Below are 64,939 nucleotides of genomic sequence, written 5' to 3'. Positions count from 1 at the left end.
CGGACCCGATGAAAAAAATGGGATCACTTCTTATGGGTTCGTTGACACTCATTAAAAATGGTCACTTAGTCATTATCTCATTAATAGAAAGTTGACTAGACATGTCACGTCAATATTTTTTATTCCTAGTTGTAAAAATTACAAATTAAAAAATTATTATTTTAGTCCGTTTAAAAAATATAAAATTTTTAATCTAACACCCCATCAGCAAACAACCGGCTATCCATTTCTCATCGTCGTCATCATCACTGGCCGGCGTCCAGGTCATCATCCACTTGCCCTACCTAGCAAAACTGAAACCAACTGCAATTTATTCTTTGTAGTTTCAGTCTTTACTTTTTCTTTTTCTCTTCTTTGCCTTTCACAAACCTTAGCCGTTGCTCAGATGCTCCATTGCCTATCACGTCTACCGAACAAAGCAACAACTGACAACTAGGTTTATTAGACAATAATCACAGCAGTTTCGAACTTCCATCGATTTAAGAGCAAAAATGGAGTTTAAGTACAAATGATCTGGTCCTGGCTCAATCTTTTTACAAAATTCTCCCAATTCTACATAATCATGGATCAATTTTGAGATTCTGTGGGTAGCTTATACATATTTTATAAAAACTGGGGAAAGTGAACGGAAGAAGAAACAAGGGCTGATAGTATTCTTGAAGCTACAGTCCCACATCTACCCGCTCTTCTCTCAAATACTTTTATTTTCATACAATTTTCTAATTCTTTTTTGGGATTTCGATTTCATGAAATATGATTTGATTTTCTTGTACGACAATCTGGTTTCAACTGCCTAAAATTAAGATAAAAAGAATGCTTATGGGAGGGTGTTAAATTAAAATTTTTATAATTTTTAAAGGGATTGAAAGAATAATTTTTTATTTTGTAATTTTTACAATAGAATATAAAAATACTGACTATGCACAATGAAGTAGCTTTTGTTAACGAGATAACAGTTAAGTGATCACTTTAAAAAATTATCCTGAAAGTAAACTAAAGGAATGACACTATTTTAAAATAACTGTTGGTGTAATTTATCCACACTTTTATGATACAATACCTACAACCCATCCTTAAAAAGAAGAGTAAATGTATTTTATCGTGTTTAAAGTCGCATCCTCTTATATTAGCAACAATGTTTATAACAATCAAGTTAAAAATTAATTGGTAATGAAACCAAATATTTAAAATAAAAATGTAAGTTTAGAAAAATAAAATAACACATAAACAATATATACTAAAGAAAAATGAAAAAAAAGTTTAAATTACAAGTAAAAAAATTAAATAGGTAAATATAAATTAATTATAAAAATTAAAAATAATTTTGACTTATAACACCAACTCAATAAACAACATTATCTATATATATTCAATTTGATGTGGGTGGGAAACAAATTTTATGTAAAAAGATCATATAAGATAATAATGAAGCTTTGGTTGAAGTTATAAAGTTTAATATGTAATATGTTAGATGCCTAAAGTTCAAATTCTATCATTTACATATTTAAAATTATTTTTTTATTTTTATATAAATGTATGAAAATACAAAAATACCTATAATAATTATTACTTGTTGTTTGAAATGTGGTTTGTTTGTATTTTTTGATTAAGTTAGTATCGAATTAAGTTTTGACACCAATTAAATTAAAACTTAAATAATAGTAAATATTGATACATTAAATATGATGTAGGTGAAAAATAAATTTTATGTAAAAATTTCACATGAGATAATAATGAAGATTTAATTGAAATGATTAAGCTTAAATACTTGATCTCTTAGGTTCTAATCTTTTCATTTGTATTTTAAGTTGTTTTTATTTTTACATGAAGACATGAAAAAACAAAAATGCCTTATAATAATTATTAATTGGTTAAAATGTAATTTTTAAATATATTTACTAAGTTAATGTGAGTTTAACTTATTAAATAGTTTGCATAATTCCAAGCTGTTGAATTTTTTTTACTAATTATTTTATTTTTTTAGTAAATTATATAATTTATGTCTCACATGTTTTATAGATACTTACAATCATATAAATTAATTGCATAGCTTGAGGAATTAATAATGATTTTTTAAGGATCCACATCGGTACTTATAAATTTTTTATCCACTTTAGTATATGAAGTTAATAATTAAATTCATTTTTATCTCTAAACTTCAAAAATATATAAAATTAACTATTTGTTTTAAAAAAAATAATAGTTTGATAATATAACATTATGAAATTGTGCTACATCGATACTTTAAAAGAATTTCAAGTGCTAATGTAATACAATTTTAGAATGTCAACTACAAAGTTCCAATAACAAGAGCAATAATTGAATCGATCAAACTACTAGTTTCTGATTCAATCAGTTTGATCTATTATTTTAAAAACCGAACCTCCATAATACTTTTACCTATTTATAACTTTAGCTCTGACATGGCAAATGTTAAAATCACCCTTCATTAGTTGCTCAAATACAGTGCAATATTGTCGCTATTTGACATTCCATGTCACATGGTGATGCAATTCCTTGTTATACCCTTAAAGAAAATTAGGAATCCTATCACATTCGTATACGTGTGGGAACTACAAATTTAGAACACAAATGTATGTTTAAAAATTAGTAATAACATATAATAAATAATGAAATATATTATTTAAATATATACAATCTTTAAATAAAAAATAGATTAAATTAGATCATAGTGTTGCCATCAATGTTGAGTCGGTGTCAACTTGTGACACCAACTCAATCAAATACATTATTAATATATACAATTGATAAAGGTAATAAAATATGCATAATAAAATTGCAATGTATAAATATATCAAAATAAAACTTCAGTTGAGTGATAAATTAAAGGTTTTTAAAATTGGTGTAAATTTAAATTCTATCATATGCACTTATTGGTTTTTGCTATAATAATAAGACTAAAATATCCTTATGATGTAAATTATTTTAATTACAAAAAAATATTTCCATAATTTTCCTAATCGATTTGGTGCCCGATTAACTTGTGACACCAACTCAAATAGGAGTTTAAATAATAGTATAGAATAGAGATATTGATAGATACTAGTGTTTATATAAATCACCTATTCAAAATATAAATATGCATCTAAGAATAACTAAAAATCCTATCACTCGTGTTTACGTGTAGAAACCATAAATTTAGAGCACAAATATATGCTAAAAATAACATACAATAAATAATGAAACATATTATTTAAAACTAATTAAAAGCAACACATGAAATATGTACTATATTAAAATAAATAAAAAAATAGATTGATTAACCTTGTGTTGTCATCAATCTTAAGCGATGTCAAGTTAAGTTGTAACATCAACTTGACCAAATACATTATATATATAATTAATAGAAATAATAAAGTGTGCATAATAAAATTAAAATATATAAAAAAAAATAAAAAAAATCTCTGGTTAAATGATAAATTAAAGGTTTTGTTAATGTAATTGATTAATGTGGGTTCAAATCGCACTATAGGTATATTTTTATTATTCTTTTAAAACTAAATACTAAAACATTTCAAATTATTTAACTTATTTTAATTATGAAAGAATATTTCTATAATTTCCTAACTAAATTTATGATCTGACTGAGAGTAATACTAACTTAGTTAAAAATTTAAATAATACCATAAATAAAAAGAGTAATACCCTAAAACAATATAACATTTAATTATTATATCAATTTCTTTTAAAATTAAAAGAGGATTGCTTAATTATATTTGTAAGTAATTTCTTAAGTTCAATTTATTAAATATATTTATAGATAACAAATTGTCCACAAAATTTATTATAAAATTTTGCATTAATTTATTTTTATATTTTATTATTAAATATCATACTTAAATGATAATAATACAAATAAAATATCGTTTAACTAGTTAGAGGATATTAATACCATTAAATACTTATTCCTTTTACATTTTTATACATAAATTTATTTTTAAGAGTTTAATCTCTTTACTTTTCAAATTTCAAAATTCAAGTGTAGCTATTTACAATACTAAAATTGTTTTGTTAAATTTATATTCATTACAAAGGCTATTTTTTTAGTTATATGACTATCAAATTTTTTTATTATTTCAAAATATCACACTAATAAATTTAATAAAAGAATTTATTTCAAGAAATAAGTGCAGTGGCATATTTTAACCAACAATTTTATAATCTTTTGACCTTATGCCCTTCACAATACACAAAATCTAAAACACGGAACACAGACAAGAACACACCACTAAACCATGAACATGCAAGTTATACAAAGAATAACATTAAACACATTACAACACAGAATGCACAAATACAACGTTAATACATAAACATGTCAAAATTATATAAACATATTTTAAACACAATTATGACAAAAATAAATACTGACGGGCCTATAATATGGCATAAGTTTACGATGTTATGCAGTGAATATGTAAAGTTTATTTTTCCTAGTGAAAACTATTTTTTTTTTCACCAACGAACTTTAGCAAAAAATTGACTTTATTACCTCCTTTTAGTAGTTACCTTCGTAGCTTTCAAGCGCAGAGCCAGTTTTCCGATTGCAGTTGCTTGGAGCATGGAAATGTGGACAGCTTCTGAACAACACTGAAAGCCTCGAAAATCCTCGTCTTTCAGCACCAATATTCATGCATCATTTCATACATAATCTACAATCTTCATGGGGTTAATTTCATCTGAAACTCAGAATTTCTTGGCATACATGGATTTGACTCCTAGAACAGAGGGAAGACCAAATGGACCAAAAGAAGACATTCCTGAGGCAATTGGATCGAGCTCCATGCCAGTCATTTCAGCTTCATCTTTCATTCAAGCGGCACTAAGCTATCTTCCCGTCTTCCAAGAAGACACATTGTTTACAATAGTGAGAAAGAACATATGAAGATCAAGAAACGGACTTTTACTAGTGAACCTGTATGAAGTCAGTCAATCGGTATACATTGATTATGGGGCAATGGCAGAAAATAAGTAGGTCTCGTAATCTTTACACTCACTATTCTTATTCCAGAAAGGAATGACCATGTAATAGCAGCTGATACTGAAGAATGGTACCAAAAATCAAACCAGCATCAATCACATAGCCTCTAAAACGAACAAGTTCTTGCTTCTGTTCATCATATCTAAACTAGATAGATAACAAATGACTGCATTCTCTAAACAACATATCCCCAGACGAATCTGAAAAGCTGGGGCAGTACATTTTTGCCTCACCTCCAGGCCAGCGTCTGAAAAGAGCCATAGTTGTGGTTTCTTGTATTGAATCTGTGAAATCTGAATCCAAACTTTCAGTTAGACTCAAAATAACTATCATATATAGACAGGTGGTCAAATGCATCAAAATTTGCCTTCAGTCCAACAAACTGACTACCAAGCTGAGCACAACCAGCACTTGGCCACTGGCAGCTGCCATCCCGTGTACGCAAAGGACATAAAGTTTCGCATACTTGACCGAGTGGACTGCTGGAAACATCATCTGACACAACTGTAACTGAAACAGATAAATCTGAGTTGTCATCACGCTCCTTTGTACCATCAGATTCTTTTCTAGGAGGAGACTGCATACTTTTTTCTTGAGATTCTGTTGGATTACTTTCAACATCAACAGTACAGTCACCATTACTTGTGTAGTTAACCCTGCACCCCAGTGACAGTATGGCTCGCTTAATGGCAGCACTTTCCTTGCTGGCTCTTTGGGCCAAGTTCATTGCGGAGCTACTGAGCCGTTTCTCATTCCGTAATTCTGCCTCCAATGTTTCCATGGCCACCGAGTACTCTTTAGCTTTCATTTCAGCTGCTTCTTTAGCCTGTTAGCATTGCAGCACCCAATAAATATTTTTTAAAAAAAAATTGCGCTTAGTGAGTACTGTTACATGTTCCCAATTTATCCAGTACACCATGTATTTCTAAATAACCAAAGGGGACAATTAATGGACAAAAACTGAAAATTTTAATACTGATGACAACTCACCAATTTATTAATTTCCATATTTCTATGAGGTAGTTTAGGAATATTATTTTGTTTTTAATTTTTCTCCATTACTCCACATTATTCCTGATTTCTTGCTACCTAGTTTCTACTAATTTACACACTAAGAATTAGAATAACATAGTTTCTAGTATTAAGTAGCCTAGAATTCCTCAATGGCACATAACAATGAATTTCTTTCTGTTCTCTTCTACAGAAATTCTTCCTACTTTCTGTTTTCATGGTATCAGATTTATTTTTCCTCTGATTTTTATTTTGGCTAAACAGCCATTTCAGATGCGACTCTAGAGGAATATTCAGAGGTGTTATCTGAACCTTCTGGTAGTATGTCCTCATCTACGATTTCTACTGGTGGGGAAATCCATTCTCTCCAAATAACCCAACACAAACTTTAGTGGGACCAATTTTCTTGAATGGTCTCAAGTGGTTATGTTGGTAATTCGAGGCAAAGGAAAATTTGGTTACATGATATGTGCCAAGGTAAAACCCAACAAAGGAGAAGCAGGTTACTGAACTTGGGAGTCAGAAAAATATTATGATCATGGCCCGGTTAATTAATTCCTTGAAAGCCAAGGTTGGCCAGACTTATTTATTCTACCAGAGAGCAAAGGAGATATGGGGCATGGCCATTGAAATGTAGTTGGATCTGGAAAACACAGCACAACATTTTGAGATTCAATCTCCTCTAAGAAACAGCAAACAAGGTGATCTTTCAGTGGCTGAATATGTCTACTCTAGGTAAAGGCTTGTTGTTAAAGAAAAATGAGCAGAGAAGTGAGGAGGCATTTATTGATGCAGATTGGGCAGGTTCAGTTGAAGATAAGAGGTCCACATCAGATTACTATACAATGCTTTGGGGGAATTTGGTTCTTGGAGAAGCAAGAAGCAACCAGTTGTAGCTCGCAGCAGCATAGAGGCTAAATTTAGAGCCCTTAGGTTCGGCTTGGTATGGAGGATGGAAAATTTGTTAATCAAATGGTTAAGATTCATAACCATTTTCTTACTTTGTAGCTTAACCATTAGATTGAAAAATTTTCCATCATCACTCTTTTCCATCCTCCATACCAAGCAGAGCCTTAGAGCCCTTGCACATGGAACTTGTGAGCTGATTTCGTTAAAGAGGTTATGGAAGAACTGAAAGTGCCTAGCACGGAACCTATGAAAGTATTTGAGATAACAAGGCAACCATAAGTATTGCAAAAAATCCGGTTCATCATGACTGAACAAAATATGTTGGGATAAATATGCATTTTATCAGATAAAAAATAGTTAACTTGCTTGACCTATGTGCCTAGCAAACAACAGATAGCAGATGTCCCTAGAAATGCACTGCCTAAACCAAGTTTTGAAGTGCTAGTGGACAAGCTGGGAATGAACATCTATTCACCAGCTAGAGGGGGAGTGTTCGGTGTTGACAGGTCAAGGATTTATTTATTTCTAGACTTCTAGGAGTTAGTTTAGGGTATTATTTTATTTTGGTTAGAATGCGCAGTTAGTCCCTGTACTCGTATAGAATTTTAGATTTGGTCCTAGTGCTTTTTAAGTTAAAAATTCAATCCTCCCGACTTTTTCAATTTAAAAATCCTTGTGTAATCATTATTATTGTTGCTAGTTTCTATAAAAATTTGTCAATTTAACATGTTTATTTTCTGTTAATCATATGTCACGTTATACGAGGGCAGCCTAATCAAAATTCCAAGTTGACAAATTTAGACAAAAAATACTTACAACTTTAATGACTCGACTAAAGATTTTTAAATCAAACAAGTAGGACTTAATTTTTAGCTTAATTTTTAACTTCTTAAATACAAGGACTAAATCTCAAATTTTTTCAAAGTACAGGGACTAACAGCATCTTATAACCTTTTATTTTTATTTTTTCTTGATGACAATACCATTTCCTTAGTTCTTGCTACTAATTTCAAAAGTTTACAGATTCTAAGCATTAGAATAGGATAGTTTCTTTTATTAAGTAGCTTAGAATTCCTCAATGATCTTTCTGTTTTCTTTTACAGAGATTTTTTCTATTCTCTGTTTTCAAATACCTTTAGCAGTTCAGAAAACTTTATAGCCATGCTCCTGGATTCAGCCTCAAGTTCACCAGCTTGGGATTCAGAAGGACAAGCCCAACGAAGATTAAATTGGGGCCAAAGTGTTGGGGCCAAAGCAGCTGCTGGAGGAAAAATTGGCCCATTATGTTTCAATGGATCATAGAAGAGGTTATAATGGGCATGAGAACTCCCCTCCAAAGAACGCAGATCAGCGAAATAGGCCCACAAGCATCCACATGCTTCATGGATACCACATTTTTCTCTCTCCTCCTCACTGAAAATATAAATAAACAAAATAATTGACACTTCAAAAGGGGGTTTGGAGGAAATTTGAATAGCAAGGAAAACAAAATTGTTACTTTCAATTCAATGAGGTCATCTTGAAATATATAAAACTTCCTTTATGTACTAATGCAGCTACCCACAATTTTTGGACTAACCAGTGAAGGAAATAATTTAGGCTCCTCAAAAGTTTATGAAACAAATTGTAGAACTCAGGCTTGAAGGTAGAAAGAACAATGTGCTTTTCTTCCACATTTCTACAAGCTTATAAATCATCTGATCTTTCAGAAATGCAGAAGATTGCAACAATAAACACAATGATTCCAGAATAAAGATGCCCATAGGTTTTATGCATAAATATACACTATTTTCCATCAAGTGCCAAATTATGAAAATTTAAAAAGCAGTAGAATTTTGATGAATGATACGGGTACAGATGGCTAGTTTTCTCAACAATCGAATTGAATGAACCCCCATGGAATCTCAGAAGCAAAGTGCACGTATTTTAAATAAAGCCATGGTTGAGAATACGTTTGCTCTGAGCCTCTGACTTCAAGAGTATCTTATAAATTTTAGATATTTTGTAAGGCATAGATCATAGAGGATAGGAAACAAAGATGAAAGTTATTTCAGAGGAACTAATTTAAGTTTCATAGATAGAATGGACAATGATCACCTGTGCATTGCCTGTAAAAGGCCCTAAATGTTTGTTGCACCATTTTTTCCCAGACACCCCCGTCTCCCACCAATTTTCACATTTCTCAAATTCTTCAGCAAGCAAACTTAAGTTGGCACAGCAGGCTAAAGCTACTAATAGAGAAATTACCTGTTACACAAGAAATTTCCAAAACGACACGAGAGCACACAGTCCAAGAAATCCACCAGGAAAGTCTAAATCAACATAAAGTAAGAATGTCACTAAATCAGTAACTATGGAGAAAATAAAGGATAAAGTCAAAAAAATTGCCATGCATAAAAGAAAGATGCATACTGAGGAGAACTCAAAAGCAAATGGATACATCCTTAACAACTGAGAAACACAATCAACCCACTGCAAAACAACAAATGCTTGAATTGAAATTAGACTGATTAATTAACAACAGCATCAAAATAAGATATCTATTAATTATAATTTGTGTGAAATAGAAGCCCCCAAAGATTTCACAATTTCATTAAATGTGAAAATTATCAAACTAAAATGAAACGGAACTTCAGTGAAAGAATAACCAAAAATATTTCAGCACACATACCTGCAAGAATATGGGGGAATAATTGTTCTGCGCATGAGATGTATTAGAAGTTTGAGGTGTGAATGATCCAGAAGATTGGCGTACTGGAGATGATGACAGATTCCCAGTGGAAGATTGTCTGTTTAAGTCAAATGAAGTTCCAGACACACTTGGCATTCCAATGCGATCTGAAAATGGGTGACCAAAAGCTAGCCAATCTTTTTCAACAAGTGCCTGTATTAAGATGTAATAATCCCGTGTAAGAGACATTTTTCCAAGTTGTTATCCCAATTCCCAAGTTCACAAGGCACTGAAAAACCATCAGCATCTCACCTGGATGTGCCTAAAGGGAATTTAAACTGCAAAACCACTTTTAGGTGGGGGAACATGACAGCTATTTTTCTCAAAAGTAATGCTAAATATGTGATGCTGTCTTGCTGAGTGAAGTGAAAAGGAAAAGGTACAAGCAAAACCTATTACATAATAAGTGTCTTGGGCCATAGTGTTGCAAATGAGAAATATGTTCTAAAAATGGAGAATGCAAAGAGAGATGGTGGGGTTGTTTGTTGACAAGGCCATTGTTCAGAAAAATACCTGAAAACCAGCGAATGTCCGGTAATATGGATCAAGCATCAGGTTTGCTAGTGAAACCAGCTGACTTGTTCTATCCCATCCATCACTACATTAAAACAGTCCAGAAAGGATAATTAAACTGATATGTGAAAAGAAAAAGAAGGCAAACAACAGATGTAATGGTATTCACATAAATTACTGGTAGATGAATTTGTTGGCATGGCTGAGGAGATTAGAAGGATTTTTTTTTTCTTTCTTTCCTTCTTTTTTTTTTGGTACCCCGCGGGGGGGGGGGGGGTGGTGGGGTTGGGGGGAAGGGATTGGTTGTGTGTTGAGTTGAGCATGGCAGTGGCCTCATACCATAGGGCATATTGATGAGGAGAGAAACATAGAATTTTTTTTAATCTTCTTCCTTTTATTTATTTTGTAAGATAAACTGGGTCTGACATCTGACTTAAGTTTTATATCACAATGAATTTTGCCTTGAGGCTTCTACAGGGCTTAGGATTGAATTACTACATAGATTTTCACATGTTATCTTTTCTTTTCCTTTTTCATTTTCAACAATTTTAGTTTTAAGCCAACTGACCAACTCACTACCAGTAAAACAGATTCAAGTGAATAGCTCAATCAAACCAAATTAAAAAGTTAAAAGAACTGATTGCACCAAATAGAAGTCATCAAGTCCATTTCACAAAGTGATACAGGTTCCACCAGTTAAACAATGATATATAAGCAAGAATAATTTGAACTAATGAGAGCAGTAAAAAAGAATAATGCCAGTGCAATGAACCAAAAAGACCCATTTCACTTGCTCAAGTGCTGATCACTAAGAGAAACAAGTCCAAAGACAATGGAAAGAACTTGCCTATCCTCCAATCAACTTTAAAACAAATAGATAAAGGTACTTAAATGCAACAAAGATTAGACCAATAAATGTAGGCATGAACTAAAATAATACTAACCTGCAATGCACAAGCACAGATGCTGATTCCAAAGCAATGCGTGCAGTGATCCAAGCTGAACCAGCCAAGACACTTTGAACATGTATTAACCAACCACTGTCACCAAGGGTTGATACTGAAGCAGACATACTGCTGAGATTTCCTCCACCCCAAGTTGAACCGCCATGTCTCTGTAAGTTACAACTTCCATAGATTAGATGTTCACAACAATAATATCACGCATCAACATAGTTGACAGGGCCACATAGAACTTCATGTGAAATTCTTGTCAGCTTATGTTCTTGATGTATACCAATCTCAGATGCTCTAAGAAGCTGACTGACCAGTAAACATCAGGAATGATCTAGCATACTAACATATTCATATTCAAAATACTATAAATACAGCTCAACACAATAAATTCATTTATATTATTATTTTTTTGGGGGGCCAGCGGGGAGGGAGAAGGATCATAATAGTACACACTTGGTATTATCAGCTAGATTTTTATCCACAAAAGAAAAGAGAAATAAAAGAAACAAAAGTAGATTATATTTCTTTAGGAAGAAGGTTTATGCACATAAATTCCTCACAAACTTTATTCAAGTTAATGCACCAAATATCCTCATGGTTCTCTCTAAATGCACTTCCAGTAACTGATCAAGATCTTAATAGGGTCAGAACTGCAGGGCTAACCAAAAATGAAGACATTCCATCTGATGATGTGGCACCGTGAGTGTCTAAATAATCTCTAAGCCGAGCAAAACTTTCTCTCATTGCATGTATGTTGTCTATCCCAAAGAAAACTATCTGACAAGGAGAACAAAAAAAAATTAGGGCACTAAAAACTACAGAGCCAAATTTTATTAGGTAGAGATGCATATCTTCCAAGCTCAAACTTAAGACAGACCTCAGAATGAAAATAGTTTGAAGAAGACTCCGAGCCCCCTCCCATTGCTCCATTTGCCAATGCATTTTTTCTTGGTCTTGCATCAGCAATATATAGCTTTCTAAATTGGCAGAAGAAACAATGTTAAAATAGAGGTAACACCAGCAATTCCTATATGGACATTACTTTCATCCTTCTGGAACAAAAGCAAAACAGAAACAAACCATTAAAAGTTCAAAAAACATGTATACTATCAAGGCATATTCTAAAAATCTGGTTACTTAAAAACACGAGGATCTTTCTTTGTGAGCAAGCTCCCATGTGATTATGAAAATGAAGTCATTGTAAAATCTAGTGGAATATAAAATAAATAAACACATTTTAATTTGATAATTGATATACACCACTTATTCTAGGAGCAGTTTAAAGTAGGGAAGTAGATGCTGATACTTATGATAAGGAAAAACAACCTATGACATAATACAGGAATCAACAAAACAGAGTACCTCCTTGAACCCTTTCCATCAACAAGTTGAGTGCAAAGCGAAGCGACCAACTTTTCATCGGCATTGCTATAGAAGAATAATAAAAATGAAAAATTAGATGAACCATACTCCTTGAAAGAAAAACCAAAAAATAAGTTTGCCATAGATATCATTTTAGCCATGCATCATTTTATTAGAAACTTTAGATATGCAATATATATCAATATATTTCTCACTGAAGGGCTTTGGGGTTCATCAAAAACTAAGTAATACCTCCTCATATTCATCATAAGACCAACCAAGGGTTGGGCTGAACGGGCAAGAACTGCTCCATTTCCTGTTATCCAATGCAGGTATCACAAATCAAGGACGAACATATATCATTAAGAGGGGGGGGGGGGGCATACACAAAAATTATCATATACCAGGGTGACACCAAGAAACTACAGGTATCCTACACCTTGCACGAAACGTTGAAGCTTGGATCACTTCTTCGTCACTAGCAAAAATTAGTTCCAGATGAAGATTAGTTCCTTACATATAGCAATAATTATGAAACTAGCCTTATCCACAACGATCTGATTCAAAAGTGAAAATAAGGAAAGACTGGCTCTGATTTCCTTTATGTCTTCCCCTTGCCATCTCAAAGGGGATCCCAATACCTTACCTAATACTTTTTGGAACAATCAATGCAAATGGATAACTCGAACACACTGTATAGTTGGAATTTGTGTTGCTTATTCTCCATAAATCATTAGACAATGTAAATGACCCCTCTTCAACCATACTCACAGATGCACAATGGGAGTCTTTTCCAAGAAGGCGGAAGTATTCATTCAGTAACCGCACCTTTGAGTTTGGCTTACTGAATTTGGACGGTCCACAAGTAAAAGCATAAAGATCCCAAATTCTTGCTGGCTTTGCACATCTCAGTAATGCATCAAATATAACACGCCTCTACATAGAAAAAAATTACAACCGCATTAATTTCTTCATATAAATTACTTAAATCTCTGAGATGTAAGGTCAAACAATATGATAGTTTACTAATTTTCTTTTCTATATTAACTGAATTGAAAAGGAAAGGATGTTTGAACTTCCTTGAAACTTGTACAAGTATTACAAGTGTTTATTTTTCCAAAAAGTTAAAACAAATTTTCCTTTTCTAGAATAAGATAAAGCACCATGTTATGCCTAGAAAAAAATTTCATGGACTTAGTGTCATTACTATGCAATTCTGGCATATTTATGCCCATTGAATATAAGATTCATCTTCCACCTTAACCCTAAAATAATTCCATGCGCAAAGCTTAGTCGTAGAGAACATGAAATGATTCATCTCCCACCTTAACCCTAAAATAATCCTAAGCGCTAAGCTTAGCAGAAATTGCACCATCAGCAGTTTGTGGTTGTAGAGAACATGATATGATTCATCTCCCACCTTAAATCTAAAATAATCCTATGCGCTAAGCTTAGCAGAAATTGCACCTTCCTTGTTTTCAAATTCTTTAAACAATACTAAACAGAAAACTTCTTCAAGCCTTAATTGATATAACAAATGCACATATATTATCAACAAGAAAAAAAAAAGAAAAAAGATTTAGGGAGTAGAGTCAGCTCTTTGAGTAGGGAATACATTCACCTAAAACTGAGCCCAATGCTCAGGTGCAAAAAGCAAATAAATAAAATATCGTACATACATACACATTATACTGAGAATATAATCGAAACCAAAACCTGCTTGGTTCGAGGGCGAAAACCGAACACAATAATTCTCATATCTTTTCCTGCAGAAGTAAGAGAAGCCTTTAGGTCCATTATTTCCATACCAACTAAAATTAGAAAAGCAGAATAGCATTGTCTATGACCTAAATGACAGTTGTTTGCATTAAACTATAACAAGATTAATTCTGGTAGACATTTGAACCTAATTCGAAATCTTAGTAGGAGTCTAGGAATTGGAACGGTGGACCACACAATCTTATAAAACCATCTAGCCATTTTGGTGACACTTATCAGTTTTCTTAAACTAAAAGGATCTCTTACAAGTATGTTATAGGTTTCCACTACATATGTGAAAATTTATTATAATAGGAGTGTTTTAAATAAGATACTAAAGAAATTTTTTAGATATTATTTTGTATAGGTCTTTTTAGAGTTATTATTTACTTTTACTTTTTTCTTAACTCATATAACTTGTATAAATAGGATACCCAGCGTCATGAGCTGCTCATGATCAATGCGTACAGAATCGCCCAACAAGGTCAACTGATTAAATTGCACTCAGTCAACCCCACTTGGACTAGTTCGATTCGTGGATCATAGATGGAAGCTCATCTACTTGAAGCCCGGTGGCCCAGTAAAACTCTCCAGTAATTTAGAGTTACCGAGGTAAATATTGTAATCCTAAGGATAAGATTGTAAAAAGTTCAAATTATTTAGGACTCTTATCTTGTAGATAGATATTAATTTTAATCGTCGATGTAATTTGAACTGTACCGTGGGATCGAAGGGAGCTCAAGTATAAATAGAGGCTTTCCCCTCATTTGTAATCATCCTATTCAAAAATAATTGTATACTTTGAGAGCATTTACTCAAATATTTTGTCTGCAATCTTTTCTGGTGCCTTTTCCTATTTGCTTGTTGTTTCTTCTCTAATGTGTTCGCTTCTACTAAGTCTCGATGCCTTAGAAAATTTCTTTAAGAATTATCGCCTTTTTTAGAGTTAGGCTGACTTAGACGAATTTGAAGCAAAGTTATCAACTAAAGTCGCGCGATTTGCTAGACTAAAGTTCTAGTCCCGTGATGGTTTAGTATCAAAGTCAAGGTTCGTAAAGCGCTGAGTTGAGATGACGAAAGAAATAGAGGATCAAAATCTCCCAAATGGAGACTTGTGGAGGTCCAAGAAAGCTAATGGATCAAGAGATATGCTATCGACTTAGGAAGGCAAGATTGTCAAACTCGAGGGTTCCGTGGGAGATATGAAAGAAAGCCTCGAGGTAGTTCTAGAGGCACCGTAGAGCTGGACACGAGGAGAGATGAGCTCAAAGGACAAGTGTTGGACACCCTCAATGTCGATGTGGAAGAGGTGCAATGAGCTCTCAATTCCACTGTGGCTAAGTTAACAGAGAGGGGTGATGCTCTTGAAGCTACGGTGGCAGCTTTGAAGGAGATTGAGGGGCTCATTTTTTGCAAAGCAACCGTGGGTAATAGGGTGTTGGCTGCGACACCCAAGCCTAACATAGATGTACCCAAGCCTAAAGAGTTTAAGGGTACTAGGTTCGCAAGGAATGTGGACAATGTTCTCTAGGGAATGGAACAATAGCTCCCTAATCCTATGTATTTTACTGAAGTCACTCTTTTATTGTGGCGTCGTAGGTCCATAGAGAAGAAATGAGGTGAAACAACAATTAGGACTTGGGTGGAGTTCCAAAAGAAGTTGGGCAAATTTACCAAAAGTATGCTGAGGATGAGGTCCGGACTAAGTTGCGCCAACTTATGCAACAAGACCTAGTTAGGGAGTACGTACGGGAGTTCAGTGACCTGATATTCTAGATTTCTGATTTGGGTGAAAAAGTGGCATTCTTCTTTTTTATAGATGAATTGAAGTCATGGGCCAAGTAGGAATTTACCAAAACCATAACCATAGTAGAGTCCTTAATCGAGCTTGGTTTGAAGAAAAACAAGTTTGAGTTCTCTAAGCCTAAGAGGACATGCAACGATGGCGGAAATCACGAGGGACAAATTAAAAATGGCAATGGTGGCAATTGGAAACCACAAAAGAGGAAGTGAAAGCCCAACAACAAACCAAAGGAGAAGAAGAGTGAAAAGGAGTCAATACAGTGATTCTTATGTTGTAGTTCACATAAAATGCGGGATTGCCTACAGTAATCCAAGCTGACTATGATCAGTAAAGAAGAGGTGGAGCCAAATAGTGAGGCTTTAAGGCTTGATACGATGATACTCAATTCTGTGAAGCAAAGAAAGGTCGCAAGCAGAAAAGGTTGATGTTTGCAGACATCAAAATCGCAAACCAAAGAAGGAATGCTCTTATTGATACAGGGGCATCAAACTTGTTCATGTGAGAGAGCTACGAATCAACTTGGTCTCACCGTTAACAAAAAAACTAGAAGGATCAAGACTGTAAATTCTAAAGAGGTACCAACTATGGGAGTAACACAAAGAGTTGAGTTACAGATTGATGATTACAAAGGCAAAAAAAGATTTTGAGGCAATTCATTTAGATGATTACGACTTTGTGTTTGACTTAAATTTTCTTGATCAGATTGGTGCTCTTTTGATTCTTTTTGCCGAAGACATATATATTTTGGATCCTCAACAACAATGCACTATGCAAGTGAGTCGTGACGCACAGGATGGAGCTAAGACACTATTGACAATGCAACTAGCCAAGAATGTTCCTTGTGGTGAGAACATCGACTTGGTAATTCGAAGGGATAAAGAGATCTCGAAAATACTAGAGGGGCAGCAAACCGATATGAAGCCTGTTGAGTTATTAGTGGGGCTACCACCTATAAGAAAACTGAGTTGTGCATTGAACTTTGTTGGTAAAGAAGTGATGCAAATTGGACAGTAAAAAAGAGTAAATATGACGAGTGAGGTACATTTCAAACACTTTTCTAATGTTTTATATTATAACTTACCATTGACTTGATAAAGACACATTGCCCTTTCAAAATTCTGAAGTGAGTTAGCCGAGAGGCTTACAAACCGGAGTTAGCGACAATAATTATGTCAAAGCCTATTTGTAAGAATTAAGGGGATCCCAAGAGCAATGGCCTCTTACGATAGAGATGTACAAAGGGGAGAAATAGTTCGAATTAGATAGCAGTAGAGATATAAGCTAAAGCAAATGTTTCGAGGGAAAGAACTACTTGACAGAACAACTAGTTGGGAATCAGCCAAGGTATTGTGGCAGTTTCAAAACGAGTTAAGACAAACATCATTCTAGGGACACGACGAGAGTGTCACTAAAATGTATAGGGGAGAATGTCACAGGCCATAGATGGAAGCCCATGACCAATGCGCAGAACATCGCCCAACAAAGTCATCTGATTAAATTGGGCTCATCCAACCCACTTGGATTGGCCCGATTCATGAAACATAGAAAAATGCCCATCTACTTAAAGCCTGATGGCCTAATGAAATCCTCTAGTAATTTAGAGTTATCAAAGTAAATATTGTAATCTTAGGGATAAGATTGTAAACAATTCAAATTCTTCAAGACTCTCATCTAGTAGATAGACATTAATCTTAGTAGTCGATATAATTTAAACTGTATCGTTGAATCGTGGGGAGTTCAACTATAAATATAAGTCTTCCCCCTAATTTGTAATCATCCTATTCAATAGTAATTAAATACTTAAGGAGCATTTACCCAAACACTTTGTATGCAATCATTTCTAGTGTCCTTTCCTATTTGTTCATTGCTTCATCATTTGTGTTTGCTTTCACTAAGTTTTGGTGCCTTAGAAAATTTCATTGAGAATTCTCGCATTTTCAAAAGCTAGATTGACTTAAGCGGATTTAAAGTAAAATTATCGCCTAAGGTCGCGCGGTTTACCAGACTAAAATTCTAGCACCGTGACACTAGTAGTGAATAATATTAGTTTTTCTTTACCCATAATTTTTTTCTTTATGTTCACTCGATTTCTACCTTTGTTACAAGGAAGAGAATTTAAGTATGATCCAATTTCCTACAATTCCTAAAGAAACACTTTACAGGTAATTTTTTATTTATCAATCTACAAAATCTATTAAATCATTAATTCCAAAGTGAAGTATAATGGTAATAATTCTACCCATACTCCCATTCTACAAATAAAGGTAAACCCTAATCATTCTCTCTGTCCCCCCTCTAGCCCTTACCACTTCCTGTAGCCTCATGTCCCATCAAACTTCAAAATTTAAAACATATTTTATTACGGGAAAAGAATGTTCCCAATATGTATTTGGACATTCTCTTTTCAACTACCTTATGCATAATGCTCATCTTGTAGATGCTTTTTCTTTTATATACAAGCCTATCCACTCGAAATAAAATGAAAGAATTCACGTAGCTTCTAATTACAGACACTTGACCACTTATATAAAATAAACAACGAATAAGTATGTTCGTCCAAAATTTAAAATACTGAAAACATGTTTTTTAAACAATTAAGACGTTAAAACATAGCATACCTATGATTTGAAGGAGACGGCGAGTTGGAGATCTATCAATTTGGCGAGGAGCTGATTGATTCTTCACTACCTACACAAATCACCATCAATGCAAAATACATTAAATCAATCCACCTAGACGATTTTTAGATTTAATATGGGCATTCAACAGTTAAAACAAAAAAAATGGTATTATATATAGGCACACACGTCTAAACTTAGTCTAAACTCTAAAGAATAATATAAATGCAAGTGTTAGGAACTAAAAACCTATCTATGCTATTGCATGTATTCTTTTATTATTTATTTTTTCTCTTCAGATCTCTAGGCATCTTATGGAACTAGGCAAGGGACCTATCAGCTTAGACCTTCTCAAGTATCATGAGTGAAATTGGTTATTCAAATAATAGGGTACATATAACAACATAGTCACTCTTAGATCACATCTGATCTAAAGATTGCGTAGGCCTCCAGTGAATAACCAAGGTGGCTTCTAACATTTATTTGACCTAATTCGTTTGACAATTGCACTTACTGTTCAATTATCTTGTCAAAGATGAATAAAGGTTTTCATGAAATGGCTTTTTAATCCCAATGCTTTGCACAAATCTCACTCAAAATCATTCCAACATACTTTATTTATGTAGTTTGTCATATCCACATCAATTAAGCATTCAAGTTGTTGCGATGCATTATTCCATTAGGTCTATACATTGAATTCAAAGTTCATATCTCCAAGCTTAACAACAAATTAACTTACCATTTTGTTGAATTTCTCAATTGTTGCCAGAGGAATGGTGCCTAGTGGAACAATATTTCTGGTGCCATCACTCTTTTGAAAAGAGGAAAATTAGATGAATTACATTGAAGTCGTAACAAAAATGCATAAAAAAACCTACTAAATTACTATTAATGCATGCGTATAAAAGAAATTTTTGAAATACAATGTTAATGAAGTTTTATAAAAGGAAATAGAAACAATAAGTCCCAAAGCTATGCAGCATCCCACCCATTTTTTAGTATCATCAACTCATACGAGCACTATTGTAATTCCCATCACTTCTAATACCAATGAGTTCTTTTGAAAAAGCATTTCATCTCTTCCATCTGTTCTGTCATCTTCATTTTCTTCTCAACATTAAAAGCATTATATAGAATGAGTTCATATTAAAGCTGAGTATCACATAGAGCATATTCTAGTGTGAGACTGACAGTTTTCATGCTGATACTAATGTCAAAACAGAGAGTACGGTGACACCATTTAATTTGCAATATTAAGGTTGATATCAATCTAAAGAAGTTCTTAAACAAACATAAAATTTGCCCATTTGCTTAAAAAACTGGAGAATGAACTCCATTGTTAGAATACCAAGTAACTAAGTGCATTTTCAGGAGCATAGAACTAATTTTTATAATCCCTATGGAAAAATGCCATCTATTTCAAGTTTGAAATCTCAGAATATTTGTATGTGCTATTACTCAAAAATTTCTTCATTCACCAAAAAGAGCTTAAAGTGATGCTGATGTATGTTGGCCAAATAATGCAAGACAGCAATAGTTAACCAAATACTAAATGCCATAAGGCAAATTACTTACAAGAAAGAGAAGTCGAAAGTTGGTAACGAACAAAGTTCCGGCCTCATCTCTATTAACAAGAACAACTCCATGGCCCTAAAAATAGATATTCCAAAGTGCCATTACTTTAAGATGTGCTATTGTAATATTTAAAGAAAGAAGCAGAAACTTCATTTTACAGAATTCACCTACTTATCAAGATTCTTGAAATTAACAATCTTGGAATTTCTCATTTCAATCAAATGATAATGGGTGATCTAAGTTATCTATGAATAGAATTCAAAATCCATAATTTCAAGAAAAATCGAAAGGAAATAAAAATAAAAGAAAAAAAATTCAGAAGTACCTCCTCTATAACTCGCTCAGCTTCAAGCAGAAACTCCGAATTAACATGGGAAACAGATCTTGTAACCGGCTACAGTTAAAACTTTGTTAATTACTTATTAAAAATGATAAAGTAATTTAAAAAAACAACCCTAGAATCCACAAAAAGAAAAACCTCAATTTTGGTCCATTCAAGGGCGTCCCAGCTACCAGCACCGTCCAACCTCTCGCTACCATCAGAACTGTCTCGGGAGGAGACCGATCTAGGAGGCCGAAGTGCAGCCATGTCAGTCGAGTATTGACTCCAATTCGTCCTCTGTTTTTTTTTTTTTTGAAATTTTATTAATTTTCGAAGGTTTTGAAAAATTAAGTTCGGAGAGACAAACAAATGAAAGGAAAGGATTAGTGATGTTGACCGCAAGTGTGGCGGGTTGGATTTTCCAGCTGTTCGCTACATGTACAAATGTATTAGAATATTTATCAATCCGGACAGATTGACAATTAAATGATTTTTAGGGTAGCCTTTACTTACAAACAGCTTATCATACGGTTTATCATTATATATTTTTAACATACATTAACTTCTAATGTTTAAAGTGTGTTTATTTCATAAAAATTATTGATAAAAATATTTTTTTATTTGTTTCATAAAAAGTAAATTCAGCAAGGGAAAAGAAAGCATTTTCAAATAAATTTTTCTTCTAAGTCGTTTTATGAAAAAAAATATTTTTGTAATTTTATTTTTATATAAAAATTAACTTAACTTAAATTTAATATTATAATAATTTTTATTTTTAACTTTTGAAAATATATAAAATATTAAAATTTTAATATCAAATATTACAATGTTAAATATTATTAAACATACATATTTAATTCTTTATATATAATAATATAATGAATTAATAATATAATTTATTATTTTAATGAATTATTTAATATTTAAAATTTTATTTTAATAATAATTTTTAACAATAATAATTAAGTTTAAATAATATTATTAATATATTATTGAAAAGTATTTATATTAATTTTTAATAATAAATATATATTACAATTTATAAATATTTAATAATAAATTTTTTATATTATAAAATAGGAATATTTTAATTATGTAAATATGAGTATTTGTTTAAATCATGCTTAGCTTCATTTATCTCTTCTGACTTTGATGTGTCATTATAGACTCTCATATATGTAATTTAAATTAAGTTTTAATTAGATATTAATTATTACTAAGTTTATATATGATATTAATTATTATAAAATAAATTTCAATTGTCGAAAGGAAATACTATTATAATATTTTGTAACAAATATATTTATGTTGTGTTTGTTTCACTAAGAATACCTTTTAGAGAATGATTTTAAAAATGTCAAAGAATGGAAAATATCTTACGGAGAATCATCCAAACATTAGAAAATTTAGCTTTTTCAGAAAATTGATCCATTTTCCAGAAATCATTTTTCGAAAGTTGTTTTCAGTGAAACAAACACAACCTTAATTAAAAAAAACGAAACCAATATTTTTAAGGATTTACCAGAATATCTAAGAATTTATTAAAATTTCTAAAGTTTTACAAAAATTTCTAAGGTTATACTAAAATATCTAAGGAATTACCAAAATTTTTAAGGATTTATCAAAATTTCTAAAATTGTTTTGAGTATCCCAGGCCTAATCAACTTAACATTCATTCATACCAAATTTTTAATGATTTACCAACATTTTTAAAGATTTACTTGTAACACTTCGCCCGGTGTAGTCTTAGTTGATAGTTTGTATGGGCAAATAGTTGGTTAAGTTTTAACCAAAGTATGGCTGATTTTGTGCTCTATCCGTCAATTTTGTATTTGTATTGTTTGTCGCACCATGATTGGTGGACTGTTTGGTTATTCTGATAAGTCTGTAATGTTTTGCTTGAAGGGTTCGCTTTTTGGTGAAATATAGGTCTCTAGTTTTTATGTGTTGGCGTGGTCACTGTATGTAACGGCCCGATTTTGGGCCCAGTCCGAACAGTGGTTTCGGGACCATTAATCTGAAGTCAGAGAAATTATTTTTAATATTATTTTATGTGTTGTGGCATGATTATATGAGAGTATGGAAATTTTGGTGAATTAATTTTAGCGATTTCATGCTTAATTGTGAAAAAGGACTAAATCGCATAAAGTGCAAAAGTCCTATTTTGATAGCTAAGGGTGCCAAATAGCTAGAGAACCTAAATTGGGGGTCTTTAAAGAGCAATTAGACCCTTAAAAGACAAGCTAGAAGACCATAGAGACATGAGGAGTCAAAAAGTCAAAAGATGACTAGGGTTGGTAATTGATGACATTAGTAAATTGAATATTAAAATAAAATCAAATGGGTCATATTTCTTCTCCATTTTTCCATCGAAAATAGAAGCCATTAGAAGGGTTTTTGAAGCTTGAAATTTCATCCACTTAGTCTTTCTACAAGTAAGTGATCTTGATGGTTTTTCTTGATGATTTTTGTACTTTTAGAACCCTTGTAGCATGAGCTTTCAAATAAGGGGACTATTTTGCAAAATGGTTAAAAGTATAGGGTTTTACCATGAGAGTGTTCATGTTTTTTTCTGAGATTTTATGGAAGAAAAGAATCATGATTGTGAAAAAAACAACTTTTGTGAAGTAGTTTTCATGGAAACCCTAACTAATGACCATTTTGCATAAGTTGTAAAATAGGTGATAAATGTGTGAAATAATGAGAATTATAGGCTGCCTATAGTATAAAAAGTATTCGTCTATGCTTGGTTAGTGAGAAAATGTGACAAAAATCAATTTTCAGACATAGGGGTAAAATGGTCATTTTGTGAAAGTCTAGGGGCAAAATGGTCATTTTGCCCAATTATGAATTTTCGAGTGTCTAGATTAATATGCTGATGAAATGAATGAATTTCTATCATTTTAGATCAGGAATTACAAAATTCAGGCCTAGACTGAGGAAAAGCAAAATAAGTGGACTAAGCCGAACTAGTTGCCTACATTTTGTATACCAAGGTAAGTTGTATGTAAATAATACAACTACATTGTTATTATATGTGTTTGAATTGATATAGAATAGATTGCTTGTTTGTGGAAATGATTATGTATGATGAATATTGAGATAGTAGAACCCCCGTTTGAACCTTAGGAAATAAATCGGATATTCATGCCATGATATTCGGGTTATTTGTGTGCCAGTGTAAGACATGTCTGGGACATGCATCGGCCACATTATGAGAGCTAGTGTAAGAAAATGTTTGGGACAATTGACATTGAGACGAGAGCTAGTGTAAGACATGTCTAGGACATGCATCGGCTTTGAGATGTAAGCTAGTGTAAGATATGTCTAAGACATGCATCAACTACAAGAGGTGTCACTGTAAGACCATGTCTAGGACATGGCATCGGCCACATTATGAGAGCTAGTGTAAGAAAATGTTTGGGACAATTGACATTGAGACGAGAGCTAGTGTAAGACCATGTCTGGGACATGGCGTCGGCCTCGATTTTGATAGTTAGTGTAAGACCATGTCTAAGACATGGCATCGACGTGATGGATGAGCCAGTGTAAGATCATGTCTGGGACATGACGTCGACATTATACCCTATGTTTGAGGCTTAGTGAATATCCGATAGCATTCCAAATGGTTCAACGGTGAGAGTTACAGTTTAAGTTAAACGAGAAAAGTATAACCATGTTGTGAGTGGTACAAGTACCTGTAACACCCCTAACCCGTATCTGTCGCCGGAATGGGGTTGTGAAGCATTACTGAACAAAAGCACAATTCTAAATTTACTCATAATAACTCAAATAATAATCATATAAATATAAAGCATATAATTAATTAAATATTAAACATTCATTAAAACAAATCATATTACTTATGTGCACATCATATGTTCAACACTTCACTGGTAATTGAATATCTAATTAAAAATCAAATATATAACTTTTAATTCTTTACATGCACATCTTAAACCAATTAAAAGAATTCACATAGTAATTTGTTCCTTAACTTAAATGTCATAGACAAATTCACCGACTGATTATATATGAATATATATACATTTCATGAACCAATAATCACATCATGTATATTGAACTATATCAAATTTGGATTATTGCCGAACCATCATTGCCTAAATTTATCAAACTTAACTCACATACTAATATAAATGACCCAAATCATCTACAACAAACAATTACCATTCAAGACACAAATAATGATTTAAAGTACTCTCAAATCTCATGTTAATTATCCTGTCTAAATTGCACAAAAGCAACCAAACTAATTAGTTATGATTCGGTCATCCAATTAATCTTCCAAATAATTTTTATAATACAAATGCATATTTATATTAAGCCAAAACATCATATACATAGATATATAAGTGTAAAAGCCAATTCATGAATCATCATATATATTAATTAAATTCAAAATCTCATTTAAAACTACTCACCAATCGAAATAAACTACTGCCAACTTTTCAAGTCCTAACTGAATTATAGTAATATGTATCACTCGAATATACACATATTTATACAACAAATTCACGTACACCAACTAGAACATTATCCAAGCTGACTTATTTAACCAAGCTCACCACACACGTTTATATACAAGAACATAATCTCCAAATAGTGCTAACTACTATCATCACCACCAAACCGATTCAAAACACATAATACCTAACACATATAACTTATAATTCCAAACATATAGCATTTTAATCGAAATAGATTTAAACATACCCAACATAATTAAATTCAAGCTTAAAAATAAAGCCATTACCAATACATAATATACTTACCATGAATCAAACCACAATCAAGCATATCCGCATATTTCAAAAATCAAGATCGTAAAACATTATAGCTAAGCACACATAAATTAAAATTTAAACATAAATAACAAGCCATTTTTGCATGGCCTTAGTTACATAACCAAAATCAACACTTCAAAAATATGTTCTAGTCTATACATGCCATAATTCGAGTTTAACTTATAAAGGTACCAAAATAGTTGACAGTGTGATGAACTTTTCTGACGGTCCCCAAGCTTGTAGCTTGACTCCAAAATCTATCAAAACAGAGTAACATAACACACAAAGTAAGCTATCACAGTTTAGTAAGTCATAAGCAAATAAACAATCAAGTGACATATTCAATTTATTATAATCAACCAAATATACCAATATTAGCATACTTGACCCTAAAACTTCAAATAAAATACTTTCTTCCACCTAGGCCGAATACTAACATTGTCATTCAAACCTATTAATAATCAACTTCCAAAACAACTAATTATAAAAGAAAATCATGCGCACAAATACTTAAAAACATAAGCTCGAAAATCATATCATAATGTTATACTTGTATATATATATATCCTATAAAGCCGATTACACATAGTCACATACACTTGCACATTATTATGTATTGTTCATTGATACTCAACTTATTTGGCCACAAAGCCGAATACACATGCCATCTCACTTATGTTCAACATTACCAAATACACATAAAAAGAACGAATATCAAATACATACGTCCATTATTACTATTAGCCAACAAGTTAAATTCATACCTGGCCCTTTTAGCTCTTATTTCACTTCCAAACACAATTTACCTTTGCCCGATGAACCATTCAGAATTTGATAGGATACTTGGATAATCTCACAAGTCGTACAATGCCAATGTCCCGGACGTGGTCTTACATGTAGTCACATATCGATGCCACTGTCCCAAACAGAGTCTTACTCGTAAACACTTATCAGAATCACATATCAATGCCATGGTCTTACTCGTACACATATATTGGAATCCTATGTCATGACATATGTATCCTAACTATTCCTAAGGTTCATATGGGTCTTTCGGACGTCGTAACTCGGTCGAAACGAAATCGAAAGTGTAGTAGCCAAGTTTATCCATGTTTGGCCATAACATATATAAATACTAACATTTCATAACAGCATATAAATTTAGCATTTAATTACCATTAAACACGTCTATTTACTTATAAACTTACCTCGGACAATGAAAAATCGGTATGGATCGACTAATCGACAACTTTCGTTTTCCCCCGATCCAAATTCGATTTCTTTGGTTCTTGATCTAAACATATTCAAATTTAGCTCATTAAAACATATTTTCATTCAATTTAGTCCAAAAACACATAAATGGGCAAATTACCATTTTACCCTTGATATTTACAATTTTTACAATTTAGTCCCTATTGCACAAAACACAAAATACGCAAAATTTCAAAGTACCCATGCTAGGTCGAATGGTACCCATATCTATACAAGCCCATATATTTCATTAATTTCACATTTTAGTCCCTCAAATTATTATTTTTGTAATTTAGTCCTAATTACTCAAATCATCAAAAACTCCAATACAAAATATGTTAATCTAAAACATATCTTTCATATTTCATCATCAAACAACAAAAATCACAAGTTATAAACAATGGCATAACTCAAAATATTCATCAAAATCAAAAATTAAAGCTTGGGTCTTGAAGATTACTAAGCAACGATCTCAAAAACATAAAAATTATCAAAAACCAAACAAAAACGAACCTTGATTAAGCTTGAGTAAGTGTCGAAACCTAGCTTTTATTCTTTGTTTTTCTTTTGTATAGTTTCGATGATGAAGAACAAAGGAAATAAAATGAATTTGATTACTTTATTTTTAACATATATAAGTTTATTAACCAAATTACTTAAATAACCTTAATGATATAATAATAAAATCATATAATATATGTCTTTAACTGTCCACTACACTTAATATTGGGCTTATTGCAACTTTAAGGCTTCCATTTAAAAAGCCAAGTTCAATTCAGGCCCTTTTTGAAATAACCACCTAATTTTCATTTTACGCGATTAAGTCCTTTTATTTAATCGGACACCTAAACGACAAAATTAAATCACGAAAATTTCACAGATATAAATTCAAACAAAATAAACACAGAATATAATTTTAAAATATTTTTTTGACTAGGATTCATGGTCCCGAAACCACCATTCCTATTAGGGTCCAAATCGGGCTGTTACAGTACCTATTTGAAATGTATGAGATATGAACTCAATATATGCTATGTGAATTGTATTGGATAGTGATGAGTAAGTTGTGCTTATGCCTACTTTTGTATTATGAGTATGATGATGAATGGTAAAGTTGTTGTTATATTTATTTGCATGCAACTTACAAAGCTTTATGCTTACTCCCTCTCCTTTCCATTTTCTTATGGTGCCGCTTAATTAGCTTGAGGATCATCGGACGTCGGAGGCATCGATCACACTATCAACTGAAACACTTGGTTTTATTATTTTGAATATGGCATGTATAGGGCTTAGACTTTTGAGTTTTGTGTCAATGTTAATTTGGCCAAATGTGTTGGCTTGGGATGAATCCCTTCATTTTGTATAAAGCCTTAGATAATGGCTAATGTTCGTTATTGATATATGCAAATAATGATGTTTTCATGGATAAGTAAATTGCATGAATGAGATAATGCCTTGTGTGGTTGATTAGACCTTGTATTGTTGTGTGGATTTGTCATGTTAGATGTTATATAGGTTAGTGCAAGTAAGGGTGACAAAAAGGCTTGGTAAATAGCCTTATTTTGTCCACACGGGTGTGTGTCTAGGCTGTGTGTCACACACGGTCAGCCCATGGGTGTGTTGCTTGGCCGTGTGTCCCCTGCATGTAAAATTTGCAAGTCAATATGTATGGTAGAAAACACAGGGGCAGAGACATGGCTGTGTGTCTCAATCGTGTGGAGGACATGGCCTCTGGCCATGGGTGTGTGCCTTGGCAGTGTGCCCTAAATTGGATACTGACGTCAGAAATAGAATGTCAAGGTTTTTAGACACGGGCTAGGACACTGGCCTGTCATGGCCATGTAAGAGACATGGGCCATAGACACGGGCGTGTGTCAGGCCGTGTGAAAACCCCTGTAGGTTCGAATTTAGAATTTAATTCACATGGGCATGGGGCACGGGCATGTCCCTAGATGCTTAGGCCGTGTGTGTCACATGGGCCATCAGCACGACCGTGTTATAATGACCATACGGATGTGTTGCCCTTTCACACGGGCGTGTGCCCTGTTTCAAGAGTTATTTTTCTAAAGTTAGTTAAAGGACTCGAGTTGGTCCCGAATGGTTTCCAATGTATGTTTGGGTCCTCGTAGGCCCATATTAAGGAGTTTAAACAAAGTTAGAAAAAGTTTTAAATTTGATCGAGTCTTATTGACATCGAAATGATTGTATGCATGTGATTAAGTGTGGTAACGTGTCGTTTCCCGTCCTGGTGTAGGGCTCGGGTGTGGGGTGTTACATTGTGGCAACCTACCAATCAATGTTTTCCTCTTGAAAAGTTTTGAATGATGGATCCTTCTATTTGTATCTGCTACTAGTGGATTGTGTGATTGTGGACCTGATTATTTTCTGTTCAAACATGTATGTTTATTATATAGTTTTAGTTGGTTTCTTATTAAGATCTAGTTAGAAATTAACTTTGGTGTGAAGAATGCTTAAGGTGAGTTTTGCCTAGAAATGATTATGTTGGCCACTTTAAAATGGTAATTAGCTTTGCATGTTAGCCACATGTAAGTTTTGTGAGATTTGTGTAAACTATATATATCAGTGAAACTGTTGTAGTTGGGGTTTTTCTTCCCTTTTCCCTTGCTTTGTTATACTCTGGTATCATGCTTAAGGAAGAGTTTTTCGTTGGAAAGGAATCAACAAGTGATAGATTAGTAAAAAAGGGTTGTACGTGCAACAATAGAGTTAATGTCTCAAACCTCGTTGGGATTATCCATGAGTATCTAGTCTGTATTACTCTTCTCTATGTTTTCCCTCTGTTTTGAGTATCTCACTAAATTTTGGTTGTCATAGCATAGGGTTCAGGTGAGACCACTGGCATAGAACATTGTGAACATATTTTATGTGGTCATCTGTGTATGCATGTTTGTAGTATGAAATGGATACGACTTCCTTAGGGTAAACTTTGTACCTAATTATGATGAGCCACCAGTAGCGCATGTTAGTTGGAAACTAGAATGGTAGATGTGCTAAACCACTGGTAGGGCATGCTAGTTGCTAACTAGGTGGGAGTATATGATGGGCCACTAGTAGGGCATGTTAGTTGCTAACCAGATTGGCGTGTATACGGGCCACTGGTAGGACATGTAAGTTGTTAACTAGGTTAGCGGGCCACTGGTGGGGTATGTTAGTTACTTACCGGTTGGCGTGAGTGCTAGGTTTGGTAGGGTATGTTAGTTGCTAATTGACCTAGCGATATAGGTGCTGCCTATAGTAGGACATGTTAGTTGTTAACCATGGAAAAAAATCCCTGAACTCACAGGAATATGCATGTGGTTGAAATGATAAGAGATGTAATATCTATTTTGACATGTGATTGGGGGATTCGAGGTTTAACCCAAGGAAGGATTTGAAAATAGTAAGTTAATATAACTCTGTATGTATTATATGTTATGTATAATTTGTAACACCCTATACCTGGCCTGGTCCCCAAGCTTGAATACAGGATGTCACACCACTGTCTCGTCTCATTTACGTTAAACAGGAAGCTAGGTTCAAGTAAATCAAATATTTTTTGTTAAGTCGATCAGGTTTTAATACGTCCAGATGGTTAATCATCATTGTTACATACAAATCTTCTACTAATCGATCATACAAATAGCTAGAGTCATGCATAAGGATCAATTAGCAAATTTCATAAAAATGTTTGTAGGTATCGATACTGATATCCATGTATTGATAATTTCCTAAAGTGTTATCGATACCACTTGGAAAAATGATATTAATTGAGCACTCTGTTTCTTAGTTAAAAAACCCATTTATCGAAAAATATCGGTACCACAGGATAAAGTATCAATATTTATCCCCTTTGTATCGATACCAAATCTCTATTCTATTTCCTGTACGTTTTATTTCATAGAGGTATCGATTTTTAAAGCCCAATATCAATACCTCTACTATTAGAGCTAAAAATACAGCATATGAATGCAATTAACTCATCACAAATAGTTCCTAATCAACATGCATCAAGTACTAAATTAAATAACTCTTCATATGACTTAATCAACAATACAAAATACTAAAACTGAATTTGAACCAATATCATCATGCCATTGTCAATGTTTAAGTATTCTACCATAAAAATAACACAAGATTCCCATAGGTGATTCAAAATGGTAAAGCTCAATATCTCAAAATAGTTCTACCACATTACCTAATTCCCTAAAAAGAATAATAAAATAATAAAACACCTAATAAGAATAACCAGACTTCCTTGGATCACTCCTTTGGTAACCACACCATCTACACCGTGACGTCACTAATCTACAAATGTTGAAATGAGGGAATGAGCTTTTACAAGCTTAATAAATGAATAGGATAACCACCACATGAACATGTCATCATGCAACACAACCAGTCGTTTACTAATAGGTACCACAATCTTAAGTCTAGCATCATATAGTACTAAATCATGCATAGTCTAAAGGTCATTCTCACAACACATATTCATAGTCGTTCAAGCATAGAACATGTTCCATACAATTATATAACACAAGGCAAGATGAGATATGATGGTACTTGGATTATGAAATATGTAGTGAGCTCTATCATCACACATTGGATACATGGATTTCCTTACACCACAGAGACTTATAGATTCAAACATTTCCCAAAAGTGAAGCGTATAGCTAACACTCTCTTCATTTCCCCTCACATGTCCCATTGGATGGAGCTTAGCTCACATTCTTTTACCCCTCCAAACATGTCCCGAGACCTCAACACCCAAAACCTCTATACATATAAGTGAGTACTCATAATCTTATGGCATGCCAACTATATCCAATGGTTTCAAGATCACAAGGCCAAAATATCCGAAAAGCATTACATAATACTTATCGATTAACTGTGCACCATCACTGTATATTAACATCTTTTGTAAAACACTAGCATATTCATATAACATGTATAATGTACATTTATTACATGTATATAACTACACTTTACACAATAAGCACCAAATCCACATATCACATATCATGCATACTATATAACCACAAGAAAAGTATAGTTCAGGAAAACTTACACTTGAAATTTAGAGTAGGGGTTTAGGCTACCTCTAAATTCCCAATAACACATGACTCGTGTTTTCGAGTAGCAAATCCATACACTTACCACTTAATGCTTTTGTTGAAAACTGAAAGCTCAACTAACTCTTTCTAAGTTCATAACAAGCTCTAACGATTCCAAAGCTTTACACATATAAATCACACAATAACCATAATCAAACATTAACCAAGAATCCAGTCAAACCAACTAAAACCTAAGCTTTAAGCTAAATTCTCATGTGACTTAAACCATTAACATCACAAACTTTATATACCAATATCTCGATCTGTACTCAACCTTTTTGCTTAAAATTAGTTATGCTCATCTACTTAATCATCTACGCCTAATTCACAACCTTCAAACTAGACAAATCTACTGATTCATGGTATCGACATTTTCGACATCTTTTAGGCAATTTTTACAAAATTCATAAAAACATGGGAAAATTAACAAAACCTCAAGATAAGTTTAAAAACCTTCTAATCATGCTAAAATGAGTTGAAAAACACTTTTAAACCAAGTTTTTATGCAAAATCCTGAAATCCACCATTAATGGCTCGATTTTTGGCTTTTATTTAAAATATGCAATTCAAGGGCTAATAATTCAATTATAGAGTCTTAATAACATTAAAAATCAATGGTGACATGAATGATTATCTTTGACAGAAGAATGAATGAGTTTTGAAAAAAATTTGAAAACCCCACGTTTGAAGAAGATGATGAAATCTATGGAGTTTTTGGGTGTTTTTCTTGAAGGTTTATTATGGCAAATGACTTAGGAATGATAAGAATTCAAGGTAATGAGATTTGGTAATAAAAAATCAATGAAAATAGCTAGGGAAAAGCAAAGAGCGGCACAAGCTTGAAGGGAATGAAGAAAGTGAAAAAAACTGTAGGTGGAGGTGGCTTTTAGGTTCAATTTTAAAAACTAGTCCAATTGCCACATAAATGCCCACTATTTTGACTTTGTTATAAATCAGTCCTTTTTCAAAATTAACGGTTTCTTGAACACTTTTTCAAAAATTGATTTGACAGTTAAGATGCCATAATCGAAACTAAATTTTGAGCTCGTCTAAGCCAAAATTCCTAAAATATCCCTAAAACTCTTAGGCCCTATTTTGGGGTGTTTACAGTTCTCCCCCTTTAAAAAGAATTTTGTCCTCGAAATTACCTGAGATAAACAAATAAGGATATTGGTGTCTCATGCTTCCTCGGTTTCCCAAGTGGCCTCTTCCACTTTATGATTACGCAACAAAACTTTAACCAACAAAACCCTCTTGTTTTGTAACACTTTCACTTCATGGTCTAAAATTTCAACTAGTTCTTCCTCATAGGAAAGATCATCATAGATTTCAATCTCCTCAACTAGTACAATATGTGACGGATTAGAACGATACTTCCTTAGCATGGACACATGAAAGACATCATGAATTCATTCAAGTTCTGGCGGCAACTTGAGACTATCAGCTATCGAATTTATCCTCTCAACAACTGCATAGGGTCCAATGTATCTAGGACTTAACTTACCCTTCCTACGAAATCTTAAGACTTTGTTCCATGATGAAACCTTCAAAAATACCTTCTTATCAGTCTTACAAACTAAATCTGGCCCATCTCATCTAATTCTATCCAACATAAAGGAGTTCTACACTTCCTACCGTACAAATCCTCAAAATGTTTAATACGAATACTTGCTTAGAAACTATTGTTATAAGGAAACTCTGCTAAAGGTAGATATCTCTCACAACGACCACTAAACTCAATTACACAACTTTGCAACATATCTTATAGAACTTGAATTACCCTTTCAGATTGACCATCATGTTGGGGTTGATAAGCTGTACTGAAAGTAAGCTTCAATCCCAAAGCTTTTTGCAAACTTTTCCAAAATCTTGAAGTAAGCCTCAGATCCCTATCTGAAATAATTGAAACTAGAACCCCATGAAGATGAACAATCTCAACAATAAACAACTTTGCTAACTTCTGCAAGGAATAATTGGTTCGCACAGCTAAGAAATGTGCACTTTTCGAGAATTGATCAACTATAACCCATACTGAATCTTTCCTTGAAGGGGTCAATGGCAAACCTGAAACAAAATCCATAGTAATCCTTTGCCACTTGCATTCAGGAATCATAATAGGTTACAATAAACCTGAGGGAAATTGATGTTTATCCTTCATCTTTTGACAAACCAAATATCGAGTCACAAAATTCGTAACATCATGCTTTAAACTAGGCCACCAATAAACTTCCCTAAGACCATGATACATCTTTCCCCTTTTGGGATGCATAGCGTAAGGGCTACTATACACCTTGGTGAGGATCGCTTGCCTGAAATCCATATCCTACGGTACACACAATCTACCTTGGAAATTCAAGATGCCATCATTATCAATATCAAAATCTCCCTTAATACCTTCCTCAACTTGTTGAATCCTTTTCAACAATTCTCCATCTAACGGTTGCTTCTCAGTAATTTGTTATGACAAGGTCAAACTCAGTTGCAGTTCAGCATATAAACTACCATCACTAGCAAAACTCAAACACGCAAACATAGCTCTCAATTCCGTCATTGACTTCCTACTTAAAGCATTAGCAACTACATTTGCCTTGCCAGTGTGATATTCTATTACACAATCATAATCCTTTAACAGCTCAATCCAACGTATTTGCCTCAAATTCAACTCTTTTTGGGTGAGGAGGTATTTAAGGCCCTTATGATCAGTGTAGATCACATATTTCTCTCCATAAAGATAATGTTGCCAAATTTTAAGCTCAAACACCACAACAACTAACTGTAAATCATGAGTAAGATAGTTCTATTCGTGCTCTTCAATTGCCTTGAGGTATAAGCCACAAGTTTACCCTCTTGCATCAAAATGCAACTAAGTCCCGATTACAAATCATCACTATAAACTATAAACTCTTTCCTAGGTTCCGGTTGAACCAATACTGATGCCTTAGTCAGAACTGTCTTAAGCCAATCAAAACTCTTTTTCCTTTCATCAGTCTATTCAAACACGACGATTTTCTGAAGTAGCTTCGTTAAAGCCGCGAGAATGAGTGAAAACCCTTCAATGAACCTACGGTAGTAACTAGCTAAACCCAAGAAACTACTAACTTTAGTAACACTTCTAGGCGGCTTCCATTCCAAAATCGCCTCTATCTTTTTGGGATCCACTTGAATCGCTTAAGCTAATACGACATGACCTAAGAATACCACCTCCCTAAGCTAAAATACACACTTATTTAGCTTTGCATACAACTGTTTATCACAAAGAATATGTAAAACAACCCTTAAGTGCTTGTCGTAATCTTCCTCAGAACCAAAATATACCAAGATGTCATCTATGAAAACAACCACGAATTGATCCAAATATGAATGGAACACAAGATTCATCAAATCCATGAACATGATAGGAGCATTAGTCAACCAAACGACATCACCAAAAACTCATAATGCCCATACCGAGTCCTAAAAGTAATTTTCAACACATCAGACTCCTTCACCTTTAACTGATAATACCCAGATCTAAGACCAATTTTTGAAACTACCGTTGCACCTCTAAACTGATCAAAGAAATCAATGATTCGAGGTAAGGGATACTTATCCTTAATAGTTAACTTGTTCAACTGTCTATAATCAATAAACATTCTCATAGAACCATCCTTTTTCTTTACAAACAAAACTGGTGCACCTCACGGAGATACACTTAGTTGAATAAACCCTTGATCCAACAACTCTTGCAACTGAACCTTTAACTCATTGAGCTTTTTTGGTGCTATGCGATAGGGCATAATGGACACCGATGCAATACTAGGATAAAGCTCAATTTCAAACTCCACTTCTCAATCCGGTGGAAAACTTGGTAACTATTCTAGGAACACGTCAAAAAAATTCCTAACAGTGTGAATATCCTAAACTCTTACCTCCTTACTAACAGAATTCATCACATAGGCCAATTAAGCATCACAACCTTTACCCATAAACTTCTCAACTTTTATTTCTAAAACCATATTTGACATTAAACCCAATTTATCCACCATGATTTAGTGTCTGCAATTAGTTAAGAGTATGTTCCTAAGTGTCTTTGCGTGTAGGGTATTGATTTATTAGTTAATTGTATGTATATGTAATTGCCATATTATCCTTACTTTTGTAACTTGTCTAAATGGTAGAGTTTTTCTTTTTTGGAACTCACTAAGTTCTTATGAACTTACCATTATTTTTTCCCTCTTCCAAGTGGAACTTGGTCGTAGTATTGTAGAAAAGACTCAGCCAGAAAGAGTGACATTTGCAGTGAGCTTCGCCTGTGTTAGTTTTGTAACATGTATATGATCTTTGGGGGTGGCCCGTATTTTTGTTTTGAATATGAATCTATAATAAATACCTTTTATTTAACTACAAATTTATAAGAATGTTACCCCTTGAAGGATTGGATGAATTTTATGAATTATGTTTTCCAGAAATATTGTAGTTTAAGGGAAAGATTTTCAACTAAAAGTTTTCAACTCATTTGCGAATACGTTACGGCATATACCAGCTTAATTACTTTTTTTTGAAACTTTTTTGAGTTAACATCCCAGTTCAGTTATTGTACTTTGAAACTAAGTATAAGCCTGCTTTTTATGTAACGCTTCAGTCAACCGGCGAGGGTTGGGTGTAACAGCTCGTTTTCAGTAAAATCAGAACAATGGTTTCGGGATTACAAACCTGATATCATAAAATTCATTTTATTATTATTTTATGGTCTACAGCATGTTAGTAGTGTTGTATAAAAAATTCATGAAGAAATTTTATAGTTTGCATACTTAATTTGATAAAAAGGACTAAATCACGTAAAGTGCAAAACTAGTGTTCTATTAGGGAACAGTGTCAATTTGATATAAAATTAAAACATGAAAGGCCTTAAGTGGTAAATAGACCATTAAAATTAATAATGGGATTTAATAAGGTTATATAAGTAAATAAATAATTAAATAACAAAACGAATAAAATAAAAACCAAATTACCTTGTCCATTTTCTCTTAGCCAAAACTTTGAGGAAGAAACCACCATTGTTGAACATTCAACATTCATCCAACCTTTGTTCTTGTGCTTGTAAGTATTTTTCATCCCTTTTTTAATGATTATTATTATTTTGGAGTCGTTGTAGCTTAATCTAGCTAGCCCGGGGACTAATTGGCAAAACTGTTAAAATTCCACGGTTTTACCATGAATGAATGCTAGTTGTTTTTATGTTTGGTGGATGAAAATGAATGTTTGATAATAGTTGAACAACTTTTGTAAAGAAAATTTTGATGAATTTGTCAATTAGGTGTTTGATTGAAAAATATAAAATTATTCTTGGTGAAATTGTGAAATAATTGAAATATAAGGATTGTAAAGGGCTTAAATGATATTCATCTAGCATGGGTGTGGACTAAATTGAATGAATTTGAATTTTTATGAGCTAGGGACTAAATTGTATTGAATTCAAAATTTTAAGGGAAAATGTGTAATTTTTCCAAAACATGATTTTTAGATTAAATTGAATAGAATGAAGTTTAAATTAGTTAAATTTGATTATATAGATCAAGAAAAGCAACGTACAGATTTAAATCGGGGAAAATAAAAAGTATTGGATTAATCGATCATTTTTCTCTATACGTGTTTGAGGTAAGTTCGCATATTTAATTAGCATTAAATTATATTTGATTTAAATGCTTTTATGTTATGTTCTTGATATTATGACTCTACGAAAATATCCAATGAAGTTTCAGTGACTTTCAAATCTTGTGTGAACCTTAGGAATATAAAGGATACAAATGACATGTCATTAGGGGTTTCTGTGTTTTGGGTGCTAGTCTCGTACATCTTACTAGTGGCTGAGTGTTTGACATGTGTTGTGGTTACTTGACAGCTTGTGTGAGCAGCACCGTGTAGCTACGTCTTAACTAACAGCTTGTGTGAGCAGACCCATTTATGGTTCGAGAGAGAGCATTGATATGAGATATGAGATAGTTGTGGTTTTAACCACATGATGGCACAAAATGTGCGAGATTCCTACATATCCGATATTATTCTAGTGGTTCAATGGGTATACAAAAAGTGAAGGATTGGTATAAGCATCGACTTATAATGTCACAAAAGAATGAGAAAGGTATGATAAGTTATTGATTAAATATTTTTAGTATGTTTATAATAGAATGAATGTTACATGGAAAGCTTAATGAACTCTTTGTTGCATAATGAGTTTGGGTTAATTTATACGCTAACTATATTTGTGAATTATTGTTGGTGCTTAGGCTTGTGCCAAGTAATGTTGGATATGTTCACTATTTATTTTTAAACTTTTAAAATGAAATGGTAAGTAATGTTAATGATTTACGAACTTACTAAGCATTATATGCTTACTTGTGTGATTTTCTCTTATGATGCTAGTCAATCGGAGGTTCGTGCGGTTTGGAATCTTGTCGAAGATCCATCATACTATCCATCAGTTATATCAATATATTTTGAAGATTTTGAGTCATGGTTATAATGGCATGTATAGGTGGTTTGCTTAATGAATTTAGCCATTATGTGTGGCTTGTATATATGTTATTTTGTTTGACGAATTAGTTGGTATGATATTAAGATTATATGGTATTTTGTGTGGTTTTTAAATTGATGTTGTGTGGTTAAGATGAAAACTAGGAAATGTTAATAGAAATGATATAGTAGAAATTAATGGTTGATGCGGATTGAATGTGGCATAATGTTTAAAATGACTAGTTTTGGTAATTTAGAAGCAATCATCTTTTGGTCAAATTGGTATGTAACATTTTAGTTGTGAAAATGGTCATTTGGTATTGGGTGTGTATGCATTTTTGGTATATGAACATATGATTAAATGTGGCTTGCAAATTGTTCAATTGGTGATTTTAGTGAATGAAATGGTTAAGTGATAGGTAAGTTTGATTGTTGAAATTAAGGTGCCATTTTGGCATATTGGTTGAATAGTTAGATTCTATATGCATATGAAAAGTGAGTTTTGATTGCTTGATTTTAGGTGCAATTGGCTTGTGCATAAGTTATGAGTTTGGGTGAGAAAAATGGCTTGGAAATGACCTATTTTTTGTTCACATGGGCAGAGACATCGGTGTGTGTCTCAGCCGTGTCTGACACACAGCCAGGTGACATGGCCATGTGTCCCTTAAAGCTTTCAACGGGTTGCAAGTCAGGCTGTTACAAGGCTCGACACACGGGCGTGTGGCTTGACCATATGGCCCAAGTTAGAGAGTTACACGGGTGTGGACACAGGCGTGGACATGACCGTGTGTCCCTATTTTGAATGCCCACATGGGCTAGGACACGGACGTGTCTCTTGGCCGTGTGACCCCTATGGTTTGAAAAATTTTGACTTATTTCGAAAAATTTCATATGTTTCCGTTTTAGTCCCTAATCGTTTCAAATGTCTGTTTTGGGCCTCGAGGGCTAGTATAAGGGACTGTATGTATGTTTATGATTGATGTTGTTATGTCTTACCTTGTAATTTAATTATGAATTAAATTGTTCATTGTTTGATGTTATGTTTCAGTAATACTCTGTAGCCCTAATTCGGCAATGGATACAGGATAGGGGTGTTACATGAGGTATTACATTACCAACATAAGGTTTATCAAAATAACCAAGGAATTACCATAAGGTTATATCAAAATATCTAAGGATTTACCAAATTTTTTAAGAATTTACCGATGTTTCTAAAGATTTACCAATATTTCTAGAGATTTTCTTAATGCCCCAAACTCGATTAACTCAAAATTTTGGCATACCAAAATTTCTAAGGATTTACCAAAATTTAGTAGGTTATACCAAAATATTTAAAGATTTACCAAAATTCTTTAGGTTATACCAAAATTTCCAAGGATTTACCAATATTTCTAAGGGTTTTAAACTAAATTTCTAAATATTTCCTTAGCATCCCAAACTCGATCAACTCAACATTTTGGCATATCAATATTTCTAAGGATTACCAAAATTTCTAAGGTTAAAGCACAATATACATGTATTTACAAAATTTCTAAGAATTTACCAAAATTTCAACATTTCTAATGATTTACCAAATTTTCTAAGGATTTGCTAAAATTCCAATGTTTTTATAGATTTACCATAATTTCTAAGGCTTTGCCAAAATTTATATGGTTATACAATATTATTAAGTGTTTACCAATATTTATAAGCTTTATACAAATTTCTAAGGATTTAGGAATATGTCTAAAGGTTCACCAATATTTCTAAATATTTTCTTATTGTCTCAGGTTCGATCAACTCAACATTTTGACCTACCAAAAAAAACTTAAGAATTTACCAAAATTTCTAAGATTATACCAACATACCTAAGGATTTACAAAAATTTCCAAGTAGCCTTAAGAATTTTAGTAAATCCTTAAATATGTTGGTAAATCCATGGATATTTTGGTAGAAACTTAGAAATTTTGTAAATCATTATAAATTTTGATAAATCCTTAGAAAATTTTAGTATGCTAAAATGTTGATTTGATCGGGTCTGGGTTGTAACACGCCTCACTTATCTCCAATGCCGTAATCAGGTTACAGAATGTTTTAGAAATAAAGAGAACAAGAACATGTGAATTTAAAATAAGATCCATTAAATCATTCATTAAATATCAATTATTTAAACAAATCATGTTTTTGCATACAAGTTCGAGCTTAAATCGAGCTTACAAAATCTCTAAAATCAATTCGAAACCAAAGAGGGACTAATTTGAAATTTTATACAAAAGAGAGACAAAAATGCAAAATAAGGTAACACGACCATGTAGCCAGGCCATGTGAAAAGCTGAAACCATGTAGCATTGAGTTACACGACTATATAACTCACTATGACCATGTGGACTAAATTGCAAAAATTCAACAAAAGTCACACGGTTTTCTGACTGGGCAGTTTAACTAATTATGACTGTGTAACAATCTGGCATACCAAGTCTATAGTATTTATATGGATGGCTAGCTTGAGTAATAATTGGAGACCATGTGACCTAATTTCAACCTATCCTCCAGTGATACACAGCCATGGCACTGACCCGTGTGTGACACACGACCGTGTGACCTAAAACATACCATTCATGCAATGCATTAAACCAACTCATTAAGGTACTTTCAAATTCTTATATGAACATCTTAAAACCTTGTTCAAAACACTTCAATATAAAGCCAAAACATGTTAAAATACAACCTAAAAGTGCCTAACCAATATTACATTTTGGCACCATCATAAACAAGATATACAAAATTTATAAACATCCCAATTTATTTGATACCAAAATATCATATCCTTAAGTTCCAAACATACCTAAGGACCTATAATTTAAATTCTTATAAACATCCCAAAACTTTCCATATCACAAAACCAACTTGACCTAATAAGTCCAAACATTACAACTACCATTTATCACATACGTCAGAACATTCCATCCAAGCATTACCATTCTCATACTATTTCATGATTCAAGATCACACATACATTTACTACCCATACATTCACCATTTATCCCATAAGCATGCCATAAAAATCTTTATATTCAACCTTACATATCAAACATTATGAACACTTTACTTGTCACGCCCAAATTTCCAAAATACCTAAACTCAAGAAGAGTCGGGGAGCTGATTGAAGAGTAATGGAAAGTGAGGGGCACTAGCAAGAAATTTTGAGAATTAAGTGGTTGATTAGGAGAAAGTTTGGCTTTTAATCTGGTTTGGTTAGATTGGGACTGACTAGTTACATAGTGGAAAACATAATAATTAAGACTATGTGGTGGTGACGGTCCGTGAATATTGCAACATGAGGATATATATATATAGGTAGGAGGACGATAGAAGGGGGAATTCCTTAGTCCTATTTATACATTTTTTTTCTTTTCAAAATCATGATCTTCTTCTTCAATTGTCTTGAAGAAGAAGAGGCTGAAACTGTGGGAGACTTTACATGTTGCAATAGTTGTAGGCATGGATGTCTAGGAAGGAGAAAATAATCGAGGGAAAATTGCCTGGTCTAAGGAGACTTTTGCGTTCAAGCAATATAAGATGGGGAATGAGGAGTGAGCCTATTAGTTATCGCCTTGGGCAAAGCTCTGGGCCTTATGGAGGGGACACTGCACTGCCTCGACATCTATTTTCCAGATTTCATAATCGAGAGCCGCCACAATGTATAGTAATATACGAATTGACTTGAGCATGGAAACTAGAGAGAAGGTTTTTTCGTAATTGATGCCTTCTTTCTAAGTATAACCTTTTGATACAAGTTTATCCTTATAAATTTCTACTTTTCCATCTGCATTTCTTTTTCTTTTGTAGATCCACTTACACCTTATGGGTTTTATCCCTTCTGGTAGGTCTACAAGTTCCCACAATAAGTTAGAATACATAAAGTCCATCTCAGCTTTTAAGCTATTTCCCAGAGCTTGGAATCAACATTCTACATCGCTTCATCATATATGAGTGGGTCATTATCTTTCTATTTGGCAGATTCAGTGTTTAAAACACTTCTGCCAGATTGGAAGAACTTAAACCTACGAGAGTGTAACAACCCTTACCTGTATCTGACGCTGGGACAGGGTTTGAGGCATTACCGAACTTAAACGTAAACTAACATACAATACCGAGCCATAAAATTTCATTCAAATTTAAAACTTTTCAATCACGTGCAAATTGTCCCTTATAAAGGCCTACGAGGCCGAAAACATATGTTAGGAGTGGTTCAAGACTAAACCGAAAACTTTTGAAACTTTTACTACACTTGGAAAATTTTTCATACTTTGGAGAGTCACACTCCCGTGTCTTTAGCCCGTGTAACTCTCTGACTATGATGTCATCAACAAAATAAGGTCACAAGGCCAAGTCACATGCCCGTGTGCTTAGACCGTGTGGCGAATTAAATTCTCAAAATTAAGTGTAGACTTCACACAGCCTGAGCACACACCCATATCTTGAGGCTGTGTCCTCCACACGGCTGAGACACACGGCCATGTCTCTGCCCCTGTGTTTACTACTGGGCATTCTGTTTGTATTAATTAATGTGCAGAGGACACACGGCTGGATCACACACCCATGGGCGGACCGTGTGTCACACACGGCCTAGACACATGCCCCTGTGTCTAACTATATGGACAATTTCTAGGCTATTTTCCAAGCCATTTTCTAGCCTCAAACACTCACATACTTACACTCACTTCATGGCATGCAACATGGCACATTTGATTACCCGAGCATTCACATTCATGGTTAAATTATGACTTTGTAATGTCAACATATAACATATTCAAACTATCATGCTTTCATATGGTATTCCACACCAATTTCATATTTGTCTATCATCTTTACTAACCTACTTTCAAGTTACACACTTGCATCACCTTTATTGTCATACACATTTATTCATGTTTCATACACCAAACATACATGCCATCCATCACACTTGTTAACCATAAACAACCATAACCACATTAAAGCCTAAATATATTTGCATGCATGTACCAATAATTAGGGTTACAACCCAATAATCAATATGAGCCACCTCTCATAGCCATATACAAAATAATCATAAGACCTTCATGAGCCAACATATTTTGCTAATCAATATGACACATAACAAAAAGACCAAGTCCCTATACATGCCATACTCAAAATGTTGAGACTAACTATACACGAATATCCGGTTGATAGTATGATCGAGCCTCTGACATCCTTCAATCCCCGAGATAGCTTGGCGATACTATAAGAAAATGGAAAAGAGAGGGGAGTAAGCATAAAGCTTAGTAAGTTCAAATGCAAATAAATAGCAACATAATCATTTGTATAAATATCAATGACATAACATAGTTTACTTATGTGTTATCATAAATTTATTGGCATAACTTACACAAATTTATAGGCATAACTTACACAATTTCAATCTTACCAAAAGTTCATCACATACCGAGCTCATTCATATAAGTTTTTCGATTCCTGTACCAACTTGTAACACATTGTCACAGTCCTCATCATTGACTTACTTGTCAAATAACTCACAGGTTTACCCGTTGAACACTCGAAATACTATCGGATACAGGAAGACTTGCACATAGTGCTTCAAACGTAGTTGTAACACCCTTTACCCATACTCAACGCCGGAACAGGGTGCAAGGCATTGCTGTACTCGAACGCAATTAAATGCACAAAAACTGGACCATAAAATTTTATTGCAACTGAGGTCATTCAAACATAAACTTAACATCCCTTATATGGGCCTACGAGGCCCTAAACATGCATTGGAAAAGAGTTGGGACTAAACCAGGAACTTTAGGAACTTTTACAACACTTTTACACCTTACTCATATTGAGCTCTCTTGGTTTGCAAATCACTACCACTTTTCTGAGCCTCACAGATCTCTTGGAGAAACGTCGGTCTAGCTCTCAACTCTGCTAGTATTGAACCAACATCGAACACAAGCAACTGAGTATTCATAGCTCTCAAGGCAAATAAGGATTTCCTACTCAAGGCATCAGCGACCACGTTTGCTTTGCCCAGGTGATAGTCAATCACCAACTCATAATATTTTATTAACTCTAACCACCTTCGTTGCCACAAATTCAAATCTTTTTGAGTCATCAAGTACTTTAGACTCTTGTGATTAGTGAATATTTGACACTTCTCACCATACAAGTGATGTCTCCAAATCATTAATGCAAACAAAATGGCGACTAGTTCTAGATCATGTGTCGAATAATTTTTCTTGTGTGGTTTCAATTACCTCGAAGCATAGGCTATCACTTTGCCTTCTTGCATAAGCACACAACCCAATCCATTTAAGGATGCATCACTATAAACCACAAATTCTTTTCTCGACTCGGGTTGCACTAATACTGGAGCCTCAGTCAACAAGGCCTTTAATTTCTCAAAACTCTGTTGACACTTTTCTGACCATTCAAACTTGATGTCTTTTTGCAACAATTTTGTCATCGGAGAAGCGATCATGGAAAATCCCTTAATGAACCTTCAGTAATAGCCGGCTAAGCCCAAAAAGCTTTTAACCTCGAATACGTTTCTCGGCAGTTTCCAATCAAAGATGGTCGAAATCTTACTCGGATCAACTTGGATTCCATCACCTGATATAATATGCCCCAAAAATTCGACTTCTCTAAGCCAAAACTCACTTTTGCTAAACATAGCATACAATTGCTATCATCAATAAACACCACAACAAATTTATCCAAATAAGGTCGGCGTGTTCAGACTCATCACGAGAATAAATCAAGATATCATCAATAAACACCACAACAAATTTATCCAAATAAGGTCGGAAAATTCAGTTCAATAAATCCATGAAAACTGTAGGAGCATTCGTTAAACCAAAAGGCATCAGTAAAAATTCATAGTGACCATACCTTGTCTGAAATGTAGTTTTCGGCACATCTGAGTCCTTTACTCTTAACTGATAGTAACCAGACCTCAAGTCTATCTTAGAGAATACTGTGACTCCCTTCAATTGATCAAATAAATCATCTATCCTCGGCAAAGGGTACTTGTTCTTTATCGTCACCTTGTTGAGTTGTTGATAGTCAATGCATAGTCTCATCAAACCATCTTTCTTTTTCACAAATAAAACCGATGCACCGCATGGTGAATAACTAGGCCCCGCGGAACTTTTATCCATCAATTCTTGCAATTGGAGTTAAATTTAGCTCAGTTGGAGCTTTCCTATACGGAGCAACAGAAATGGGTGCCGTACCCGGAACTAAGTCAATACTGAATTCTACTTCTCTAATCGGAGGCAATCCAGGCAACTATTCTGGAAACACGTCTGGATATTCACATACTATCGGTACTGACTCAATCTTTAACTCAGACTCTTTTGTATTCAACACAAACGCAAGATAAGCTTCGTAACCCTTCCTTACACACTTCTGAGTGGCCATAGAAGAAATTACTATTGGTGAGCTATTCGACTCGTCTGATTCAACCCGAAGAATTTTACCATTTTCACATTTCAGTTTAATAAATTTTCTCCCATAATTTACTACAACATCATGAGCAGTTAACCAATCCATACCAAGAATTACGTCAAACTCATTAAGTGGCAAAAGCATAAGGTTAGCCGAAAAACAGTGACCTCTAATCATTAAAGGACAATTCTTACATACTTTATTAACTAACATGCATTTGCCTAACGGGTTTGACACTTTTATCACAAATTCGTAGGTTCAACAAGCATGCTCATACTAGACACCAATTCCATACAAATATAGGAATGGGTAGATCTCGGATCAATCAAAGTAATAATAGTAGCATCATGATAGAAAATGTACCCGCAATCACATCTGGGGATGAAGCCTCTTCGCGGGCCTGAATGGCCTACGTCGTTGCAGGAGCTCTGCCATCAGGTTTCACAGTAGACTCTTTAGGGGCATTCTTACTCCTTGCTCCACTACCCAGATTTTTCTGTAGTCTACCTCAACTAGCAGTGTTACCCGATCTTGCACTTTAGTATCTCTCCTTTTCTGCCATCTCGGGGCACTCTCTAATAAAGTGGTCTAGGGAACCACACTTGAAACAGGTCCTGTCACTCCACCGAAACTCACTAAAGTGACGTCTACTAGGTCTAGCGTTACCAACACTAGTAATCGAGGTGGTCTGGGCCCTAGTACTCGAATATTGTTTACCTCTATTTCTATTTAAAAACTCAACAGAAGTATTGGAACGAGGATAGAAGTCCCTAGACTTCTTTGATGTGGACCGAAATAACTTGCCCACAGATTTCTTCTTTGAATCCCTAGCCTCAGACTCGGCCTTTCTCTTCTCTTTGGCCAATTCCTCGGCCTTACAAGCTCTTTCAACGAGTATAACGAACTCCTTCAGCTCAAGCATACCAACAGACATTCGAATATCTTCATTTAATCTGTCCTCAAACCTCTTGGACATAATGGCTTTAGTCTCATAAATTCCATCCCTTGGGGTGCTGCAGGAATCGACTGGAGGATAGGTGGGGGTGGAGGGGGTTGAGCGTTTGAGTTCGTCCGAATGAACTCCGTGTACCAAGCATCCATCATTTGGAGAAAGGCTTCCCTAGCCCCTTCTCTTCCTCCCTGACTAACTATGGGAGGTCTACTCTCTTGTAGTACTATCCCTTCAGCGGGAGCAGGCGCGTTACTTTCTATGTCGTCAGTTTCGGCTCGATTGGGTTCCATTACTATGTAAAAAAAACACAATTAAAAGGTTAGGAGTCGTCACACTATCACGACTTATTTATGGCATGTATAGCTAGACTCGTACACATGCTACATTAGTCCGAGAATCGGCTAAATTGTAGCTCTGATACCACTAAATATAACACCCCTCACTCGTACTCAATGCTAGAACAGGGTACGAGGCATTACTGTACTCGAATGCAATCAAACGCACAAAAACAGGACCATAAAATTTCGTTCCAATTGAGGTTATTCAAACATATACTTAACATCCCCTACACGGGCCTACGAGGACCTAAACATGCATCGGAAAAGATTTGGGACTAAACCGGGAAATTTCAGAACTTTTTCAACACTTAGAAGATTTTCATATTTTAGAGAGTCACACGCCGGTGTGGGCAGGCCGTGTGGTCATACACGCCCGTGTGGCTTGGGACACGCCCGTGTCCTCAGCCCGTGTAACTCTCTAACTATGACATCATCAACCAAATAAGGTCAGACGGCCAAGGCACACTCCCGTGTCCTTAGGCTGTGTGGTGAATTAAATTCCAAAATCAGGTGCAGACTTCACACGGCCTGGGCACATGCCCATGTTCTGAAGTCATGTCTCTCACACGGCTGAGACACACGGCTGTGTCTCTGCCTGTGTGTTTACTATTGGCATTCTGTTTTGCATTAATTAGGATGCAGGAGACACACGGCCGGATCACATGCTTATGGGGCAAGCCATGTGTCACACACAGTCTAGAAACACTCCTGTGTGTCTACCCATGTGGGCGACTTTAAGGCTATTTTGCAAGCCACTTGCCACCTTTAATTGTACAAACACCTCTATTGTGACAGTCCTAATTTGACCCTAGTCGGGAAGTGGTTTCGAGACCACAAAATTGAGTCACAAAAATAATTAAATGTTATATTCTGTGATTATTACATGTGAAAGTGTATGTGTGAAAATTTTATGCTTTGATTTTGTTATTTAAATGTGAAATTAATTAAAATGGACTTATGTGAAAAATATTGAAATTGTGATAGGTTGAAGTGTAGTGGTCAAATATTGCATGGCTTAAAATATGGGGATTTGCATGTCAAATTCCCTATTTTTAAGTAAGTGGCCGGCCATGTTGATGGTGGAATAGCCATATATGCCTTACATATTAATATTATAATAGTTAATGGGTAAGGTGAATGAATAAAAAAAAAGAAAAGAAAAAGGGACCATACATCCTTGCCTGTTCTTGCCGAATGTGGGAAAAAGAAAGAGGAAAGATATTTTGAAGATTTCGGCCAAGGAGAAAACTCAGAATCTAATGTAGAAAAAAAGGGCTCTTTGATATTTGGCCTTGGTGATTCTAATTGAAGGTATGTTTAATTTTATTTCTTGATAATTTATGTGAAATTGAGTTAATTGCTAAGCTCCTTTCATAGCCCATGACTCAATTTTTGTTATTGGTTTGAAGTGATGCATTCGGCTATGGGTTGTAGAGTGTCTTAGTCGATGTTTTGATATTTTTGTGATAAGGTATTAAGATGGTTGATTTTGAGTGTTTAATAAAAAGGATTGGATGTGAGTGTGTGTGAAATAGCAAATGATGAGTCTCGGTAACTTCATGAAGTGTTCGGCTATTGTGTTTATGTGAATATATATATGCTAAATGTAGTCCTGGATAAGTAAATTTTGATGTATTAGATTGGTAACACGGTTATGCCGATTGTGAAAATATGATAAAGGTGCCAAGAAATATTTGTAAAGATGTATAATGCCGAATGTGTTCATGAATGAATAAGTTATGTGGGTTGTTTAAATGAAAGGAATGGATAAGTTAAGGTATAATTGAGCATGATGTATTGTATTGAGATTATGGGTAAGTGAAAGTACAGATATGTGATGAAATTGATTGGTGATATACATGTTTAAAAAATGTGAATGCAAGGTATGTGTGAAAGAGTGAATTGGTAATAAATCTGCTTGGGACAGTAGCAGTAATGTGATTTTAGAAAATCACCATAAATTGTGGGAGATGATTTAGAAGCTGAATAAATTATTTAATTAAAGCTTAATGAGCCTAGTTTCTTATAAAAGAAACCGTGAAAGCAAATGAATTTCTGATAATGAGATATTTGAAGTGGTGCGGGATAGAGTCAAATGACTTCGGGGTCCCCTGTTCCTTTTATTTAGAAAATCATTATAATTTGTACAAAAACTTGTTATAAGGTAAATTTTATATGCTTAGACTCCTTAATGATTCTAGTTTCAAATGAAATCAACGAGAACATATTCTGAATTCTGTACAATGAGAAATTTGATTCGTAGTGAAGAGTGGTCAGATTAGTCAAACAGTGAAACAGGGGAAACTTTAAGAAAATATGGTATTGATTGGCCAAACCAAAAATTCTAAAAATTTTATGGATAGAAGATATATGAGTCTATTTTCAGGTAAAATTAACGGAAATTGATTTGGAGTTTCGTAGCTCTAGTTATAAATGATTTAGTGATTGTTGCTCAGGAAGACAGCTTGCAGTGAAATTATGATTATGTGGTAAACATTGACAAAAATTTGTTAATGAGTTGCTTATTGATTTCTTATAAGCTTACTATGATCTGTATGTGTGAAAGTCGAATATATATATATTATATTCTGAAAGTGATGCTTGAATAGTCGAATAATGACTAAGTTTAAAATTGTTGAATTTAAGCTCAAGAGCATAGAGGGGCAAATTCGGATAAGGGAAAAGAGAAAGTAATCGAATAGCCGTTGTAATCGTTCGGTAACATTCGAGGTAAGTTCTTACGTGTTTAAGCTTGATTCCTTTTTATATGCCTAAGAGTTAAATTAATATGGCAAAGAGAATGTAAATTTTATTTAGTTAATGTGCCGAATATGTAATGATTTAAGGCTATAAGCCGATTATGGCTATTATGCTTAAGTTGAATTGGACTTGGAAATTTGATGCACTAAATGAGTGTTACAATGAATAAACTATGCCGTATATGTGTTGGTAGAGATATCACGATTTGTGATTATTAAATATCTAAAGGAAACTATGATGTGTATAAAATTATTATTATTAGTCCTTTGTGGTAGTCGAATATGGCTTGGCACTAAAGTGATTAATTGTGAACTTCGATGAGGTGAACTATTAAAAGTGTGGTGTTATAAGACTATGGGCTAATACAATATGTGGATTCGTTCCGTAAAGTAAATTATTCAGGTACGAACAACCTAATTATGTACATGTGAATTAAATGAAAATGATGATTGATGTGAATCGAACCTATAAGAAATGGTTTCATGTTTAGGTTCAACTATGAGACCTTGTGTTAAATCGACAATCGAATTCATTCAATACATTAAGTTGGCCAAGTATACGATATGTACTTATGCATGTTAAATTGATTGGAATTGAATCATGAATGTGAATTGAGAAGCATAGGTAAAAATGTTGTATATGTGAGTAAGGGTAAAACCATCGTAAATTATCGATAAGGATGGGCTATGTGCGGAACCATCTTATAATTGCTAATTTGAAAGGTTGTGTGTGAATCAGTGAGCAATATGTATATATTAGATGAATTGTGACCTTTTGGTTCTACTTGAGTTAAGTTGTGCGATAAATAATTTATGTATATGACTTTTAGTCGAATGGTCACTATGGGTTAAGTTTGAATGGTGAAATGGATATGTGATATTTATGTATGACTTTTGAACCGAAATGTAAATGATGGTGTTCATATGAAGCTTATATCCGATTGTAGCAAATGACTACTAATGTGATATGTTGAATGAGATATGTTAATATATGATTAAATATGCATGATATTTGATGTGTATCCGGGTTAAATCCCGCAGGCCTAGTGTTGGTATTATATCTAAGTTTAAAGTCCCGTAGGCTTCGTGCTGGTGTTATGTTCGAGTTTTATACCTCGCAGGCCAAGTGTTAGTGAATTTGATAAAATATATGACTATGAGATCCTACGCTATGATGATAAATTGAACTCGTATTACACATTAAGTGATTCAGGTATGTGATATATATATTATATGTGAGATTGATCTGACGGGAATTAAGAATGTGTAATGAGTAACATATGAAAATTTGTTGTAAATTCATATGTATATTTGTATATGTGTGCATTCAGTTATTATGCAAAGTTACAAGATAGTTTTCGATATGCCATTTAACTATGAATTTTGAAAGTAAGTGTGGGTAAGAAATGATACACTAGTGAAATTTGAAAGAATTAAAGTTAATCCGGAAGCTTGTAAATACTATGTTTATATGAGTTTGAGTATAAACGGAGTAAAATGATATGTGTTTGTGCATAATCAGCCAAATAGTATTGTACTCAGAAAGTGTTATGTGATTTCGAACATTTGGTTTGTTTTTAAGTTCAACTGTTTAAATTGCTTAAGACTTACTAAGCTTATGAAAGCTTACTTTGAATGTTATGTTTCTTTGTTTATTTTTGTAGATCGTTGGCTCTTACTACTAGCTCGGGGATCGTCAGTACTTCGTCACGCTATCTACTATTGTAGTAATCATGTGATTTGGACTTAACTTATGGCATGTATAGGATAAACTATAAGTAGAATGATATTTTGACTATTGTATATAAGCCATGCGAATATGGCATCTTATGGAAGTTTACTTTTATAAGTTTTAAATTCGATCTTTGTTTGTGTCTATTAGTTATATAAATAAATGATCTTTTATTTAAGAAAAGGTTCAAAATTTTACTGTTCTGATCCGATTCCTAAATTCTGTTAATGCCTCGTCCATTCCGGCGACGGTTACGGGATAGGGGTGTTACATCTATGGTTGCAATGATACCTTAACACTCATAACATAGCCTATGCATGACAACTTCCCATCACATTATACTTGTTTAAGACTCCCTAATATGACAAGTCAAATCTTACCAACATGCATATACGAATAAGCAATATAACTTAAACTTTTATGCATGCATTTTCATACCATCTTATACACACATAAGACATTCATAAACATTCAATCATCAATAACCATAGGCCATATCATAATAGAATTGGCACATACATACGTGGATGAATAGGTTTACAACCCAATAATCATTATGAGCCATATCTCATGGCCATACACAATGAATCAACTATCATTATAAGCCAACATATTTGGCTAGACCAATATGACATATAACAAAGGATCAAGTCCCTATACATGCCATACTCAAAATGTTGAGACTAACTATACCCAAAAGATCCAATTGATAGTGTGAACGAGCCTCCGACATCTTTTGATCCCCGAGCTAGATTGGCAATACTATAAGGAAATGGAAGAGAGAGGGAGTAAGCATAAAGCTTAGTAAGCTTACATGTAATTAATAAGCAATAATAATATGCATTATCGTACACATACATAACATAACTTGACTCATCTTATTTTCAGTAATCTTTGTAATCATATCCTACCTCATTCAATTTATATAATGTTCAATAGAACTCGAGATCATAATATCTTTATTCTCATCTTACCGAAGTTTTATCATTTCGTAATCTCAATAACTACAAGCTTGGCATACATACCTGTACCCTTTCAATATGATCATATCTCGACAAATCTTTGACAAATTCTTGGGCTACCCGTTGAACTATTTGGAATGCTAAGGATACTCGGGATTATCATACACACAATAAGATGCCAAGACCATGTCCCAGACGTGGTCTTACATGGGATCTCACATCGATGCCATATCCCAGATATGGTCTTATACGAATTCTCATTTTGACGCCATGTCCCAAACATGGCCTTACATGAAATCTCATATCAACGACATATCCTAGATATGGTCTTACATGATAACTTATACTAATGCCGATGCCATATCCCAGATATGGTCTTATACGGGATCTTATCAACCTAATGTCATAATATTTGTACCTTAAGTATTCCTAAGGTTCAATTGGCTTTTATCACCTTAAATCTTTATCGAACAACATCAATAATATTCACGATACAATTATACAATTCATATAAAATTAAATGATAAATGCATAATAAAAAGTTGTATCAACCACACACAAACTTACCTTGGTACAAAAGTATGGACAATTTATTGATTTAGTCCAAGATCTTGCTCTTTCCCTAGTCTAGGTCCAGACTCCGTTTTTCTTGATTTATTACAACTAATATCACTTATTTAATTACCACATTATTCAAAATAGCCCATAAATCATATTTTTGCAAAATTATAGTTTTGCCCCTAAACTTTTACATAATTATAATTTAGCCCCTAGGCTCGTAAAATGAAATGCAGCCAATTTCTTTGTTACCTAAGCATAGCTGATTCATATTCTCTCTTATAACAACCCTCATTTTCATCAAATCACATTTTTAACACCTATTTTTACATGTTTTACAAATGAGTCCTTTTAGGTGATTTCATGAAAAATTCACTTGGAAAAAGATGTTCATCTAACACCAAACTTCCATATTCCTCAATTAATCATCAAAATACATGCATGACACACATGGGTAACTTTTTTGTAGATAAACTATAGCTCAAAATAATGGTAGAAATAGTTGTATCATGCTTCAATGATCTCAAAAACATTAAAAACTAACACCAAAATGACTTACATGTAGAGGGTTTATTTTGCTAAAAATTTCAAGCTTCCATGGGGTTTTCTCCTTTAAATTTTCGGCTAAGAATGGATGAAAAAGAAGATGGCCACTTGTTCTATTTTATTAGTTTTTGCTTGTGTCATCAAATACCAACCTTGCCCATTTTTTTGACTTTTTATTTTTTACACTTCATGTACAGCTATACACATATATAATGGCCTAATTACTCATTAAGGACCTCAAATTTTAAGTTCTATAGCTATTTAACACCTTTAGCTAATGGAACACAACTTTTGCACTTCACGCGATTTGGTCATTTTTCACAAATTAAGCATTCAAATGGTAAAATTTCTTAACAAAACTTTTACACAATCATAGTATCATACTGTAGACCTCAAAAGAATATTAAAATAAATTTTATGGCCTCGGATTTGTAGTCCTAAAATCACACACTACTCACTCTCGAGCTAATCACAGGCCTGCTCACACAAGCTGAGAGTCAAGACGTAACTACTCGGGCTGCTCACACAAGCTGACAGGTATCTGCAACACATGTCGGGCTACCCAGCCACCGGTAGAACGTACAAGACTAGCACCCGGATTCACATATTCACATATACACATAATTTCATGAGCTCATAATCATATAGTTCCTAGTGACATGTCACATTGTATCCTAAATTATTCCTAAGGTTCAAACGGAACTTTCTCGATGTCTCATCTTTGTCGAACTTGTTCACAATGTCATTCTCATTGACCATGGTATCATTCATACACTCATTGTAACAATTAAACATAGAAATTCATACATTAATTAAGCATTGAAACATGATACAACATTACATTATTTACACATGAACTTACCTCGGTACAAAATATGGACAATAATTCGATTTAGTCCAAAATCTTGTTCTTTCCCCAGACTAGGTTCGGACTCCGTTTTTCTTGATCTATAATAACAAATTTAGCTCATTTAATCATCATATTGTTCAAATCAGTCCAAAAACTATATTTAAAAAAAATTATGATTTTTTCCTAAACTTTCACATATTTACAAATTAGTCGTAAAATGAAATGTGTTTATTTTCTTTATTACCCAAACCTAGCCGAACCTATTCCATGCTCATATCAGCTCACATTTTCCTTTTTTTCACATTTCACTACTCATTTTTACACCTTTTACAAATAAGTCCTTTCCATGCATTTCTATCAAAAATCACTTAGTAAAATATGTTAAACACACATCAAACTTTCATATTCTTCCATTAAACATCAAAATACAAACATGTCACACATGGGTCAAATTTCATACATGAACCTTAGCTCAAAATATGGCTAGAAATGGATAGATCATGCTTCAAGGACTTCAAAAATGCAAAGAACATAAAAAACAAGGCTAGGGAGTACTTACAATAAAGCTTGAAAAGTTGAAAACCCTAGCTATAGAGAGCATGAAATTTTCGGCACCCTTTGGAGAAGATGGACACAATTTTGAATTGATTTTCCCTTTTTATTCTTTTATTTACCAAAAGACAAAAATGCCCTTTAAGCCTTTCTTTCAAATTTTTTCTATTCATGCCCATTTTTGTCCAAAATTTCAGAACTTGGTCAAATTGTTTTTAAGGACCTCTAATTAATGATCCAATGCAATTTCATGCTTGAAGCTTCTAGAACAAAAGTTTTACAACTTATTCAATTTAGCCCCTAAAGTCAAATTGGACATTTTATGCATAGAATTTCTCTATGAAAATTTCACACAAACATGCAATCATATCATGGACCATCAAACAATCGTGAAACAATTATTTTTATTTTAGATTTTTGGTCTCAAAACCACTTTTCCGACTAGCACTAATACGGGATGTTACAGAGAGACCCTCCCATTACGATAAAACTCCCTATGCTGCTAATCGTTTTCAGGTCTACAATCAGGAGTTGGTTCTGGAATTGCTTCCTTTGGGTTTTGTATATTTCCTGAAAGCTCCTTGAGTACCTTTCTATTCTGAGGTTTGAAGTCATTTATGTAACTTTCTTCAAGGAAAGTAGCATGGGTTGAGGCTATAATAGTTTGCTCTTTCAGGTTATAAAACAAACCAGACTTTGTTCTATTTGGATATCCTACAAACATTCACAATTCTATCTATGAGTCCAACTTTCTCGCATCTTTATCCAATATGTGGGACAGGCATCCCCAAATCCTAAAATGATTAAGATTCGACTTCCTGCCATGCCATAATTCGTATGGGGTTTTCGATGCTGCCTTATGTAACATCTCTAACCCATCTTTGTTGCCAGGTTAGGGTTATGGAGTATTACCGATATAATCATAACAAATAATGACATTTATAAATAATTAATCAATTTAAATAATAACATTTAAATTAATATGATTTCATGACATAAACATGGCTATAAACCTTAATTCGAGGTTACAAGGTCATAAATATAGGTTGCGAACATTTAGGGGCTAATTTGAAACAAATAATTTTTTTTAGAAAAATTGGAAAAATTAGGAAATAGGGATCACACGGCTGTGTGGCCAGGTCGTGTGACATAGCCCAGGCCATATGAGTATTCAAAGTATGAGACACACGACTGTGTCCCAACCTGTGTGGGTATTCAAAATAGGGTCACACGATAGTGTCGCAGGCCGTGTGTGCTTTCAAAGTTTAGTCACACAGCTGTGTTGCCAGGTAGTGTAACTCTCATAGACTATGTGGTTCATCTTGTACTTAAAAATTAAAATGACACACAGTTGTGTGGGGTCGCCGTGTGTGGCACACAGTCGTGTGACAGCTCGTGTCCCAAGTCGTGTACATCATAAGTTGCCCCTAAAACAAGCCGTTACAAATCCAATTGCTTACATACCAAGCCAATCCATTTTCACATGCATTCATATGATCAAAACACATTCAAACACACTTTAAAACATACCAAATAAACCATTCTATAGACCTAACCAATATGTCATCCAAAGGCACCACATTTCACACACCAAACATTAATTCAATTCAACATCTCAAGTTTAAACATTAAACATATCCCAAACATACCAAATAACCACATAAAAAATATACCAAGAAACCATAAACTACCTACTTTCAAAGGAATATACAAGTATTTAACACCACAAATTTACACTTCATTTACAAACTATCAACCAAGGGACATTAAAACACAAATGAACTTGGCATAATTTCAAGACCAATGAAACTACCAAAATAACATTTTAGCCTTATTACATGCCATTTATAACCTCATACCAAAAGAACCAAAATCTGCCAAAATGATGATTGGATAGTGTGATCGTGCTTCAATGCAGTTCCAACCAATCGAGCTTCTGATGATCTACAAAACAAGGAAAAACAACTATATAAGCAACTAGTTCTTAGTAAGCTTGTATAAAGGAAACTTAAACTTATCGAACATAAAATGATTAAATCATTCAAACATTGTTCATTAGATCACAAGGATACTTTGCTTTCCTATCCACAACAAGTCACAAGTCTCATATGGTTTGTGAGTTTATATATAAAACATGTAAATTTCTCCTATTTTCAAACATAAACCCAAAAACACGTTTGGTACGTAAACCAACCCTCACACATTCATTTAACAATCAACATTTTTAATTCATATATTCATTTCAAATAACCCTTTTATACATAACAATAATTCCACGTATATTTCGTATACACATTCCATACAATCATTTACTATATCTTTTTTCATATAAACATTTAATATAGCCATGTTGTACAACCACTTTCTCTAAATATTCCATTTCACAATGTCATTCACACATTTAACATATAATCATCTTGTATAAATTCATTCAGTAGAATACGTACCTAAATATTACTTCCCTATAATACAAACCAACGGTTAGTAGATGAATCAATAAGATATAATAGTAACAACAAATCTTGAACATGTGGTAACAAGCATTTCAATACATATATCTTCTATCACAAGTTCAGTAATCATACTATTCTAAATCAACTCCTTACAACAATAAGATTCAATTCACAAGATTTAACCATGAACTCAAACTTCAATTATGTATTCGTAAGTTCGTATTCGCATAACTTACCCGAGAACATTGATATAATGGTATCCTTTTTAACCTTTTCATTGGTATCCTTTTTGATGTTTTCGTTGATAACCTTTTCAACCTTTTCATTGTTCCAGGGATGCCATGGTATCTTTCAACCAAGGTCTTACACAATCCCGAAGTAATGCCATAGTATCTTTTAACTACGGTATTTTCCTTTTCGATTATAATGCCATGATATCTTTCAATCATGGTTTTTTCCTCGACTAAAACGGTTGTAAAAAAAGTTGACAACTAGTTCGAAACTTTAGGTTTTCCCCACTTTAAATCTGGTTGTAGTGTTTCTTGATCATACATTGAGCTTGAGCTTGGCTAAACCAAAAGTACATCAATGGTATTTTCTTTTCTCTCTAATTTCGGTGGTAGTGCTTTAGAAAGATGTCCACTACCAATACGCATGGTGTAATTACCATCTAAATCCATTAATTCGCCTTTTCATATCTACTTAACCCATTTAACTAATAGAAATCAACTTGTGCAACTTCTACAATTTAATCATTTTTACTTAATTAACTATTTAAATGTTAACATTTCTTAACCAAATTTTAATACACCTATATAACCATTCCGTAATATTTAATAAAAACTGTTTACGAGCTTGGTTTATAGAAACGAGGTCTCGATACCTTATTTTCTAAAACCATTTGACTTTAGGGACATACTAGTTGAATTTAATTATTCATTCAATTAACAAAATTCATTAAAAAAATTTCAATAATATTATACTTGAATCATAAATATTAATTAATAATATTTTCGAACTCAATCGTCGAATTTGTGGTCCCAAAACCACTATTTCTAACACCACTGAAAAATGAGTTGTGACACCTTAGTTAGCACATCATTTAGAATATAGCAAGCCATTTGTATAGCGTATCTACAAAAAGTGATTGGTATCTTCAAATGATCGAATGTATAGTGTCAAACAATGTTCGATTTTTTCTCTCTGCAATACCATTCTGTTGTGGTGTACCCGACGAAATTAATTGGGATAGAATCCCATTCTCTATAAGGTTCCCAAAAAATTCATCAGATAAATATCCCCCACCTTAACCAGACCGAAGTGTCTTTATGGGTAAACCTAGATGTTTCTCCACTTCTACACGAAACTCTTTGAATTTATCAAAGGTTTCACTCTTCTAGTGTATTAGGTATACATTCCCATATATGGAATAGCCATCAATACAGGTTGCATAATACTCATAACCACCTCTTGCACTAATTGTAACACCCCAAACCCGGCCTGGACGTTATGGCCGAATCTGGGGATGTCACATTGAAGTGTTTTTCGCAAATGTGATATCGTTGAAAAACCCTTTCCCAATTTAACTTTGTTGTATGATCTTATTGATGATTTTAAAATGTGTCATTCATCTTAAACATGCATTGAAAACTTTTTGAATGTCAAGATGTCGCTTTATAGTGGAAGTTTTCTAAATCGATTGTGTTCTTGCGTTTACTTTGTAAAAACGTTGTTTCTTTTTAAAACTCGAGTTCTTAATACTGGCAGTTATAACCAAAGCAATTTAAAATCCCAAATTAAAAATACAATCCAAAGAGGCCTTATTACATTAAAAATACCCAAAATAAAATTACTTATAATTGAAAAATTAAATATGGAAGTACGTACAGTTATGTGGCCACCTTTGAGTCCCTCGCAACACTGATCTACCTAAGACTGGGGATTACCTGTATAGATAAACAGATAGGTGAGTTATGAAAACTCAGCGTGTAATCTCATATCAAATAAACAAACAGTGAGTAAGCACAGTCTAGGCCTAAGCCCAATCCAGTGACAGTTCAGTATCAGTTAGGGCCTTAGCCCATCTCAGAGACAATACAGTACAGATATGAAATCAAAAGATCCTACCCAACTAGCTTCTACACTCCATCTCTGTCCAACCCTGCACTCCATGTGGGGATATAATCAACCCACCCATCCCCACACTTCAAGTAGTACCGGTTGCGACATTAAACAGTATATGCAGCAGAGCTACCAGTACAGTACACTTCCTCCAATCATAATAAACCCATCCTCGTTCAACATATCATACATCAAGTTGTGACGTGTCATAATATCATACGTGTATTCAATATGTTTAATGTGGCATGCTCAAATATAATCATACATCTCATAGGGGCATATCAGTCATTTTGTCACACAAGGGCATAATAGTCATTTTATTGGTTAGGGGCCCAGGTACACTTACCGACCCAACAATAGATCTAGAGTCGTCTCGGGTGACTTGTGCAATCTTAATAGTCAAACTATGAAAATGGGTTCAAGGCCCATAATACGGGCTCATGTGGGCTCACGCGCCTGTGTGGCCCACATAGCCTAGAAATGGCCTTGGCCGTGTGGATTACACAGCCTGGCCCAATATTCTCTACACGTCCGTGTGGTTTATCCAAGTGGGGCCCACATGTCTCGGTAGGGCCCACATGGCCCGGTTCGGCCCAAAATAGCCCACAACGGCCTTGGCCCATGAAATCGGTCATGGATTGCCTCGACGATCATATGCCCATGTTTAGTCACATGGACTACCACATGAGCGAGCGCACGCCCGTGTAGCATCGTCGTTCACTCATTTTGGCTTTTGTCGATTTCCAAAAATCGGATTGTGTTACACATCTTGTTTGTGAAAGTGCGCACCCCACTCTTGAGCACTCTAACCAATAGTCAAACATAACACACAATTAGTCCTTTCATGATAGGGTTACCGCGGCCCTCTTATTTTACTTGTCCAAAAATGAGATTGTCAATTTCCTTAATAGAGCTAAGATGGCTCAGTCCACTTACACCGCTGAAAATGGTTGATTATACGCTCTTAGGTGATTAACTGCATTATAACCGAATTCTAGTTAATATTTATTCACACGATCAGATTGAACCAAACTATTAACCACTTATTGAAAATGCAACCCAAGTGTAGGGGAAAGGAATTAATTGGTCTACCCTCAACGATCACACGATACCACAGAGGCAAAGGCTAGCACCAATACACTCCTAGTAAATCGACAGTAAAAGAAGATGTTAGATACAAGACTAGCCCGACAGAAAAAGAAAGAGAAAGAGAAATTAACCATACACTCAAATCGACTGATCAAATGACAATGCCGAAACTGAAAGAATAGGAGAAGGAGAGGTGGAGTATTCGGCCAATCAACAAAATGAAGAGAGGAAAAAGAATTGGGAGAAAGAGAAGAGGGAAAATGGAGTATTCGGCCAAAGCTTGAGAGAGGGAGAAGAATAGAGAATCAGCCACAACAAAACCGATTGAGGGAAGGGAAAGAATGAAGATTCGGCAAAAGTAAGAGAAAGGCTGCTAGAGGAGTAGAGGAAGAGAAGAAAATCGATCAGTAAAGGCACTGTAGTGAAGACAAAATCAAAATAGGCCAACATGAAAAGTACCTGAATGGTTAATAGCAATATTCGGCTACCAAAACAAAGAGTGAAAAGAACCCGAAAGCAATTGTTAGCAACCAAAAATAAGGAGAGAAAGCAACCAAAGCCAAATTCTAAGAAGCAGGAGTTCACATTCTGCACTAACTCTCCTGCTCCTTTCAAAATCCCTTATTTTCCTTACCAAATCACTCAAACTGGCCACCAATCCCTTGATACACTCCTTGAAACTCTCTTCCAATCTCTCAACCATCTAATTTGAACTCCCCCAAACTAGAGTTTCGGCTTAGCTAGAACACTCCCATGGCACTAGCAGCAAAATAGAACATCTTTGTGCATAGCAGGACTCGAACTCAAGGCCTTTAGTAACCATGCCACGCCACTATCCCTTAGACCAGCAGGCTTTTTCTGACATGTTTTACGCCATATTTATTTAAAAGCGTACTGCTTAGAGACAAGGGTTTATCTATTTAAAGCAAAATTTTTACACAAGCCAAAGCTTGAACCCAAGACTTCTCAGACACTTCCAAGGACACTTAACCACTGAAGTAGACATGCAATTGTGTCACAACCATACAAAAATAAATACTTAGAATTTTGGGGCGTTACAACTCTACCCCCTAAAAGAAAATTTTGGCCTCAAAATTTACCTGATCAGAACAGGTGAGAGTATAATTGTCGCATCGCCTCTTCGGGTTCCTACGTGGCTTTATCAGAATTGTGTTTCGCCAAAGAACCTTAATAAGTGGAATAGACTTCTTCCTTAAAATTTTTACATCATGATCCAATATCTGAACCAGCTCCTCCTCAAAAGTCAGATCTGGCTTAACCTCAACCTCCTCAACCAAAATAACATGCATGAGATCAGAGCGGTAACGCCTCAGCATAGAGACATGAAATACATCGTGAATCCGGTCTAACTCTAGAGGTAACTCTAACTTATATGCAACTAGCCCCACACGTTCCAGTATGCGGTAAGGCCCAATAAACCTAGGGCTCAACTTGCCCTTCTGTCCAAATCTCAGTACGTTCTTCCATGGCGAGACTTTGAGAAAAATGAAGTCCCCCGCAGAATACTTAATCTCCTTGTGCTTCAGATCCGCATACGACTTCTGTCTGTTTGATGTCGCCTTTAGTCGATCTCGAATTAGTCTAACTTTTCCCTTAGTGTCAGAAACCAATTCAGGGCCTAGAACACGCCGCTCGCCCAAAACAGTCCAACACGAAGGCGTACGACAGCTACGACCATATAATGCCTCGTAAGGTGCCATCTGAATGCTAGACTGATAGCTATTGTTATAACTAAACTCTGCTAGCGACAAGTAATCCTCCCAACTGCCTTAGAGATCAATTACACAACTCCTTAACATGTCATCCAGTATTTGAATCTGCTTCTCTAACTGACCATCTATTTGAGGATGGAACGCAGTACTGAAGTCTAGCCTTGTACCCAGAGCTTAATGCAACTTCTTCTGAAATCGAGATGTAAAGCGAGGATCCCTATCAGATATTATCAAAATCGGTACCCCATGCAGTCTCACTATCTCAAACACATACAGTTTAGCCAGCTTCTGCAAGGAGCAATCAGTACGAATTGGTATGAAATGGGCAGATTTGGTCAATCGATCCACGATGACCCATACTAAATCCTTCTTTATAGGTGTTAAGGGCAGCCCATTAATGAAGTCCATAGTTACCCACAAAGGTAACTGATGTTCAGCCTTAACCTGCTGACAAGTTAGACATTTACCCACAAAGTCTATAACTTCACGCTTAAGACCTGGCTACCAATATAACTCACGAAGGTCTCGGTACCAGGATGCATAACATAGGGACTACTATGCACCTCTCACAATATAGACTGTCTCAAATCAATATCCTTCAGTACACAGATTCACCCCCGGAAACAGAGTACCTCATCGTTATTCAGTCCAAAATCCACAGTATCTCCACTCTCAACTTGCCAAAAATGAAGACCCAATGACTCATTTTCCAACTGTTTACCCTTAATCTGCTCAATCCACGTCGGTTTAACTTGGAGCTTAGCCAACAAACTACCATCACCAAATAAACTGAGGCGAGCTAACATCGCCCTTAGATTAGTCATAGCTCTACGACTTAGTGCATCCACCACCACATTGGCTTTCCCAAGATGGTATTCGATCGTGCAGTCATAGTCTTTTAGCATCTCAATCCATCTACGCTGCCTATGATTTAGCTCCTTCTGAGTGAGGAAATACTTGAGGCTGTTGTGATCAGTGTAAATGATACACTCTCACCATACAAGTAATGCCTCCAAATCTTTAATGTGAATACTACTGCGACCAACTCCAAGTCATGTGTTGAATAATTCACCTCATGTGTCTTAAGCTGATGAGACGCATATGCTACAACCTTACCATCTTGCGTCAACACACATCCTAAACCGATATGTAATGCATCGCTGCAGGCAGTGAGCTCTTTCTAGACTCTGGTTGAATCAAGACAGGAGCCTCAGTCAGAACTTTCTTAAGCTTCTTAAAACTCTCTTGCTGCACATCAGCCCAGTTAAATGGCACCCCCTTACGCAACAACTTAGTCAAAGGTACTGCAATCAGTGAAAACCCCTCTACAAAACACCGATAATACCTTTCTAGGCCTAAAAAACTGTGAATTTCAGATACAGTCTTAGGCGACTTTCAATCCAAAACCACCTCAATTTTTTGAGGATCAACCCTAATCCTTTCAGCGGATACCACATGGCCCAGAAATGTTACCTCTCGTAACCAAAACTCGTACTTACTGAACTTGGCGTATAGTTGTTTCTCCCTCAAAATTTGCAGAACCACTCGGAGATGTGCATCATGTTTATCCTCAGTTCTCGAATACACTGGAATGTCACCAATAAAAACCACCACGAGCAGATCCAGATAGGCTGGAACATTTAGTTCATCAGATCCATAAAAGCTGCTGGCGCATTCGTCAGTCCAAACGACATCACTAGGAACTCGTAATGACCATAACGAGTCCTAAACGCTATCTTGTATACATCAATCTCTTTGAATCTTAGCTGATGGTACCCTGATTAGAGATCAATCTTAGAGAAAACTGAAGCTCTTCGAAACTGGTCGAACAGATCATCAATCCTCGATAAGGGGTACTTATTCTTAATGGTCAATTTATTCAATTGCCGGTACTCAATGCACATACGCATGGATCCATCATTCTTTTTCACAAACAATACTGGTGCTCCCCACGGAGACACACTAGGTCGGATGAACCCACGATCCAATAAATTTTAAATTTAAGCCTTAAGCTTCACAAGTTCTTTCGGTGCCATTCTATAAGGGGCGATGGACACCGGTGCTGTACCAGGTAGGAGCTCAATCCCAAACTTAACTTCACAGTTTGGAGGTAACCTAGGCAGCTCATCAGGAAAAACATCCAGAAAGTCCTTGACTATTTTGATATCCTTAACAGAAGAAACCCCAAACTCAGAAACACCGATGTAAGATACACCTTACAACCTTTACAAACTAATTTCTCGGCCCTTAATGTAGAAATCACATTTGACAAATAATTTCGACACTCCCCAATTACAATTACCTCGTCATCCTCTGCAGTTCTCAGTACACTCATTTAGTAGCACAATCCAAGCTCACACGATGCTTAACCATCCAGTCCATTTCCAAAATTAAGTCAAATTCTCTAAAAGGAAGTTCCATCAAATTCGCCAAAAAGATAACCCCGTAAACCTCCAAAGGTACATTCTGAAAAAATTTATTTACCACTACTGACTTCCGCAATGGGATCAATACGTCACCTCACTCGTAGTACTTTCAACCAAGATACCCAAAGTCTCAAACACACTACAAGCTATATAGGAATGGGTAGATCCTATATCTATCAGTTCAGTATAGCGT

The 64,939-nt window shown here is 34.4% G+C and overlaps 1 protein-coding gene and 1 pseudogene across 2 annotated transcripts; one reads left to right on the top strand and one right to left on the bottom strand.

Annotated features, from left to right (window-relative positions):
• Positions 1-55, top strand: part of LOC121211375 (protein Ycf2-like) — an 8,831-nt pseudogene extending 8,776 nt beyond the window's left edge.
• Positions 56-4,272: 4,217 nt separating this feature from the next.
• LOC107919767 (phosphatidylinositol-3-phosphatase myotubularin-1) lies at positions 4,273-20,997 on the bottom strand. 2 transcript variants are annotated; one of them, XM_041082350.1, is made up of 19 exons: positions 20,718-20,994; positions 20,565-20,633; positions 20,240-20,314; positions 19,404-19,475; positions 18,665-18,734; positions 14,201-14,250; positions 13,131-13,420; positions 12,889-12,962; positions 12,737-12,800; positions 12,485-12,550; positions 12,000-12,099; positions 11,786-11,899; positions 11,111-11,280; positions 10,167-10,251; positions 9,594-9,806; positions 9,335-9,394; positions 9,170-9,234; positions 8,056-8,335; positions 4,273-5,828 (listed from the first exon to the last, which is right to left on the bottom strand). In XM_041082350.1, the coding sequence occupies exons 1-19, from the start codon at positions 20,826-20,828 to the stop codon at positions 5,310-5,312; spliced, it is 2,547 nt and encodes an 848-aa protein (XP_040938284.1). In that variant the 5' UTR covers positions 20,829-20,994; the 3' UTR covers positions 4,273-5,309. The 2 variants fall into 2 exon arrangements, with proteins under 2 accessions (XP_040938284.1, XP_040938285.1); XM_041082351.1 differs by lacking the exon at positions 8,056-8,335 and having other exon boundaries at positions 20,718-20,997.
• Positions 20,998-64,939: the final 43,942 nt, after the last annotated feature.

This window comes from Gossypium hirsutum, chromosome A12 (assembly GCF_007990345.1).
Source record: "Gossypium hirsutum isolate 1008001.06 chromosome A12, Gossypium_hirsutum_v2.1, whole genome shotgun sequence".
Classification (NCBI taxonomy): Eukaryota; Viridiplantae; Streptophyta; class Magnoliopsida; order Malvales; family Malvaceae; genus Gossypium; species Gossypium hirsutum.
Note: the sequence above shows the minus strand (reverse complement) of the source record. Positions and strands in the feature narration are given on the sequence as shown.

Bases quoted from the DNA above. Each gene is read 5' to 3' on its own strand.
- LOC107919767 (XM_041082350.1), bottom strand. From the start codon at position 20,828: ATGGCTGCACTTCGGCCTCCTAGATCGGTCTCCTCCCGAGACAGTTCT. The intron at 18,735-19,403 runs GTAAGTTAATTT...TGATTTGTGTAG, and splicing joins TTGAGAAATTCAACAAAATG to GTAGTGAAGAATCAATCAGC. The intron at 9,807-10,166 runs GTATTTTTCTGA...ATCTTAATACAG, and splicing joins GGACATTCGCTGGTTTTCAG to GCACTTGTTGAAAAAGATTG.